Consider the following 72,089-nt stretch of genomic DNA (forward strand, 5'->3'; position numbering starts at 1 on the left):
TTATGCCATCTGTTCACCACATAATTACATGGTTTAGGAGCCCTGACTGCTTAAAGGAAGAAGACTAGATTAGAAGAGCAACAGTATGATTCCACAGGCCTAATTCCCAATATTATTTCCTTCTGCTTTTAGGTTTTAGCTAGCTATTCTGTGGGTTTGCAAATATTTCCTATTATACCATGTAGCAGAAGTTCCTTTACGTATTTGTGTTGTGTCCTCAGGAGGGAGAATGTAGTTGGCATGTTAGTGGCGCCTTTCTTTCTTGATTGATATGTTTATTACCTTAATCTGAAAAATTGTCTTAGAAAATTACAAATTGTGATAGTTCGGTTTAACCGTTTGCAGCATACATCTGAACTCCACGGATGCTTGTCTTTTGAGCTACCCTATTTTTCTTCTGGACAAGGGATATATTAGGATGGTTTTACCTTCTTAAAATAACTTTTTTTCTTAGATTTTTTTCCCTCTTACATTGTATCTTATATGGCAGCATGCCCTTTCCTACACATCTTCCTCACCAGGTCTGGAGTTACATGGTTCTCAATGTACACAGAAAACTGTTTCTTGTAAGTCCCTTTATCTTTTTCCCTTGACACGCTTATCAGGTGCTTCTGCACTGAATTTTCTTTCTCAATCATAAGCCAGGAATCATTTGGTGCTTTAACGGCTGAATATGCACCTATCTACAGCTCCCCAAAGCCCCAGAAGTTTGTTTCCAGGGATAGTTTTGGTGAGCCGTGCATCGTTCTGCAAACAACCTGCTAAGGCTCCAGATTGGTCTTCACTACATTCTACCATATCTTCATCTGCGCTGGTTAAACTTGACCTTCAGAGATCGTATTCATGCTAAACCTATTAAGCTGTGCTGGCCTCAACCACGTGGCCTCAACTATGGACCGCAGCAACATTTGTCAGGGGGAAACTTTACACTTTACGTTGGACATTCATGAGCAGAAGCGCTTTTCAAATGACTTTTCTGTTGGTACCGCTATCATTCTGCATTTGGGTGTGTTCTATTCTTATCTTGTTCCCGTTCTTACCCTAGATTTCTTACTCTTATCCTAGATCTCTAAGCATGTCTGAGCACACTAATCAGTTCTACCCTCTCATCTTCTCCCATACTGCACTTGGAATCTCTGGAGATAGGCTTTATTCTCAATAATGTAAACAAACATCATCCTGCCGAAGAGACACTCAGGTTCTCAACTCTGCACAGACTGCAGGTCTAGTAGCACTCAGGAGGATACAATGTTAGTAGATTTGTTTTTGCTTTTGTTTTCTGAGTATCAGGGCTTTATTTATTTACGTCACTTTCTAAAAAATTAAAGTATAATTGACTACAATTAATATCTGATTAGTTTCAGGTATACATCACACTGATTGATATTTTTATCCATTATGAAAGGATCCCCACAATATGTCCAGTTATCATCTCTCACCATACAAAGTTATTATAATACCATCGACTGTATTTCCTATGCGGTACATTACATCCCCATGACTTATTTTATAACTCTAAGTTACCATCACCTATTTCACCCACCACCCCAACCTCTACCCTCTCTGGTAACTATTAGTTTGCTTCCTGTATCTATGGGTGAGGATTTTAAAGTAGCGAGGAAACTTAACCAAAATCTCCCTGTAGCAGCTTACAAGTCCCACTGCACATACTCCAGCGTCCTTGTGACATTCAGAGGCTCTTTTCTTTAATTACAAGCAGATGGGAAGATAGAAATATCATGGTTGATAAAGTAAGTAATGTGGCAAATAATTCAAAGAATTATAGCTCATTTTCTAAGACAGGACTAAGAGAGAAAATCATCTGGAGAGGAAGCCCTCTTTATTTGCCTTGGAAATGTTCATCATGGATATATTTCTTAGTTAGTGTATTGTAGTGACCTTGCTCTAATGGTTTCTCTTTCTGATCATTCTTCAGCAATAAACCAGAAATAGGAAACCACCACCAGATTCCAGTGGGAGTTGGATGTCAAATCCACAAAGCTGAACTTCAAAGTGTTTTAACAGATTAAAAAACAGAAGACCACAGAAACCACATGGACCACAGAAGGGAAGAACTTGTTTACAAGGTCAGTTCAAAGTGTAGGCAAGTGAATGACCTGTATCTGGAATAGAACTAACTGCACCAGAAATAGCCAGGGGCACTCCTGAAGACTAAGACTAAGGCAGGTTGACTGCATATGGACAAGGGAATGAGTGTGTAAATGGGTGAGGCTATGTATGAACACAGGAGCAGGGTCTATCCCAGTACTGGATATAGATACTGTTTGAGCTCTTTTCCGTTGTTTATCATTATAATCTTTAAGTGTTTCCTTTTGTTGCTTTCATGTCTTCTCCAAACTTGCAGATTTCCAACAGACTGATTTCTTCCTCTATCATAACTCTGTCCCTTCTTCCACACAAAGTGCACTCACTTATCATCATCATGGTCATTATTACTTATGGATTCCTTACCATATGTCAGGCATTCTGCTGAAAGCTAGACACCAGGGCTTCATGTAAGCATGACAGCGTTGATGGGGTCGGGGTATTACTATACCCACAGTTCTCAAAGACAAGGAAAGTGACTCTTCAGGAGGTGAAGTAGTTTGGTCAAAATCACACGGTAAGGATTTGAACCCAAACTAGTCTTATTTTTAAATAAAATTGTCTATTAGCCAAAACAAACAAACAAACAACATTTTTAGAATATTTAACATTTATTCTACCTTTCCTACTATGAAATGAAATAAATAAAATTAATTAATTAGTCATGTGTAGATTTTAAACAAAACCTTAGGGGCACCTGGCTGTTTCAGTCAGTGGAACGTGTGACTCTTGATCTCAGGATTGTGAGTTTCAGCCCCATGCTGTGTAAGGAGATTACTTAAAAATAAAATCTTGATCTTTAATAAATATATAAATAAATAAATAAAATCTTTAAAACAAATTTAAAAAGTGGTAAGACCAAGATTTAAAAAATTTGAAACAACTAATCAAAGGGGCAGAACCAACAAAGTTAACTTCAAAAAAAGTGACAGCCAGGGAAAGAAGCAAAATATCCTGTCCCAGTGTGGCCTTCCTTGGCCCTTTGTCCTACCCCACCTGCCAAAGCACTGATTGGCATGACCAGCAAGTATGCAAAATACTTACTAATATCTTAAGTATGGCTATCATTCCCCTTTCCTGACTGAGAGGGAGTTGGAATGACTGCTGAGAAGAGAGAGGTGGACCAAAAAAAGGGAACACCTGGGACTGGTTCTGGAGGAGTAGCCGATCCCAGAGCCCCAGGCTGAGCTAGCGAAGCCCCCCAAGATGGCCACAGGCATGGGACTCACCTCCTAGGGACTTCTCTTTGGTGCAGTAGATCCCAACACAGGACATTTAACAAACAATGACCAAATCTGGAAAACACTGCACTCATGATCCATGTGCGTGGCTGGGAATGGGCAGGCAGGGCACCAAATGTCTGCAATTCTCTGAAGAGAATGCATAAAGGGCCTTAGCGGGGCTAGCCGCACCTTGAAGAAAAACTGAAGCCAGGGATGAGAGTGCTGGGCAGCCTTCTTCAATTTTACTTTAAGAACTGTTTCTGATCTCTGTAATGCTTTTAAGGGATTACCATGTAAACTTCCCAAAGACCCATGGAGAAAGGTCACTGAGAGTGCTTAGTAGAAAGTTCCAAATCTGAAAGCCAGCCCCAAGAAGAGAACTACTTGACACCTGCAGAGCAGCAGTCACTTCAAAGGACAAATGGGAGGCTCTCTCCCAAGGATCAGGATGTAATCCCCTCCTTGGGCAGAAAGCTCCAGCTTTTTGAGGGCAGCTTCCCAAATTCCCAAGAGGATAGATCTCACTAAAGTCAAGTGGCTCTCTTGTTAATTACTGCAAGAGCCTTCTAAATCTCAAATGAAAAGATTGGGTTGCATGCAGTTTTTCATCCTTGCTAAAGACTGAAAGCTTAGCACTTCATCTCCATAAGAGCTTCTCCTCACTGGGGCAAGACGTGTCCACGTATGTATGTTACGTGGTTTCCCAGAGCACAGACCTAATCAGTACAGTAGGTTTTAAATAGTGATCAGATTTTATAGCTATTCTACTAATACTGAGAAAAATCTTAAGCATTCTAGAACCTCACCTAGAAGGTCTAATATAGAATGAGAAAGGAAAATGTACATATTCTCACCTTTGCTTTTTTTTTTAAGATTTTATTTATTTATTTGACAGAGAGAGATCGAGAGCACAAGCAAGGGGAGGGGCAGGCAGAGGGAGAAACAGGCTCACTGTTGAGCAGGAAGCCAGATGCGGGACTTGATCCCAGAACCCTGGGATCATAATTGAGCCAAAGGCAGATGCTTAAACAACTGAGCCACACAGGTGCCCCCATTCCCACCTTCCTTAAAATTAAATGCTGTGGTCTACATTTGCTAAAAACAGATTCCTGAAAACTGCCAGAGAATATCAGAGAATCTAGTTGTAGGGCCAAAAAGCTAGACTATATTCCAGCAATTTCTTTTCCGTATATTCAAAACATTCCTTACTCAGGGTTCTGTGGCTTGCTGATTAGCAGTGCAGTTGCACAAAGCAGAGCCATTCTGTTTGAAGAAACCTAAGCTATCTCAGTACCTCAATATTGCTCATGTAAATACATCAGGGTTGGGGGAAAGCTCAAGGACACCTTTTTCTAAGAATATGCCATTGCCTGAGTTGTTTGGAATCTGACTAGCATTTTCCTAACTTTTTGTCATCAAGTTTCCTCTTTTGCCTTTAGGAATTCTTTCCTCATTCCTCTTCTTGGGTAATCTCAGAACTCAAAGGAAATTTTGTTCTTTTTCAAAAGGTGTGGCCCCGAGAGGTGAAAAAGACCTGTCCTGGGTCATATGGATGATTAGGAACACAACTGACATCTCCCAGACACCTTTGTTCTCCTGCATCACAGTGCATTCTCCTGGCAATCACAGAGTTCTCACAGGGCTTTGATGGATATGGCCAGCCCACACAGACAATTTCTCAAAGTTTGAGACTTCCTTTCTTCTGCACTCCCTCCCTTTCTTTTCCTTCCTTCCTTCCTTCCTTCTTTCCTTCTTTCCTTCTTCCCTCCCTTCCTCCCTCCCTTCCTTCCTTATTTTCCAATTAATAAAACTTTCTTGACATATTTTAAGAATAGTTCTTAAGGTTCTTTGTCAAAAATGGCAATATATACATATGCATATATATCTGCGTTTGCTTTTTATTTTACAGTTGCCTAGTCAGAGTGAAATTCCAACTAGAAGTGGGTGCTAAATGTCCTCGTTAGATGTTCACATAGAAAATCAAATTTCACTTACATCTTTGCACAGCACATTCAATTCATTAAAGCCTATCATGAACCTGACATATTGTTTGGCTGCCTCAATGGAATCAGGATGGATCAAATTATGTTCTCTTCTTCACTCTAAGAAAAATCCCCATTTGATACCACAGGACATTGCCAGCAAGGCTGGAAAAAAGAACATTCCAGATCCTACTGCCCAAAGGTTTAGGACAGAAATTTAAAGGGCTCTCTTAAATGCCAGAGGCAAGGGAAACTCTTGTGTTTGTCTTGACAGAAATAAATATAAACAAACAAACAAACAAAAACTTTCTCCCAGCAATAATCTCTGATACCAGAAAGGTTCCTCTGATATTCACTTCTCCTGTCAAGTCATGGGTGAAGTCCCTCCCTTCCACTGGCCATGGGAAAGGAGATAATTGTGTTGTTTCAATATTCTTACATTTCAGAAGTGCTAACAAAATGTCCCATCCTCACAATGGGCCAGATTTTCTCTTGCTAAGTTCCATAATGAGTTGTTGAGCAGGAAAAGCAAAAAAGGCCGGTAACTTTTATGACATTAAATATAAAACAGCTCTCCCCAAAAATGGATGATTCTAAAAGGTTTGCTTACATTTGCTTCTGGTCAACAACATTACTCAAACTCAGCATTATGGGGGCGCCTGGGTGGCACAGTGGTTGAGCGTCTGCCTTCGGCTCAGAACGTGATCCCGGCGTTATGGGATCGAGCCCCACATCGGGCTCTTCTGCTATGAGCCTGCTTCTTCCTCTCCCACTCCCCCTGCTTGTGTTCCCTCTCTCGCTGGCTGTCTCTATTTCTGTCAAATAAATAAATAAAATCTTTAAAAAAAAAAACTCAGCATTATGGGTTTACCAACCCAACCCAACCCAACCAAACCAAACGTGGAACCTTGGGGAAAAAAATTCTACTATGTGTGGAACAGGTTTGGGTGAATTTGCTGGAGTGGTAGACTTGCCTCAACACAACCTGCTAAGGTTTGCGGAGTGGCAATTTTTACTCCCGGCTCCACATTAAAATGTGAGTAAGGCCAAGGCTTCAGAAGTACAATGTCCATGCCCCATCCTCAGAGATTTTTTTTTCCCTCTCTAGAGAGCCCAGATACTAGTATTTTTTTTTTTTTTTTAAGATCTCTAGGTGATTCATGTGCAATTAGAACTGTGAACCATTAGGGACCAGAGCAAGTGCATACAGTTCTCTTCAGGAACAATTAATTAATCAAGTGCTATGAAATAGGGAGACTTAATTGTACCTGATTTATTCAAATGTCTGTCAGGTGTGCATGACTTTCTCAGAAACTTGCAAAACAGGCTATGATCAAGGTTTTCAGAAAAAGGCTCTCAGTAAATGTATGGATTTCTCAGCACATGAAACATTAATACCAGTGCTCAATCTCACTGACTACAATAGAAAGTGCTCTATTGATTTGTGGTATTTACAACGACTTGCAGGAATAGATTGTAATTTGAATCAAATTGCTCAGAAAATTCCCCTGGTAAGTCCATCTTGTAGAAAAATATTCTTAAAGAATAAGGAGTCTGTTCTTCCCAGTTGGCCTGAGCTCACCTGCTCAGGCCTATACAAGAGGCAAGTCAGCTGCCCCACTGGCTCATCCTTCTCTCTCAGAAAAACTCCCTTTCCAGGCAGAGAAGCACTTCTACTCCATTCTGGAACTATAGGTAAAAATGCAATGACCCATAGTCCTGTGGAGCAGGGTGGCAGAGGTAAGAAGGGAGTGAACCATCAGGACTGCTAGAGGCTTAAAGGTAGGGATGGTGATGGAGAGAAGGGGTCTCTGGAGGAGGACACAGGGGCTTTGTACCTACATAAGAATGTCTTTCAATTTTGGCTTCCCATTAGAATTATCTGCAAAGCTTTAAAAATGTGCTAGTGCTCATATTCTACCCTGGACCAATTAAGTCTGAGTCTTTGTGGGAAGGAACTGTGACATCAGATATCTCTTAAAAAAAATCAGAGATTCTAATGTGCAGCCAGAGTTGAGAACCACTATTGTGCTATCAGCTATTCAAAGGGCTAGTCAAATAAATTGGTTATATACATAGCATGATTTCTTAGGGGCTGAAAGAATCCTTTTTCCCTTGAGTTCCTACCTGACTAACACACTAATGCCAAAGATTCAACAATTAGAGATACATTCCTTTAGCTTAATAAGAGGTTTTCTCCTCTGTTATAAAGCATACACTCCAGAAAGAAGTGTATGTGGCCTTTTAAGTCATTTAAACCATTACTGATGGATGTTTTAACAGAGGAAGGAACGACCATAAAGTCAAAGGGAACCTTAGGGCACCATGAAGGGAAGCACTTGGATTAGAGTGAGAAAGGGGGACTGAAGACTGAATTGGTTGCCTCTTCAGTTTTGCTGAGAGCTGGTTCCAGAGGAAGACCTCTGCAGACTGCTGGCTTCATGGAACTTGCAAGCTGGGAGCCCCACATTTGTAACTGGGAAGGCTCAAGATTCAATGGTCACATGGGAAAAGCAAGAGAGCCTCTATCTGGCCATTCTTCTGATCCTCCAATCTTTGAGAATCAGAGAACAGATCAAGGCCAATGTCATGAAATGATAGATGAGAAAACTGGTTGGGAGTGACAAAGATGGCACTGAGGTCCCTGACCTAATTCACACTTTCCATTCTGCCAGAAGGTTCTTTTTAAAAAGAAGACCAATTTCCCCCTTCCTTGGATTTACTTTGTTCTATGGAAGTGGATTTATCTCTTGTCCCCAGAGACTCTTACTGGCAATTATGTCTTTTTGTTCCCTGGCTACAGAGGGCTCCCAACTTACAGATGGATTGTGTTCCAAAAGCTTAAGTGGAGGTGGTTATTTGTAATTCTGAATATACTTTTTTATAGAAACAATGTTATATATAGCCATTAGCTTCCCAGATTAATTCATGAACAGCTTCAACCATAAATATTCCTGAAGTGATATGATCTTCTACAGCCATCATGGGAATAGGAGTTTATCAAGTCAAGAAATTTTGATTTGTAAATCCAGCCCTTTCCTTTCTGCCTGAGAAATTAATCAGGTGTTCTCTCCTCAAATGTCTTTCCTCTCCATCAGTCCTACTGTAGTAACATTTTAGGGAAAAGATATCAAAATAAATATTCCTTGTATCAATGCATAACTTGTTAAGTCACTAAATGTAAATTAATTCTGAAGAATTTGGGGTGGGAAGTGAAAGAAGGGAAGTGAGAGTGGAGGGAAGCCTCCAAAAAGGAATCTATAATATTTTACAGATACATATATTTATAAATGAGGGACATAGGTAATATCAACATATTTACTTCCTAGCAGAAGTGCTTTCATCTAGAAAAATAATTGTATTTTCATACTTAAAATTTAGTGAAGAATGCCCACTGCATCAGATCTAACCATACCCAATATCAACTTCCAAATTTTGTATCTTGAAACTATGGTGTAGGGCATGCTATCTTTCAGGGTGTTTGGCATTTCGGCAACAAGCACAAGTGACAGAGGACTTAGGCCAACCTGTAAGAGATGTGGTGGATATATTAATGGAGAGAAATGTGCTCCTAACAATCACTTTGAAAGATGGTATACAACTTTTGGGGTGATGTGTCCTCTATAGCTGAAGTCTTATCTTTATGTCCTTCAAAGTGACAAAGTTGCATCAGGTTACAAAAAGGAATGGGACTGTTGGCCACACAGGGCAAAAGTAAGTAGCCCTATATAATGTAAGATGAAAGAACCATGAAAGCAGCCAACCAGCCATGGGGTAGGGAACTTGCCTTTCAAGCCAGATAGAGGGATTTTGTCAGACAAAGGAAAGAGAAACAACAGCTGAAGCAAAAACAAAAAGAAACAAAAATTAGGGGTGGGAGGTCATCAGAGCAAATCTTCACACTTGCACTTTCTGACTGGTTGGCTGTGGATTTCCTTTAACTTCTGAAGAAACAAGGAGATGATAACAATTATTTAACAACTATTTTCTACAAAAACATGTTTCTCTAGCCACCTACTGTCAGCTGATGACACAAGAGTTCTTTAAAATGTGACTACGTACCTAACTTCCTATATTGATCCTCTGTTACCCTTTAACTTTGAGGTTATATTCACCCCTCTATCCATCCACACATGCAATAAATATGTAATAAGCACCTACTTAGTGCCAAACAATGTTGTTAAGCTCTGGATATAGAGCAGTGAATAAGAAAAAGTCATTCCCCTTATTTTATAGGGGAAACAGACAACAAGCAAATAAGTATATAATTATATAATATAATGTCAGGGATAAGGAACCATTAGGAAAATAAGGCAGTGTAAGGAAGTATGGTGAAGGGGAGGCACAGAGCTATTTTATATAAGACGGCCATGCTGAGGAGGTGATAAATAAGTAGAGTCCTGAGTGAAGAGAAGGAGTCAGCTATTGGCAAATCTGGGGGGAAAGTGTTCCAGGTGGAGATGTCTACTAGAACAAGGGCCCTGAGGCAAGAGCAATCTCAGCATATTGGAAGAATGGCAAGACAACCATTGAGAGTAATGTGGGGTGAAAATGGTAGATGAGATCTGAGAGGTAAGCAAAGCCCAGAACATGTAGAGTCTTGTGGACCTTGGTAAGGAGTGTTTAAAGGGAGACTATTCGGAGATTTAGAGCAAAGGATGGACATAAAATTATTTATGTTTTAAAAGCCACCCTGGAAAATCTGCTTCCAATCAGGTAATAAGGATTGAATTTACCCTTCTGCCTGAAACAATTAGAAAACCAGACAAAATATATAAACAACAATTTTCAAAACATTGGACACATGCAGAGAAGAATCTCTAAGACATGGAAAACAAATCAGGTGAGCCCTACAATTACCTGGCTTACTGCCTAAAGAAAGTTTCCAGGCCACAGCAAAGGAGGGGAAACCAGGTAGGGCCTAGTGATCTCATCAGTTGAGGAGACAGCTGCAAGTTTGGGGAAGCCAAAGTATTTCTAGATCACAGAGCACGGAGAATAGAAAGTTGGGCAGAGAACACCAAGATCTGCAAAGGAGCATTCAACTGAGTACTGATCAGAGCGCGTGTGTGAAGAAACTACCTGAATGTGGGGGAAAAAACCTCCTGAAAGACTGAGAGGAAACAGTACTCAGAACTCACGCAGGGCCAAGAATAGTGCCTGTTTCCAATACTTAGAGAGAAGAACCTCTTAATTCAGAGGTCACTGATTAGAGTACAAAGAAGAATCTTCCAAGAATCGTGGAGAAAAATTAATGCTACACTATATGCTGCTGTGGTTCTGCTAACCAAGCTTAGGAATAAGACCCAGTAGGAACAAACTATGAGTACCAGAACAGAACTTAAGAATATTCATAGATAAACAAAAATAACCAGCATGCAACAAGGTATAGTTCACAATGTCTGGCATCTAAAGGTATACAGAGAAGAAAGAAAACAATTAGAAATCAATCATTTGGCACTGACCTGTAGTTGACACCAATGACAGAATTAGATTAGGATATTTAAACAGCTACTACTATAATTATGTTCCAATGATAAAGAAGCTGGAAGTAAGATTGAACCAGTAAAGACATGGGAAATATAAAAACAACACAAATTTAAGTTACATGATGAAAACTACAGTGCCTGATTTATAAATTCACTGGGTCATATTAATAGCAGATTAGACATTGCAGTAGAAAAGATTATAAAGCTAGAAAACATAGCAATAGAAATGGCCCAAAATAGAAAAGGCCCCAGGGAAAAAGTCTAAGCAACAAGAAAGAACAGAGTATCAGTATCTCTGGGATGACTTCAAATATACACATATACAGTTTCCAGAAAACATAAGGGGTGGGTGAGATATAACCATCTGATCCTGGACTTTTGTTTGTTGGGAGTATTTTGATTACTGATTCAATGTCATTGCTAGTAATCAGTCTGTTCAAATTTTCTATTTCTTCCAGATTCAGTTTTCGGAGGTTGTTTCTAGAAAATTATTAATTTCTTCTAGGTTGTCCAATTCCTTGGTATATAATTTTTCATAATATTCCCTTATAATTCTTTGTATTTCTGTTGTGTTATTACCTCTCCTCTTTCATTTTTGATTTTGTTTATTTGAACCTTCTTCTTTTTTTTACTGAGTCTGGCTAAAGAATTTCAATTTTGTGACTTAAAAAAAAACAACTTTCATTGATCTGTTCTATTATTTTTTTCAGTTTCTAGTTGATTTATTTCTACAGCATTATGATTATGATTATTTTCTTCCTTCTACTGGTTTGGGGTTCTGTTTGTTCTTTTTTTTTTTTTTTTAATGATTTTTTATTATATTATGTTAGTCACCATACAGTACATCCCTGGTTTCCGATGTAAGGCTCGATGATTCATTAGTTGCGTATAACACCCAGTGCACCATGCAATACGTGCCCTCCTTACTACCCATCACCGGTCTATCCCATTCCCCCACCCCCCTCCCCTCTGAGGCCCTCAGTTTGTTTCTCATAGTCCATAGTCTCTCATGTTTCATTCCCCCTTCTGATTACCCCCCTTTCTTTATCCCTTTCTTCCCCTACTGATCATCCTAGTTCTTATGTTCCATAGATGAGAGAAATCATATGATAGTTGTCTTTCTCTGCTTGACTTATTTCACTTAGCATTATCTCCTCCAGTGCCGTCCATGTTGCAGCAAATGTTGAGAACTCGTTCTTTCTGATAGCTGAGTAATATTCCATTGTATATATGGACCACAACTTCTTAATCCAGTCATCTGTTGAAGGGCATCTCGGCTCCTTCCACGATTTAGCTATTGTGGACATTGCTGCTATGAACATTGGGGTGCATATGGCCCTTCTCTTCACTACGTCTATATCTTTGGGGTAAACACCCAGTAGTGCAATGGCTGGGTCATAGGGTAGCTCAATTTTTAACTTTTTAAGGGACCTCCACACTGTTTTCCAGAGTGGCTGTACCAACTTGCATTCCCACCAACAATGTAGGAGGGATCCCCTTTCTCCACATCCTCTCCAACAATTGTTGTTTCTTGCCTTGTCTATTTTTGCCATTCTAACTGGCGTAAGGTGGTATCTCAGTGTGGTTTTGATTTGAATTTCCTTGATGGCTAATGATTTTGAACATTTTTTCATGTGTCTGTTAGCCATTTGTATGTCTTCATTGGAAAAGTGTCTGTTCATATCTTCTGCCCATTTTTTGATTTGTTTATTTGTTTCTCGTGTATTGAGTTTGAGAAGTTCTTTGTAGATCTTGGATACCAGTCCTTTATCTGTAGTGTCATTTGCAAATATCTTCTCCCATTCCGTGGGCTGCCTCTTAGTTTTTCTGACTGTTTCCTTGGATGTGCAGAAACTTTTAATCTTGATGAAGTCCCATAAATTCATTTTATCTTTTGTTTCTCTTGCCTTTGGGGATGTGTCATGAAAAAGGTTGCTTTGGCCGATGTCGTAGAGGTTGCTGCCTATGTTCTCCTCTAGAATTTTGATGGATTCCTGTCTCACATTGAGGTCTTTCATCCATTTGGAGTTTATTTTTGTGTATGGTGTGAGAGAGTGGTCAAGTTTCATTCTTTTGCATGTAGCTGTCCAATTTTCCCAGCACCATTTATTGAAGAGACTGTCTTTTTCCCACCGGATGTTTTTTCCTGCTTTATCAAATATTAGTTGCCCAAAGAGCCGAGGGTCCATTTCTGGGCTCTCTATTCTGTTCCATTGGTCTATGTGTCTGTTTTTGTGCCAGTACCATGCTGTCTTTGTGATCACAGCTTTGTAGTACAGCTCGAAATCCGGCATTGTGATGCCCCCAGCTTTGTTTTTCCTTTTCAACAGTTCCTTGGAGATTCGGGGCCTTTTCTGTTTCCATACAAATTTAAGGACTGTTTGTTCCAGTTCTTTGAAAAATGTCCTTGGTATTTTGATCGGGATAGCATTGAAAGTGTAGATTGCTCTGGGTAGCATGGACATTTTAACTATGTTAATTCTTCCGATCCATGAGCATGGAATATCTTTCCATCTTTTTATGTCTTCCTCAATGTCTTTCAAGAGTGATTTATAGTTTCTAGAATATAGGTCCTTTACGTCTCTGGTTAAGTTAATTCCAAGGTAACGTATGGTTTTTGGTGCTATTGTAAATGGGATGGATTCCCTAATTTCTCTTTCTTCGGTCTCGTTATTCGTGTATAGAAATGCAACTGATTTCTGAGCATTGATTTTGTATCCCGCCACGTTACTGAATTGCTCTATAACTTCTAATAGTTTGGGAGTGGCTTCTTTTGGGTTTTCCATATAGAGTATCATGTCATCTGCAAAGAGAGACATTTTGACTTCTTCTTTGCCAATTTGAATACCTTTGATCCCTTTTTGTCGTCTGATTGCTGTTGCAAGGACTTCTAGTACTATGTTGAATAATAGTGGCGAGAGTGGGCATCCTTGTCGAGTTCCTGATCTTAAGGGAAAGGCTTCCAGCTTTTCCCCATTGAGAATAATATTTGCAGTAGGCTTTTCATAGATGGCTTTTATGAGATTGAGAAATGTACCTTCTATTCCTACACTCTGAAGGGTTTTAATCAGGAAAGGATGCTGTATTTTGTCAAATGCTTTTTCGGCATCGATTGAGAGGATCATATGGTTCCTGAGTCTTTTCTTGTTGATATGATGTATCACGCTGATTGATTTGCGAATATTGAACCACGCTTGCATCCCAGGTATGAATCCCACTTGATCGTGATGGATAATCCTTTTAATGTACTGTTGGATTCTATTAGCAAGTATCTTGTTGAGGATTTTGGCGTCCATATTCATTAGGGAAATCGGTCTGTAATTCTCCTTTTTGATGGGGTCTTTGCCTGGTTTGGGGATCAAGGTAATATTGGCCTCATAGAATGAGTTTGGTAGCTTTCCTTCTGTTTCTATTTTTTGAAATAGCTTTAGGAGAATAGGTATTATTTCTTCTTTGAATGTTTGGTAGAATTCCCCAGGAAAACCGTCCGGGCCTGGAGTTTTGTTATTTGGAAGGTTGTTTATCACTGACTCAATTTCTTCATAATTAATTGGCCTGTTTAAGGAATCAATTTCTTCCGGTTTCAATCTTGGTAGTTTATAGGTTTCCAGGAAGGATTCCATCTCTTCCAGATTGCTTAGTTTATTGGCATATAGCTGTTGATAAAAATTTCTAATAATCCTTCCAATTTCAATGGTGTTCGTCGTGACCTCTCCTTTTTCATTCATAATTTTAATAATCTGGGTCCTTTCTCTTTTCTTTTGGATAAGTCTTGCCAGTGGTCTGTCAATTTTATTGATTCTCTCAAAGAACCAGCTTCTAGTCCTGTTGATCTGCTCTACTGTACTTCTGGTTTCTGATTGATTGATTTCAGCTCTAATTTTGGTCAACTGCTTCCTCGTGCGTGGATTAGGCCTGTCCCTCTGTTGCTGTTCCAGCTTCTTGAGGTGAGAATATAAAAACTGCATTTTAGATTTTTCTATTCTTTTGAGTGAGGCTTGGATGGCTATGTATTTCCCCCTTAGGACTGCCTTTGCAGTATCCCATAGGTTTTGGACTGTTGTATTTTCATTCTCATTGGTCTCCATAAATTGTTTAATTTGATTTTTGATTTCCTGGTTTATCGAGTCATTCCTGAGCAGGATGGTTCTTAGTCTCCAAGTGTTTGAGTTTCTTCCAAATTTTTCCTTGTGGTTGAGTTCCAATTTCAGAGCGTTGTGGTCTGAGAATATGCAGGGGATAATTTCAATCTTTTGGTATCGGTTGAGACCTGTTTTGTGTCCCAGAACATGGTCTATTCTTGAGAATGTTCCACTGGCATTAGAATAGAATGAGTATTCTTTGGTTCTGGGGTGTAGTGTTCTCTATATATCTATGAGGTCCAACTCGTCGAGTATGGCATTCAAAGCCTTGATTATTTGCTTATTTTGCCAGGGTGTTCTGTCTATTTCTGATAGTGGAGTGTTGAGGTCCCTTACTATTAATGTATTTTTATCCTGTTTGTTCTTTTTTATTTCTCTTAGATGTAAGGTTAGGTTGTCTAATTTGAGGTTTTTCTTATTTCTTGAGGTAGGCCTGTATTGCTATCAGCTTCTCTCTTAGAACCACTTTTGCTGCATCCCAAAGATTTTGGACCCTTGTGTTTTCATTTCCATTTGTCTTCATGGATTTTTAAATCTTCTCTTTGATTTCTTGGTTGACCCATTCATGTTTAGTAGTTGTTATTAAACCTCCATGTATTTGTGTTCTTTCCAGATTTTTTTCTTGTCGTTGATTTCTAGTTTCATAATATGTGGTCGGAGAAGATACATGGTATGACTTAAATCTTTTTGAATTTGCTGAGACATTTTTTTGTGGCCTAAAATATGATCTATTCTGGAAAGCATTCCATGTGCACTTAAACAGAATGTATATTCTGCTGTGTCAGGATGGAATGTTCTGAATCCAACTGGTCCAATGTGTCATTCAAAGCCACTGTTTCCTTTTTCATTTTTTGTTTGAGTGATCTATTCATTGATGTAAGTGGGGTGTTAAGGTTATTGGGGCACCTGCGTGGCTCAGTTGTTAAGCGTCTGCCTTTGGCTCAGGGCATGATCCCAGAGTCCTGGGATCGAGCCCTGCATCTGGCTCCTCCACTGGGAGCCTGCTTCTTCCTCTCCTGCTCCCCCTGCTTGTGTTCCTTCTCTCGCTTGCTGTCTCCCTCTCTGTCAAATAAATAAATAAAATCTTAAAAAAATAAAAAATAAAGTTACTATTATTGTATTACTATTGATTACATCTTTTGCTTCTGTTATTAGCTGTTTCATGTACTTGGGTGCTCCCATGTTGGTTGCATAAATATTTATAATTATTCTGTTTTCTTGTTGGATTGCTACCTTCATGATTGTGTAGTGTCCCTCTTTGTGTTTTGTTATAGTCTTTGCTTTAAAGTCTATTTTGTCCAATGTAAGTATCACCACCCTGGCTTTCTTTTCACTTACATTTGCACAATAAATGCTTTTCCGCCCCTTTACTTTCAATCTGCATGTGTCTTTAGGTGTGAAATGAATCTCCTATAGGCAGCATATAGATGGCTCTTGCTTTTTTATCCATTCTATCACCCTGTGTCTTTTGATTGGAGCATTTACACCATTTACATGCAAAGTAATTATTGATAAGTATGTACTTATTGCCATTTGTTAATAGTTTTATGGTTGTTTTTCAGTTTGTCTCTGTTATTCTCTTGCTCTTTTCTCTCATGGCTTGCTGGCTTCCCTTAGTGATATATTTAGATTTCTTTCTCTTTATTTTTTGCATATATATTACTGGTTTTTGATTTCTGGTTACTATTAAGTTTATATATAACATCTTATGCCTAAAGCAGTCTACATTAAGTTGATGGTCAGTTAAGTTTAAATGCATTCTATAAGGACTAAATTTTTATACCTCCCACCTTGTTTTAGGTATATGATGTCATACTTCACATCCTTTTTTAATATATCCCTTGACTGATTTTTATAGATATACTTGATTTTACTACTCGATCCTCTCATTCTTCTTATTCCTGCTTATGGTCTTTCCCTTTAACATTTCTCATAAGGCTGGTTTAGTGGTGATGAATTCCTTTAACGTCTGTTTGTCTGGGAAACTCTTTATCTCTACTTCTATTCTGAATAACAGCTTTGTTGGATAGAGTATTCTTGGTTGCAGTTGCTTTTGGGGTTTTGTTTTGTTTTGTTTTCCAGCACTTTGGATATATCATGCCACTTTCTTCTGGCCTGCAAAGTTTCTGCTGAAAAATCAGCTAGTAGCCTAATAGGGTTTCCCCTGTAATTTTCTTCTTTTCTCTTGCTGCTTTAAAAATTCTCTCTTTATCATTACTTTTGCCATTTTAATTAGTGTGTCTTGGTGTGGACCTCCTTACATTTTGTTGGGGGCTCTCTGTGAATCCTGAATGTGGATTTCTGTTTTCTTCCCCAGATTCAGGAAGTTTTCAGCTATTATTTTTTCAAATAAATTTTCTCTCCCTTTTCTCTGTCTTCTCTTCCTGGGATCCCTATAATGCAAATGTCATTATGCTTCATGGTGTCGCTGAGTTCCCTAAGTCTGTTTTCCTATTTTATAATTTTTTTTTCTCTCTCCTGTTCAGCTTGGTTGCTTTCCATTACTCTGTCCTCCAGGTCACTGATCTGTTCTTCTGCTTCCTCTAGTCTACTATTCACTCCCTCTAGTGTATTTTTAATTTTAGTTATTAATCTTTGGTTCTTTTTTATGTTTTTCATCTCTTTTTCAAGGGTCACACAAAGGTCCTTCACTCTTTTCTTCAGTCCAGTGAGTATCTTTATGACCATTACTTTAAATTCTCTATAAGGCATATTACTCATCTCCATTTCATTTAACTCTCTTATTATGATTTTGTCCTAGTCTTTCATTTGGGACATATCCCTCTGTCTCTTCATTTTGTCTAACTCTCTGTGTCTGTTTCTATGTTTTAGGAAAGTCAGCTGTTTCCTACTCTTGAATGTAGTGACCTTATGAAGAAGAGATCCTATAGTGCCCGGCAGTGCGATGTCTCCTGTTCACCAGAAACTGGCACTTCAGGGATGTCTTCTATGTGTGTTGTGTGCACCCTGCTATTGTGGCTAAGCCACTTTTGCCTTCAGCCCAGTCATCTGCAGTGGCTCTCTTTGCCTGTTGTGGGGACAGTTTGGTCTCTGTGGTATTAGTGGGCCAGTCTGGGGCATACTGGGATGAAGCTGAGTCAGACCAGGCTTTTGCCAGAGCTTCAGTAGCCCTAAACTACAGGGTGCTCTCCCTGTCTTGTCATCTGAGAAGCTTTCATTAGTGGATGCCGCCTGCAGTCAGACCTGATGTTTGCCCCTAGCCCACTGCTGGGGCACGGTTGGACTGGTGTGCGTGGTTATCCTTCCCTCTCCTCAGGCAGAAGTCACTTTGTACTGGCCACTATTGGGGCTGCTTACACACTGCCAGGCTTGTGGCACTGCTATGGATTGGCTCTAGCTAAGGGTATACTGGAGGGCGCAGGTTTGCAGGAGAATGCAGGATGGAAGTCATTTCATTTTATAAATAGCTCTTCACTGTTATATATTGAGATTAATACATTGTTTCATGAAGCTGTGTAATAGCTGTGAAATGGTTAACAAACAATTTAGAAAACTATTATTCTAAAAAAAGAATAAGGCATCAGAGAGAATTGAGTAACTGTAATTCTGAAAAGAAATTAAGCTCTGATTTTTAAGAAGGCATTCCTGGAGGCTGAGCTCTTTTTTTTTTTTTTTTTTTTTGGAAATAATAATAATCTATACCCATTCAAACCAGTTTCCTGTCATTTAAACAACTGAATTAGATTTATTGTGTGATAAAACCAACCAATGGATTGTACAGAAATCCTTGTTTGAACCAGATTGAAAAAATATTTCTTCAAAACAAAAGTTGTTTTGCTCTTGTGTATAAGCATCGCCCCTTTTCCTGCTGGCATACTGAAAGAATTTGCCATTTTCTCGAAGGGATAGAATCCAAATAAACAGAATGTAAATACTGGTGAACTCTCACCCTTCAAGACATTATTTCTTAAAGGACAATAATCAGATTGTTGCTCTGAAGTAAGGAAGCAAATGTCTTCACATCTGAAGAAATCTGATTTGTGAGAAAATTGCACATGATTTTTCTTTCTCAAGCAAGACTAAACCCAGAACGGAAATGAAAAATAAGACTGTGATTTTGGCCCAAAAGGCAAAGAAAGCGTCTATTTTACAGTTAGTGATATAACACTATCTGTAAAGTGGAAAAAGATTTGTATAACAGTATAATGTCTTAATTAGAATTAGGCATCAAATCTTTCTAGTCCTTCTTGTTAACAAAAGAGACAAAGAATGATTAAGCCTGACTCTGTATGCTTTTATTTTTGAAAAACTGTTCCATGTTCTAGTAAGTAATTACATTTTGAGGAACGCCATCTCAAGATTCTTCCATTTATATTCTTAGGGAAGATATTTTCTACAGCCATTGAACCATTAAAAAACAAGGGAAATAATCATGTAAAGAGTGATTATAACAATGGTGATGCTTCAGGGACCATGGGCGCCTAGAGGACAGGAATACAGGAGAGGGTAGGATCTCATCTCCCTCAAAGAGTCTCTCCTGTCTTCAACTCAGTTGTTTCCCTCTCTCTTGGTCCTCTCCCACTTCTAGGTTTTCTTGATAAACCAGAGAATTTAAAAAAATGAGAAGATGAGTATGCCACACCTATGATGTCTTTTAAGAGCCTCTCACTTGGAATATTCTCTTTAATTGGCCAAAAGGTGAAAATTTGAAACAAAAGGGAAAAATGAACAAAAACAAAACACCCTAAAAACCTGGAATCATTTGCATGATGAAAAAGCTCCCAAGGACTGGGTGAACCTATTTATTTTCATCAGCCAATTTATGAGATGTAGTTATGATCAATAAAAAATTTTAAATAAATGATGTGATGGAAACATAGAAGGATAAGATACAATATTGGTGGAGGTACGGAATATAAACCCAAGCTAGCAAACAAATATTTCTAGGCAGAACGCAAACTCTATACTTCCTGGAGGAAACATGCAAATATAATGCCAATGTAATGCACAAATACTAGGGCCTCCTATTTAATTCTCTTTGTTTTATATCTCAGGAAAATTCCCTGGGAACTATTAGACAAATTACTGAGGGAACAGAACCTACCATAAGTTGGAAAAGAATGTGATTTAGTTCATCGAGCTCCTTTTGTGATCTTTAAAAGTGTTCAGAGATTAGCTAAAATGGCTCCCAGAAATAGGAAGGAAAGTTTTACTTAAGTTATCAAAGGAACATTATAGAAAGGCATGGCTTCAGGGATTTGGCTGATGAGAAATTTCTTAAAAAGAAAACAAAACAAAAATTTAGATAGGATGAACAAGCTAGGCATGAGAGTGGTGTTTTTCTAAAAACAATCTGAGTTTACTGAAATATTTTCATAATAAATAGGTTCTTTTTATCTTCTACTTAAATATTAATGCCATTAATAACACTAATATTTTTGTCCTATGAAGTTAATAATTTATTTACTCTGATTTTTTTATTTTGAAATGTCTTGAAACACTTCATTAATGCTTCATTAAAAAAAAAAAAATCTCCTAGAGTAAGATATGTTCACATTAAGCTTCCAATTAGTATTTCTGCAGAAAAAAAAAATACAAAAATTTTTTTTCCTCTTGTGCACATAATCACAGATCATATATATCTTGCCCTTCTTGCTGTTCTTTTAGGATATACTTGATATGGATGATTGTCACCTGATGCAAAGATATTGCCTATGTACAGAAACTCAATTTGTTGTAAAGCAAAAATGAATCTTCCCAGTTTATTTACAATTTCCTTCTAAAAAACTAAAAATTAAAACAACCACCAGATAGCAAAAAGGGTGGAGAAGGGGATGGAGAATAAATACCCCTCCTGTGGATGGTTCATTCCCTTTCCATTCAACCCCCAGGATGTGTCTGGGTTCACAGTGAATGAAAGATGCTCCATTTTTCTCTGTAATGTGGGATGCTCAGCACCTCCTGGAGAAGCCTCAGAAGTGATGATCTGAAATTTCATTATGAGTGATAATGCTACAAAACCCGTCTTGCCCAACAACCATCCCTCTCCCCAGTTATATGATCCATAAAAAAACATCTGACATTTTGCTTTGGCTCACGTTTATAAAAGCACTCGGTGGATTGACATTTCGCTTCTCTTGCCCACAAGCAAGCTTTTTAATGTTCTGTGTTATGGTACAAAACTGTCCCTTCTCATTAGTGTTGGCATATGGCACACGTTAACAGTTAATACACCCTTCCCCATGTCCTGCCTTTAAGGAGCTTGGTTTTCTCCCACAACAGGGAGAAAAAGGGCTAAGCTGTTCTTAAGTGATAAAAAGCCAATGTTTCTCAACAAAGAAGGCCTAAATTTCCAGTATCATGACACATGGCTCCGAAAGATGCTGCCATGGGTATCTGCTCTCATTCAGGCCAAGACAGGGATGGACCCTAAGTATGATCAAATAGTTTTCTCATGGTTAAACTGACAGGCAACTGAGGTGGGACAATAAACTTTATTAAAATGGACATATAAGTAGCCAATGTTCTTGAATCTGCAATTCAAGGTGACTACCTTGAAAGGAAGCCTAGAAGAGAGCTGTTCCCTCCACTCCTAGGATGGGAAGCACAAACTTTTATTAGCATGGCTTATTTGAAGGGTAACACTACTATTTAGTTTCTCAACTGGGACACTTTTGGAGTGAAAGTGGTGTTATTAATAGTTACACTGGGATAATAGAAGTAATCAGGACTGCCCCAGGAAAAACAGGATGTATGCTCACCCTACTTACTTATAAGTACATTAGCTCTTATGGCAATCCGTTTATCCATCTGTAGATCGTTTTCTACTGTTTACAAAAGTCTTACATCTGTTTTCATTTTTTTGTTCTTCAAGAAACTAAGTCTATTTTTGAGCTCTTTCCACAGTGCAAAGGGGTTAACATCATGCTCTACAAATTTAAGGTTTGTTCTTGAGATTTTTAGGGCTGGAGAAAAGAAACCTGTCCCCTACAGGATGATATACATAGCCCAGTACAAGAGTTGCGGGATATGTGGTCTAATATGCTTTGCTTTGCTCCCTGTTGAGAATTTAAAGAGAAAAACAAAAAACCTCCCTTTCTGAGCCATTTAATAACTTTGGCCAATTAGGAATGCATACTTGGGTGGTGTGGCTACAGAGAAGGAGTGTGGCTGTGATTGCTTCAAATTGAGTAAAACAGCAAAGCTTATCCAAACCTGGCTGACCAGGTTGACTATGTTGATGTGGCAGACTGCAATGCTGATGAGATCTACCAGGCAAATACTGCTCTGGGAAAAGTGCTTCAGGACTGAGCATGTGGGGAGCTATACATGAACTTGAAAGAGGAAATATTCCTAGAAATTTATTTTCAGACCTGGAAAAGACTAGAAATTGTCTGTCCAACACTTATATTTTATAGATGGGGAAATTTAAGTTCACAAAGAAAGCAGAGCCAAAACAAGGTTTTCTAGCTCCTTTTCCAGGGCCTATGAACCAAATCTGTTGTGTGGCACTAAGAGCATGATTCAAATAGACTACAATGACATGATTAAGAATGTATAGCAATATATGGGGAGTGGTCTTCATTAAATTTTGAGCTGGGCTTAATATCAGAATTTTGATTACGCTGTATTTGTCATTTAATAATACTGACTTGGTCATTAGTTGTAATTCCAGTTCTATTCATTACCAGGAAGAACTTTGGGGAAATCATTTCACAGTGTAGTTTCTTCCCCTGCAAGCTGTGGAGCTAAGCTAGATAAAGTTCTTTCAAAGGCTCTTTCATCTTGAATTCCCAGATAATCAACTTTTCTCATTTTACCACCCTGATATGTTATTTGAATAGTAATTACAGTATAAATCCCAAAGCTGTATAAGAAATTAGCAGAGGCCAGACAAAATGTTCTGCTTTACTCTTACTTTTTTTTTATCTTCCCTATGTTCCTTCCTAATCATTCTTTCTTCTTTTTCCTTATTCTCCAACATTTCCTTTGTTTCTATTTCTTCCTTCTGTTTTATTTGTAAATTTCCCATACAAAAAGTAAAAACAATATTAATATCAAAGAAACAAAAAAAGAAAGAGAAAAGAAATATTACTTTGAGTATAATAAGTCCAGTTTGTTTTTCTGTAGATTGTAAAATTTTCACATGAAGAGGCATCATCCACCCAGATACCCATCCCAAGAAGATGACATAAGTTTATCATGACATTACTCAGGTCCTTGTAAATCTCACATACATGGGAACAAAAACTTATCCATGCCTATCAGGAATGAACTGACTCCCAGCAAACTGAGAGTCAAAAGTAGCAAATGGAAGAAAGTCTGAGATATCCTTGAGGTCTTGAATGTTCTGCAGAGATCAAATTCAGATTTTACCTCTAAGAATCTGTCTGCTGTGAAAGGTAGAGAATAATGCAGACAGTTGTGGATCCTAAACGTATACATTTTAGTGGCTATTGAATTATCATGCAAAAAGGAAAGTAAACTACTTCTTTTTTTTTTTTTTTAATTTTTTAATTTATTTATTTGACAGAGAGAGACAGCCAGCGAGAGAGGGAACACAAGCAGGGGAGTGGGAGAGGAAGAAGCAGCGGCTCCCAGCAGGGAGCCAAATGTGGGGCTTGATCCCAGGGGCCCGGGATCACGCCCTGAGCTGAAGGCAGACGCCCAGCGACTGCGCCACCCAGGCGCCCGAAAGTAAACTACTTCTTAATGCTTAAATACAGATTCACATAGAAAGGCAAGGAATGTCCCACGTTGTGGATATATTATTACAGCACATGTCACAATAAAATGGAGGGGGAGAAGCAAAGGGAAATTTTAATGGTAGCAATTTGAAAAAAATAACAATTGTTTGTGTTTTCTTGTTACTCTTTTCTCCCTTCTCCTGTAAATTCATACAACCTTTACTGATATTTTACAACTATATTTTCCACCAGGAAACTATACAATCCTACGGTCGTACTTTCACTAAAGTGGGGTAACAAACTCTTGCACAAATGTTGAACAGCAACTTACTTAACACAGACAGCTTCTTTAATATTTTACCCCCCCAGAGTTAGCTTCTCAGCATTCAAGGCTTCTAAGACTATACAAAGAAACTCCTGTTTAGTCTCAATGTAGGTCAAAAGATTTGGGTTTTGGAGAAAGGCAGGTTGTGTTAATTGTAGTTGCTCAGAGGAACAATATCTCTTGCTTTTCTCTGTTGGGTTTGAATGCATAGATTTCTCATTGTATGTTAAAAATATAACTTCCCCCTTTTTACTATGCTTTGGAGAGCTAAAATATATGGTAATTAAAAATCCCTTTAGTCTTTCACTGGAAAAAAAATGAGTAGCATAAATACAGCTAGACAAAGAAATGCTGTTATCTCAAAATACCCCAATCTGTCTATTTTCATCAACTCAATTAACCCTTTAAAAGGATGGAGGCATCATCTTGTCCATCAAGATTAAAAACTTGAAAAACTGCTAGAAACTACCACCAAGTGGAAAAAGCATTAAATTCAACTTCAAACATAGTTTCTAATTAATCCTATACAATGTTCAAATCTCAACTGACTGACTGTGGTTGTAGGCAACAAACATAAAAATAGATAAATTGGACTACATCAAAATAAGAAACTGTTCATCAAAGGACACATTCAACAGAAGGAAAAGGCAACCTATAGAACAGGAATAAATATTTGCAAATCATATATCTGACAAGGGATTAATATCCGGAATATACAAAGAACTCCTATAACTCAACAAACAATAAATAACCTAAGAAAATGGGCAAAGGACTTGAATAGACATTTCTCTATTGATGATACACAAATGATAAACAAGCATATGAAAAAATGTTCAACATCACTAATCACTAGGGAAATGCAAATTAAAACCACAACAATCACCTCTCACCAATCAGGATGGCTACCGCCAGGAAAAGAAAACAGAACAGAAACTGTGTTGGTGAAGATATGAAAAAAAATGGAACTTTTGTATGCTGTTGATGGGAATGTAAAATGGTGCAGCTGATATGGAAAGCAGTACAGCAATTCCTCAAAAAGGTAGAAATAAAATTAACAGATGATCCAGCAATCCCACTTCTGTATATATGTCCAAAAGAATTGAAAGTAAGGACTCAAACAGATGTTTGCACACTCGTGTTCATAAAAGCATTATTCACAATAGTCAAAAAGTGGAAGCAATCCAAATGTCCATCAACAGATGGATGGATAAACAAAATGTGGTATGTCCATACAATGGAATATCACTTAGCCTTAAAAAGGGAGGAGATTCTGACACGTTACAACATGGATGAACCCTGAGGACATCATGCTACATGAAATAAGCCAGTCAAAAAGAGACAAATACTGTAGGATTCCATGTATATGAGGGTATTTAGAGCAGTCAAATTCATAGAAACAGAGTAAAATGGTGCTTGTCAGGGACTAGGAGGAGGGGAAAATGGGGAGTTGTTTAACGAGTACAGAGTGTCGTTTTGAAAGACAAAAAAGTTCTAGAGATTGATTGCACAATGTGAAATATGCTTAACAACACTGAACTATATACTTAAAAATGGTTAAGATGATAAATTTTATGTTAAGTGTATTTTACCACAATTTTAAAAAACTAGGATGATTAAAAAAAAAAAGAACTGCGATTGCAAACTATAGCTCTTCAGTCAAATACTAAGGACTTCCTTTGTTTCTTTTTCTATGATATTTAAATAGATCACTCATAGAAACATTTTCTAGAAATGTCTCCTCAGGCAAGGGAAACCAAAAGTAAAAATAAACCTTTGGGACTATACCAAAATAAAAAGCTTTGCAGAGCAGAGGAAACCATTAACAAACCAACACAGCAACCTACTGAATGGGAGAAGATATTTACAAATGATATATCTGAGGGGTGCCTGGATGGCTCAGTCGGTTAAGCATCTGACTCTTGATTTTGACTCAGGTCATGGTCTCAGGGTTGTGACATTGAGCCCCACGGCTGAGCTCCATACTCAGCAGGGAGTTGGCTTGAGATTTTCTCCCTCGCCCTCAGCCCCTCTCCCCACTTGTGTTCTCTCTCTCTCTAAAATAAATAAATAAATAAATCTTTTTTAAAAAAATCACAAATTATATATCTGGTAAGCAGTTAATACCTAAAATATATAAAGAACTTACACAACTGAACACACACACAAAAACAAATAATCCAATTAAAAATGAGCAGAGGACCTGAACATTTTTTCAAAGAAGACATGTAGATGGCCAACAGACACATAAAAAGTGCTCAACATCACTAATCATCAGGGAAATGCAAATCAAAACCACAATGAGATATCACCTTAGACTTGTCAGAATGGCAGGAATCAAAAAGAGAAGAAATAACAAGTGTTGGTGAGGGTGTGGAGAAAAAAGGAACCCTCATGGACTGGTGGGAATGCAAACTGGTGCAGTCACTGTGGAAAGTAGTATTGAGGTTCCACAGAAAAATTAACAATAGAATTCCCGCATGATCCAATAATTTTACTAGTGGATAGCTACCCAAAGAATATGAAAACACAAATTCAAGAAGAGGCACCCCTCTGTTTATTGCAGCATCATTTAAAACAGCCAAGATATAGAAGAAACCCAAGTGTCCATCCACAGATGGACAGATAAATAAGAGCACTATATGCATATACTGGAATATTACTCAGCCATAAAAAGGAATGAGAACTGGCTGTTTGCAACAACATGGATAGACAAAGAGGGTATTATGCTAAGTGAAATAAGTCATACCGAGAAAGACAAATGCCATATGATTTCACTCATAAAATTTACTAATAAAATTTGTGATATTCACTCATAAAATTTAAGAAACAGATGAAAAAAAAAGAAGAAAAAAAGAGACAAACAGAAAAACAGACTCCTAAATATAGAGAACAAACTGGTGGTTGCCAGAAAGGATGTGGGAAGGGGGATGAATAAAATAAATAAAGGGGATTAAGGGTACACTTACTGTGATGAGTACTGAGTAATGTATAGAATTATTAAACCATTTATACTGTACACCTGAAAGTAATATAATACCATATGCTAATTACACTTCAATAAAAAAGATTACAGACATTAACCATTCTAAAAAAATAAGCAACCTCCCATAAGATATTATAGAGTAAAATACGAACAAAGATAAAAGGTCAATGATAAATGCTAAACAGTCTCCCATTGTCTATAGGATAATAAAAACAGCAAAGTTGGTGAATGAAGTAGAAAGAGACCTCTTCAATAGAAATGGTGATGAGCTACTTTCTGGAACATTAATATGTGATCTGAGCAAACAGAGCATAAAAGACAATGTGGGCTCCTCTTATTTTTTTTTCAGTCTTTTATCATTAATATGAACATTCAACAAGTTTGTAAAATACTGGTGGGAAGAAATTTTTTTTATTCTGTATACCTGCCAACAGACATTTTAAATGATAGGAAATCCTTCAGGCAACTAGAACCCTTTCGGAAAATACTATTCACATTCTTTCTGTTGAAATCTTACCACAAATGCTAAAGGACTAAAACATATGTGAGGAATTTTCTAATGGCAAGTGAGTGGCCTATTCTCTGCTACTATGGTTCAGAGTCACCCTTGAATTTGAACAACCCCTGGGCCATTAATACGGCTTCATTGCTGAGGCCATGGTCCAAGAAAACTCGAGTGCTGGTATATGCCCCACCTTTCAGGAAACAAAGTGGAATCTCTACCTAGCTGCCTTCCAGAAGGTTGTTACTGTAAATCCTGGAACCTGATCCCCTTTGCTTGACACACCCCCAAATACATCAAGATTGGTTTAAATGCACCAATTCCTATTTTTCTTCTCCATAGGCATTATAAATACCTACTTAAACATACAACTTTCTAAGGAATATCAAATATGAGATAATTTTAAATTAATTTGCCTTGATATGCTTAACCAACAAGATGGAGTCTGACTTTTCCACTGATTTTGGAAATCTAGGAAATGAACCCCAATTGCATACAGTAAAACAGATCACCCAATCAACCTTTAAAAAGTTTTTTGTTTATTTGTTTAAATCTAGGGTTAAGAGCCCCAGTCAGACAGGCCAGAGACACTTTTGGAAGCAACAACATGATGGCTGCTCAAGAAGAACCTCAAGTCCAGTTCAAACTTGTTTCGGTTGGCAACGGTGATACTAGAAAAAACTACATTTGTGAAATGTCATCTGACTGGTGAATTTGAAAAGAAGCATGTAGCCACCTTGGGTGTTGAGGTCCATTTCCTTGTGTTCCATATCAAGAGAGGACCTATTAAGTTCAATGTATGGGGTATGACTGGTCAGGAGAAATTTGGTGGGCTGAGAGATGGCTATCACATCCAAGCCCAGGGTGCCATCGTAATGTTTGATGTAACATCAAGGGCTGCTTATAAGAATGTGCCTAGCTGGCATAGAGATCTGGTACAAGTATGGGAAAACATCCCCATGGTGCTGTGTGGCAACAAAGTGGACACTAAGGACAGGAAAGTTAAGGCAAAATCTATTGTCTTCCACTGAAAGAAGAACCTTGAGTACCTTGGCATTTCTGCCAAAAGTAACTACAACTTTGAAAAGTCCTTCTGTGGCTTGCTAGAAAATTAATTGGAGACCCTAACTTGGAGTTTGTCGCCATGTCTGCTCTTGCCCCACCGGAGGTTGTCATGGAGCCAGCTTTGGCAGCACAGTATGAGCATGATCTAGAATTTGCTCAGACAACTGCTCTCTTGGATGAGGGTGATGACCTGTTAGAAAGTGCACCTGCAGCCCAGCATCACAAGCCTAGTTTTCTAGGCAAGTGTCCATCATATCAGTGGTGCAGCGTGTTTGCCTCTTTATTATACAGCTGAGCACAACATGTACTTCATCTCTGGGGATGCTGAAGGAGATGAATGGGCTTCAGAGTGAATGTGGCAGTTTAAAAAATACCTTCATTTTTTGGACCTGCATATTTAGCTGTTTTGGAATACAGTGGTTTCCTTCCTGAGTTTCAGATAGAAGACTGTTATAGCCACATCACAATATCCAGGGGTGAAATCTCATTTGTCACGGTCATTCCCGTTCCTTTTCATTTAGAAACAGAATAAAGTTGTGTTTCAAATATCTATAAATAAATAAATAAATAAATAAATAAATAAATAAATAAATAAATAAAAAATAAATCTAGGGTTAGGCAAAGATATGACTCTCTCCCTGTGTGTCTGCTTTCACCCTGGCAGAGAGGGTTGTTCAGAGTTTAACCCATACTGACTGGTGCTGGTCTCAGGGCTGATAAGCACACAAGTAGATCTACCATGAGCACAGATTTAAGGGCAGCAGTGGCAGTCTCTCATTCCTAAGAGACTTTTCAAAGTGGTTATCATTCTTCTTTTCATTCTTTTTCATTTGTATCTAATTGTTTAAAACATTTAAATTTTAGAGTCCCAGTGAAAGTTCCAACTTAGTGCCATGTTTATGTATTTGTTAACATTCTTGTTCAAAATGTTATTTGCATCTCAACCAAAGAAAAATACAACGGGGTTTTATATTATTTGGTTAGAATTTCCTGAGTCTCTAAGGGAATTGGAATTAGGGTTGGCAGTTTAAATAATACATCCTGTATAAAAGTTATAGCACAATGAAGGCATCTATAGAGACTGAGTCCACATACCACAAAGGCTACAAATCTCTACCAGGAAGGTCAGCAAGTCTGTACCCAAAGATCTTCAATGACCTTCCTGAAATATCTAGTTCTTTTCCTTTGAAGAAAATGCTTCACGAGGTAGAGATGTGCCAGTGTCTCATGCAATGTGTGAGTTGCTGTGGTAAGTGATCCCCTTTTTCCCTTATGGAACAAGTAATGCATTGTAACCCCTAACAGAAAACTCCAGCTGTCCCTTTACACGCCAGTCTTTTGGCAAAGGTTCAGATTTTTTTTTCTCCCTTGAATAGTCATAATTCATAGAGAGAGCCAGACACACAGATTTCTTTTTTCAACTGACTTTGTGTTACTTTGGCTATCTTATCCCTAATTGCTCCCTGCAAACCCACCCCTCCATGCTGGTAAACTAGAGGGAACCAGTTTCATGAACCAGTAAATACAAGATTTAAACATTCACTGTGTGAGACATATACAACATTTATTGCCAATTTTGATTCAAGTAGAGAGGAAAATTGCGTAAGTCGGTTATTAGGAGCTGCAGGTGTGCCTGGAGAGGGAGAAGGCTTCTTATTCAGGAACTATAGATAATCCCTCTTATAAAACTTCCCTAGTTGTAAAATATTTTTTTCCCATCCCTTTGGGAAATGCTGTAAGCAGGAAATCGCATATGTGCATTAAAAGTGAGGTGATAAGCCAATTTTACCAGACTGTACTTTCAGGAAATGACTGTGAAGTTTGAAATCTTGTTGACTCTTAGAAAATTTCTGATTTACTTGAACTCAATCTTAACCAATTCACACTATATGTGATTAACTTAGTTTGTGTGCATGTCTTTTTACATGCCCGTGGCTAAGCTTCCACAAAAAAATGTCATTTGAACTGGCAGGAAGTCTTTATTTCCTGTCTTGAAGTATACTGTAAGTGAGAACATCTGAGCAAAGCCCTCATCCTTTGTTTTTTTCTCTTTTTTCTTTTGTCTACTGAGCTGTGCATTATAACTTCTCATTGAAGCAGGGGCACCCATGTACAAGAAGGGCTAAGTGGGGCCCCATTCGTGAACATTTTTAAGAAGAAAAGTTTTTTTTTTACTTACACAGCTTACCTGAGGTAGGTCAGGGTTTGAGGAGTAACTACATTTTGGATGATCATGATACCCCAGGCCCTTTGCTGGGTGTTGTAAGCATAGTTCCCACCCTTAGGGGGCTTATAATCTCACAGGCAGAGCAAGGTTTACACATCTCCCGGCTATATGGCTGCACAGAGTAGGGTGTATTCAAGGGCCCAGATGAATGGAGCAGATTGAATGATCGATGTGTGCCACAGAAAGAACTGGTAGATAAGGCTGAAGTGAGGGATTAGTGAAAGACGAGGTGAGAAGAAAATTCAGCTTCCAGGATGGACATAGCTTGGATTCTCAAAAGGTATTAAAAACAGAGGTAAAAACATAAGCCAAGGGCAAGTAGTTCTGGCGTTTTGGAGATTGTGAGGAGTGAAATAAAGGTCTACGTGGGGCTTGGATGCCAGGCAGAAGAGTTTGTGCTTTATCACATGGGCAAGAGAGAATCTACGGAGGAGTCCAAAGCATATCTGTTAACACAGATAGGGACCTTATCTGATGCAGGCTAGACTTGAACTTTCTAGCCTCTATATCCTATGTCTTTGCAGAAGTCTGTTTGGGACCCTATGCTGTGCCTCCCAGATTCCCTTTTCAGGACTGAAGGACATATTCTCCCAACTGCTGGGAATGCTGTCAGCAAACACAGCTCAGTTGTAAGCCCTCTTTGGGAACTGCTGCAGCTAAAGAGAGTGGCCCCTGCTAAGGGCAGCCCGCATCTAAAAAGTGCTTATATACACTTTTAAACTTTGTGTGTATAAAGGTCTCACCCCCTTGCCTCCCTTTGGGAAGTCTCTGAAGGGTTATCCTGGCATTAGTGTCCCCATGGGGTCTGCCCAGGCCTTGTAACGTCTCTGCAGCTGTGTTTCTCTCTTTGTTCGATCTGGCTTCCTTCCCTCCCCTTCTATAGTCATTGATCCCAAGAGGACTGCCTGACAACCCTCCTGCATATTCATTTCCATCCTTGAATCTGCTTTCCAGACAATCCAACCTGCAACGAAGTGAGGTAATCTTCCCCTATGCCCACAAGTCACTGACAAAGCTTCTGGGTAGGTTTCTTGAGAAGTATTCAGCCACTGCATTGTCCAGTCTTATGGCAAACTGACAATTATATTTATCCCCAGAAGAACTAAGACGTATTTATTAAGCACTTCTAGTGTTTGAGGCACTATACTGGACAACATGGAATAATTTGGCACAGACATGACACCATGGAAGTATCTATTTCTGAGGCACAGAAATAACACCATGAATAGCTTATTATGGCTGAAATGAGCTGTATACACAGTGAGACTAGAGGAAGTCAAGGCCAATGTTGGTGTCAAAGAAAAAGTTATTCATGACACTGTTAAAATTATAAGGCAGACTTTATTCAGGACTATTGCCATAGCTATAGGGATTACTGCAATGGGCTTTTGCAGTAGGGGAGAGAGAGAGATCAGGCTTAATTCCAAATACAACAAGGAAAAGTGGGAAGGAGCAGAATGAGGGAGTTGAGGAGCTGATACATGGAAATTACTGAGATGTGGGATAATTTTTTTCCTAAACTGACCAAACAGGATTATTGCTGAAGGCAGGCCAGCATGATCAGATAATACTTAGGGTGGTGGTGGTGGTGGTGGTGAGGAATTTGGTCAGCTATGGAGGGTGATCAAATAGTATGGTAGGGGATTTTGGCTAAACTGACTTAGCAAGATTCTTTCTAAAACTGGACTCTAAAGGATGAAGACAGAAGCCCAAGACCAAGGAATCTGTGTCGGGGTTGGATGATCAGGGAAGGGTTCATAGAAGACCTTGTGGGAGGAGATGGTTCAGGAGAGAGGAGGGACCTATGGGGGATTCTGGTAAAGGATATATAGTGAGCAGAACTGAGAACCTTGTGTGAGAGACCATATTCGAAATCAATAAATCTATCAGAACTGGAGTGATTATCTCAGAAAAAAAGAAATTAAGAGGTACAGGCTGGAAAAAGTGGAGCTGTATCACTTACGCACCTGGTAGGTGCTGGGCAGTTAGTATTCTAAACAGTGACATCTTGCCCCAAAGCCTCCCCAGAAGGTATAATATCCTCAGCTAGTGACTAACTGACAACGGATGGATGGGTTTTTTTGTTTTTGTTTTTTAACATACTCAGGAACTGGAAAAGCAATAGGGAAACAGCAGGCCCAAGACAATGTTGAGAGCTTGGAACCAAAGAAGGTGAGCATACCCAGAGACCCACCCGTTATTAAGAAGACAATTCTTTCTAAAAGGATTCCTTTCAGCTTTATTCTCTCTGGGTTCTGAGGAAGAAGAAAAACATAGTACAGAAAGTTTTGCAATTTGCATAACTATGAACACTCAGCTATTAAATAGTAAAGCTGTGATTTGAACCCAGGCTGCCTGACTCCACACCCCTAGGTACTTAACCACTACACAATATTACTTTCAGTTGGAGTCCTTACAATAATTGTAGTGAAAGGAGAGGTGGGAATTCAAAAGTAGTTTTTTCCTTCCCAGGTAATCAAGTGAGTTATTCCTTTCCTCTATTCTGAATATATTTGTTCTAAATTTTAGTTTCTGTATACTCGTAGATGATTTTCTTACTCATAATGCTAGTTTGGCATTATGCCTTATAGTTCTATCTTAAGACCCTTAAGACACTGACTCTGTCTCAGGCCCATTTCTCTCTGTAGTTTCTTAACTTCAACTTTCATTGTAGATTTCCTAGATTAAAATCCTCATAAGGAAATATGTTAGCTTACCTTTTAGGATTAGACAATGTCATCAGTTGTTGTCAGAAACTGGATGTTCTTGGGTCATATGTCCAATCCTGATCCAATAAGCTGCGGTTACTAGGGAAGTTTTTCTGGAGATGTGAAACAGGGCTAAGCAGACCTATAAAAGGCTGAGGATGTGGAAAATTTCCTTGTGAGATAGGTAAGGTAGGCACTGTAGTCAGCCGGTAGTCAATACTAGGTGCAGATTCCTCTTCTACCTTAAATTCCTTCGGAAGAATTGGGAGGGGGAGGAGCACAATCCCAGCAGTAAGGCTTCTTACTATCTGCCTGCTCCTCTACCACCAGCCCCTTAAAAGGAGGTGCAGTATAGTCTCCAGAATACCTAGCTTTACCTGGCTTAGTGTTTTGACAATCAAATATTTGTCTAAATCTGAAAGCAGAAAGATTAAGTAGAAAAAAAATTTTAACCTTCTTTCTCTGGTAAATTTTTGATCTTGTCAGAGATGAATAATGATTTGAGCAGGATTAGGCAAATTCTAAATTTGGGGGGAAATCCATTCAGCGAACCGAATGCAGATAAACTTTCTGCACAAATAGCTGCTGCCAGCTCTTCACAATCTCATGATCCTACATGATTTACATTCCTGCACAAACATCATATTTTTACCACCATTGAACAATTTTCAAATTCTTTTTGCTTAACCTAAGAATCTAAACCTTGATATCAGGCATGATTTCTAAACCATGACTAAAACCATTTGAAGCAGCACAGTCCAATATAAAGTATGGAAAGAACTACTGATGCTAGCAGAAATCACTTTCAAAATACAATACTTGTAGTGGTGAAACTGTTTAAATATTAGCTGGATAGATGTGTAGATGTTAACCACGCATCCGTAAGAAGAGGTTAATTGAAAAGGACGTTTTATCGAAACTGTCATATTTCCTACAGTTTGATTATAGTTAAACCAGGGTTCTCAACTGGTGACAATTTTACCTGCAGGAGACATTTGGCGATGTGTGGAGACATCTTTCATTGCCACAGTGGGGGATGGGGTTAGAAGGCATATTGTCATCTAGCAAGTAGAGGGTAAGGAGGCCACCAAACATCCTGCAATGCACAGGACAGCTCCTACAACAAAGAATCACCCAGCTCCAAATGACAACAGTGTCAAATTAATAAACTGCCAATAAACTACAAAAGGAATCTGAAAGTGTACCATAAACTGACAGTCACTAAGAAACACAAGCCCTTTGGGTGATATCAGGCTGAAGGGCTTGAGTGTTTTTATCATAGGTAACTCATCCTCTTCATCACACTTCTGCACAAACACTCAGCCTTCATTCTTGAAAGAACTTCTTCTAATGAGTCAGAAAATCATCTTAAAAAACACTGAATATTGTCTGCATTTGGTCTTTGTTTTAGATATACATCGAATGGAATGGAGGGGTCCACTAGTGATCCATCAGATTCCTTTCTCCCCTTCTTGCATAGGGAAAAGGTTGGTTATCGCTGGGTACCTGGCCGAAGAGCCAGGTTGCATTATTTCCTCAGCTCCTATGTAACTCCAACAGCAAGTCTGTACCTTAAAATACTGAGTCTGTGTTCTCTCTTCCCTTACTTCCATGCCAGGATATAGAAGTGTGGGACTGTGCTCTGGTAGAGCAATAATAATTGCTCTGATTCCCTAAATGACTGAATGGAACAGAGTGGCCCTCTTATCCTAGTACCTATAATGTGCAAGAGAAATAAACTTGTATGTTCTTTGAGCCACTATATATTAGGGCCTCTTTGTTACAGCAACTTAGCCTTCACCCCACCTGGGGCACATGGAATTTTTTCTAGTAGTGATTTTAATCACTGGTGGTGTTGGTGGGAGTGATTTTCAGGGTAATAAAGAGCAAATAAGGGTTTAAGAGGACTGAAAACTGGGGCACCTGGGTGGCCCAGTCAGTTAAGAGTCTGCCTTTGGCTCAAGTTACAATCCCAGGGTCCTGGGATCGAGTCCCACATTGGGTTTCCTGCTCAGCAGAAGCTGACTTCTCCCTCTGCCCCCCCAGCCCCGCTTGCTCTCTCTCTCTCTCTCTCTCTCTCTCTCTCAAATAAATAAATAAAATATTTTTTAAAAAATAAAAAGAGGACTGGGAACTGAGAAGTTTATCCAATAAGGTATTTTGAACAACTGATCTTCATTTATTCATTCAATAAAGATTTTTTAAAAAGATTTTATTTATTTATTTGACAGAGAGAGACAGCGAGAGAGGGAACACAAGCAGGGGGAGTGTGAGAGGGAGAAGCAGGCTTCCCGCTGAGCAGGGAGCCCAATGTGGGGCTCAATCCCAGGACCCTGGGATCATGACCTGAGCCGAAGGCAGACGCTTAACGGCTGAGCCACCCAGGTGCCCCACCCAGTGCCCTTCTATGTCCTAGAAATAAGAAGTAAGAATAAATATATCCCAATGATTAATTTTTTGGAAAAGTAAAACATCGTATGTGCAGTACGTTCTCTATTAAAAAGACAACAAAAGTGATCTTCAAACCTCCCTTCCCCCTCTCTGCCAACTTACTCAAGATCTAGGTATATAAATTGAAATGTGCTAGGCTCAAAGAAACAACTTTATGAGGAAATAGCTAGGTGAAAGATGCAAACTGAAAGGCCCTAGGCCATGTAGGTAAAAATAAGAGTAAGGTGGAGTGGTGGAAATGTGTCAATCTGGACAGTACAAGACCCTTCTAATGTGTTTGGCTGCTGTCCTCAGCTCTAGTATATTGATTCTGCATGGAAACACAGACTGAGTTTAAGAATGAGCAGAAATACAGATTTTTATGTGAACATTCCCAATTTTGAAATGTTGGCAAGGTATGTAAAATATTTATTGAATTTCTTGGGCTGGTAATCAATAAGTAAATTGACACACTTATTCAATTCTAAGATATCTGGCTGTTTTAGTGAATCTGATGCAGTGGTCTATAGTAATGGGTAGGGTCATATCTAGAGACGAGTATTGATGGAAAGAGAAAATAAGAATTTTGTTTTTTTTCTTTTTTTTGTTTTTTGGGAGGAAACATGTAAGGGAAAGATCATATTTAGCATTATTTTCTAAAAACTTTCCAAATTCATTCTGAAGATTTTATTTTAGAGCAATTACCCAGTCTATACTGCCAAGGCAATAGAAATGTTTTTATGAAAAACTTGCTTACAGAATAAGATTATCAAACAGTATCATTACAACATTGTAGAAATACTCTATGTAATAGAGCAGTAACACCTTCTAAAAATTTCCTAGAAAACAAAGAAAGCCTTTAAAAATAATAATGGTTGTTTACAATTGCACCCAAAACCTTAAGATACCTAGGAATAAACCTAACCAAAGAGGCAAATGATCTGTACTCACTCATGAACAGAAACACTCATGAAAGAAATTGAGAAAGAAACAAAAAACATGGGAAAATGTTCCATGCTCATGGATTGAAAGAATATTGTTAAAATGTCTATGCTACCTAGAGCAATCTGCACATTCAATGCAATGCCTATCAAAATACCATCAACTTTTTTTTTCACAGGCCTGGAAAAAATAATCCTAAAATTTGTATGGAACAAGAAAAGACCCCAAATAGCCAAAGGATGTTGAAAAAGAAACCAAAACTGGTGGCAACACAATTCTGGATTTCAAGCTCTATTACAAAGTTGTCGTCATCAAAGCAGTATGGTATTGGCAGAAAAACAGACACATAGATCAATGGAACAGAATAGAGAACCCAGAAGTGGATCCTCAACTCTATAGTCAACTAATTTTTGACAAGCAGGAAAGAATAGCCAATAGAAAAAAGAAAGTCTCTTCAACAAATGGTGTTGGGAAAATTGGATTGCCACAGGCAGAAGAATGAAACTGGACCATTTCCTTACACCATACACAAAAATAGACTAAAAATGGATTTAATACGTTAATGTGAGGCAGGAATCCATCAAAATCCTAGAGGAGAACACAGGCGGCAACCTCTTCAAACTCGTCCACGGCAACTCCTTGCTGGACACATCTCCAAAGGCAAGGGAAACAAAGGCAAAAATGAACTACTGGGACTTCCTCAAGATAAAAAGCTTTTTCACGGCAAAGGAAGGAATCAACAAAATCAAAAGACAACCTACAGAATGGGAGAAGATATTTGCAAATGTCTTATCAGATAAAGGGCTAGTATCCAAAATCCGTAAAGAACTTATCAAACCCAACACCCAAAGAACAGATAATTCAATCAAGAAATGGGCAGAAGACATGAACAGACTTCTCTGCAAAGAAGACATCCAAATGGCCAACAGACACATGAAAAAGTGCTCAACATCACTCGGCATCAGGAAAATACAAATCAAAACACAATGAGATACCACCTCACACTTGTCAGAATGGCTAAAATTAACAAGTCAGGAAATGACAGATGTTGGTGAGGATGTGGAGAAAGGGGCACCTTCTTACTCTGTTGGTGGGAATGCAAGCTGGTACAGCCACTCCGGAAAACAGTATGGAGGTTCCTCAAAAAGTTGAAAATAGAGCTACTCTATGACCCAATAATTGCACTACTGGGTATTTACCCTAAAGATACAAATGTTAGGATCCCAAGGGGCACCTGCTCCCCAATGTTTATAGCAGACAATGTCCACAATAGCCAAACTATGGAAAGAGCCCTGATGGCCATCAACAGGTGAATGGATAAAGCAGTGGTGTGTGTGTGTGTGTGTGTGTGTGTGTGTGTGTATATATATATATATATATATGTATACGTATATGTATATACGTATACGTATACGTATATATACACACACACACACACACACACACACACACACACACACACACACAATGGAATATTACTCAGCTTGTCTGCAATATCAGTAGATCAAATACTCCACAAGTCTGAATAGTGGTGCTGGCTGAGGCCCTGTAAATAGGAGAGAGAGAGACAAACTCTGACTCAAAACATGTGCCATTTCCAGCCAAGATGAACCATTGCCCCTTCCAGGGTAGGAGGGGCTCAAAGTAAACAACTTACTTTATGCCCTTTGGTATTAACGTCAACTTGGACACTGTGACAGCAGACCGTAAAATATCTGAGTATTCTCCTTTCCCTAGAATACAATTACATGAGTAAATGACCTCCTTTGGGAAGGGTCTGGGGAAATTATTACTCTATATATTTATTATGATGTTGTGGGGTCCTTCCTCTTGGAGACCTACCTTCTCCTGTCACTGAACTCTGAGCCTAAAACTGGGCTCAGTTCCTAAAACTGTGAAAGGGACCTTGACTTTTTATTAGACAGCTGCCTTCAGGTCATCTAATCCTATCTATCTCTCTCTCTTTTTTTTTAATTGTATTGATTAATATCCTTGTTCACCCATTCCTCTTGCTGTGAGAGATGCTAAGTTCTGTTATCTATCTTGATAGCCCCCTCCAACCTTGCCTTTTACTGCAGTACTTGCACTTACTTTGCTTCTGTTAAGAGTCTCTACTTGACCTCTATTATTTTAGAATCCTCTTAACCACCTATCAAGAAGCCCAGTTATCTAACAGTATCTCCTACTATATGTCCTGGGGAGAGTCACCCCTGAGCTTCTCAACAATGGTGATGCCGTTCTCATCTCACAAGCTCTTATCACATTGATAATAGACTGTCCTTTTGGCTCCATAGTTTCTGGGTCATTGTTTCATCTAAATATTCAGAATTCTCTGAAAAAAAAAATCAAACAGTGCCATATTTAATAGCCTGTAATTGTGAATTAGGAATTTCTAATGGAGCAGGCATAAACAAGAAAAGAAATCAATTGGATGTACAAGGACTATCCATCATGGGCAAGAGCTTGGATATAATATAAAATCTCTCCTTATTATAAAGTGATTAACAAATCATAATCATTACCATGATTAGTTTTACAATAATGCTTTTTAAAAAAAAAACATAGTATTGATGTAGGTTAATCTGTCTTATAAAGGGCTTAAAGGATATACACCAAAATTTTGATCATTTCTGCATGTTAGGGTTCTGAGTGATTTATTATATTTACTGTAAAGTTGTCCAAAATTTCTATTGTAAGTATTCATTAATTGTATACTAATTTTTTAATTAAATTTTTTACTTAAATTATATCAAATGCCTATTTCTCAGTAAAATCAATAGCCATTTGGTTATATTATTCAAAGTTCTACAATGTTAAATCAGTTTTGAATATATTCTTTCACAATTTGATATTATAAATGTCCTCATTCATCCATCTCTCAATTGTCCTCTAGGCTATTTCTCCAAAATCTTTCATTCAAATTCCTATACATTTATTTCACCGGTTTTTAAATTCTTTGTTAATCAAAACAACAAAAATAATAGTGGCTAACATGTACACAGCTTAAAATGAACTAGGCACTCTGGGAGCTTCAGACTTTTTACATGTCGTTATTTGTAACCACATTACAATGTAGGTATTACTACCTTTATCTTAACAGATAAGAAAATCGAGATCTAGAGAAGCCACTGTGGCTTCCCCGTAGAGAAGCCACAATGTGTGTGATTCCAGAACCTATTCTCAAGCCACAAAGCACTGCATTTCACCACCCAGCTACTGGGCACTGACCTCTTGGCAATGTGAGGCTGGGATCATTTTTTTCTTCAGCTCTTTTGGAATTAGGTACTGCTTTATTTTAAACCAAAACCATTATCTTTCTGCTGTCTGGATGCTGTTTAAAAGAAAGCTTAGAGATCTTAAACTTTTGGGCGTGTTTACAATCAGTTTTTCAATGTAGCGGAAACTGAAGGATTGGCCAAGCAGGAGAACAGAGTGAGGACACCATATTCTTTCCATCTTCTTTGAAGTTTATTATTTTGCTTGATGAGTGGGGTTTAATATATTGAGACCCCATACTCAAATGTCAAAAAGAATACAACTCTAGTGAAATCCAAAAATAAATTACTTTTGGAGAATGTGTCATTTACGGAAAACATTTAAGTGCTCACTTTAGCACTTAGTCAATAAGAAGATTAGGGTCACTGAACAATATGCTCATCTAAAAAAGTATGTCTACAACACACATAGTTCCCAAATTAAGTCAATTTGGTGGTGAGATCAGCTCAGATTATTTATCATTGTGGCTTCTCATTTTTAAGTTACATCATCTGTCTTGCAATATGCTAGATCCCATTCCTGCCACCCTCTCTTCACCTGTCCTGGAGCAGCTGGAGAAAATCACACCGGAGAGACTGGCACTCTAAACTTACCACCCCATCCTCCACATGCCCAGCAGCCCCACTCTATTTCACGTGTCTCAGCTTCTCCCTGTTCTTCACAGTAACTGCTTCAATTTGCCTTCTGTTCAAACATTAAACAACCACCTCTGTACACCTATAGCCTCTAATCACCTCTCGGTTCTCTCAGAATAAAATCCAAAATCTCTACCAAATTCTCCTCCCTCCCATACCTGGCAGATCTCCTCTTATACCCACCTCTCCTTTCTTGACTCTTGCTGACATTCTTACTATTCCTCCCCCAAAACAGGAAGCTTGCTTCCAATTTAGGCCCTTCGCACATGCTAATCCTCTATCTGAAAAACACTTCTTTTGACCTCTCCAGGACTTGCTTCCTTACTTCCTCACTTCACTCAAACCTCCACTCACATGTCACATTTTCTGGGAGACCTTCTCTGACTACCCTATTTAAAACAGCATCCCCCACTCCCACCACCAGTCCCTATTCCCTTTATCCTGTTTCAGTTTTCTTCACAGCACTCATCACCAACTAATACAGCTTACTTATTTATTAGATTTTTGGGGGTCTGTTTCTTTGAATACCAATTCTATGAAAAAGATTTTATTTTGTTTACTTTTATGTCACCTATGTTTACAAAGGAATTTGGCATACGCTGTTCCAAAATAAACATTTGCTGAGTGAATGCATGAATGAATGAATGAATGAATGAATGAATAACACGCTGAATTTCATGACTGCTCTTTGACCTGTCTCAGTCCTTCCCAGCATATTCTGTGCAATGCCAGAGCGAATGTTATAAAACAGTACTGCTCAGAGTATGGTCCCTGCACCAGAAGCATCTGCATCGCCTAGAAGCTTATGAGAAATGCAAATTCTCAAGCCTCACTCCAGGCCTACTGTTCATACTCTCTATAGTAGGGACAAAGACACTATATTTCAAAAAGCTCTCTGGATGACATTTACACCTTCCCAAGTTTGACAAGCATGTCTTAAGAAGACTATATGACCACGTGATTGACTTGCTTTTACTCTTCCCTCTTCCCTGGGACAAAGTTTAAACTTTCACGTGGCTCTTAAACCCTGTGAGGCTCAACCCATGCACCCATCTGCCCAGCATCACCCTGTCACCAGCCTCTTTCCACCCAAGTTCCAGTTTGCTCAACTTTTTGAGGGTTTGCGTTCTCTTGCTTCATCTTTCACACATATTCCCTCTGCCTAGGACCTGTCTCTTCCTTATCACCACCTTTATCCGCTTATTCCTGTTTATCCTCATCATTTAGGTTGCTAATGCCCCAGCAGTGTATTCACCAGCACCTGCACTTTCCCTAGTCACACCTGTTTTTGGTATGTGTCTTAATGTGTTCAACGGACTGTCCAAACCACTAGGTTGAATGCTTCATAAGCTCAAAGTATTATTCACTTAGCATTTTAGCTACTCTACCTGGCCTTTAGTGGGTATTCATTAATATTTCTTGTATAAATTAATACATATAGAACTGGAAATACATTTTTTCCTGATAAAAACAATGTTATAAGTGATAACTAGAGATAGGGTGAATGGTATTTCAGTTCTATAGCTCAGAGAGATCATTTATTAGCTGTACTTTCCCATTCATCTGGATACATAACCACTTTGGAAATTTATTTCAATCCCAAATACCTGATTTGCATGTTGTCTTTAAGAAGATTCCCAACTGGTAAATTTAGTATTGCCATTAATCAGAGGAAGCGATGCAAAATGAAAGAAAGAAAAAAAAAAAAAGGAAAGCAGTTCCTAATAAAAGACCTGTGGAAGATTTAGGAAACCACAAGCAAGAGGTTTTGAAGGAAAGTGTTAGAAGGTCGCTTAGAAGGCTAAAAAATACAGACTTTTTAGTACCAAAAGGCTTACTGTAGAGACTTATAGGACATGCGACTTGGGAGAGTTATTCTCTGACTCTGATCTATGAAAAGAGAGGAAGTTATTATGCCTTGAAGTGCCCAAACTGCTAGTTTATTGTATAACCCAAGGCCCTACATTAAGTTAGAAGAGAAGTAATTGCAAATGAATGTTCATATGTGTTATTGCTTAACCTTCTCTTTTATGTTTCCACTCCAATAAAAGGAGTTGTGGTACTTTCTTTCTTTTACATCTCATTTTCTCTGGGTACACAGTTCAGCGAAGGCTGCTCTGTACTACATGTTGGAATGATTAGTTGATCAGTTGACTCTTCAGTGCAAGTACTTTCCATACCGCATGCCTTCATCTTCAAATGCTTAGGATCACCAGGGATTCTATGGTGATTTGAGCTGCCAGGAAGGAACAAAATAAATGTGGATCATACAGGGATATTCTCACCCCCCACCTTTCCTTGGTTTTATGTTTTTGGTTTACCTTTCTTCATTTGGGCCATATCAACTCAACTGGGACAATAAGGAGGCAGCTTAGTGTTTTAAAAAGAGCCTGGATTCTGCAACCCACCCAAATTCACATTCCAGCTCTGCTGACTATTAGCTCTGTGACCTCAGGCTAGTTATTAATTTCATTTGCTTCTTCATTTCCTTCTCATTAGCAAAATGGGGCTAAGAATAGCATTTGTCATGAAATGGAAGTAAGATACTGTGTGTAAAATGCATAACTTATAGTAGACTATTTAAAAAAGATTACTTCTGCTTCCTCTACCCCTCTTCACACTTTAAGCGAGGAAATAATTATTGATTAATTGTCAATTTGGCTAAGGTACCGTTAGATTTAAGACCTGAATTATCAGGTCTAAGTGTTTCTACATTTATTAACCACCGTGGCTAATTAATGATTCTTTTTTCTACTTACAACTTAAAAATCAGGCCCGCATGTAGCAGAAATCTTTCTAAAAAGGAGTGGTAAATGTGGGAAGCAACACATAGGAGCACAAATTGTATCCCTTCAAAGAATCAGATTTTGGAAAAGCATTTATAGAAAAGAGATTATAAACATCCGAGAGATGGAGAAATGAAGGCACAGTATTGTCATTATACTGATTCTTTTAGACTCTCTGTCCTATATGGGATTTATGTGCATCTTACGCTTTCCCAATTATTCAGTACATCATCTTAGGAAAGCACATATTCTTCTTTGCTCCTTATTATTCACTGTAGTAGCCATAACTTGGTTCCAACCCATTGCAGAAGATATATGTTGCAAGATACATAGAGGCTGCTTTTAGGCAACAGGCCTGAACAATGGAAACTAGGTAAGTAAAAGGGCCCATAGTGACCACCAGCCTGAATGCAAACAGGCTCATTAGGTGACCCACCTAAAAATATCTATAAGCCCTAGCTGGCCAATGGGCTACTTACAACCGGGCACAGGTACCAAGAAAGGAAAATTCCATACGTTCCTATACCTCCTCACTCCCCCCATTAATTATAATCCCCCCCACCAGAGACAGGCACTGTCTCCTGTCTCTCCTTTGCTATCCTGCCCACTGCTCCCCTGCAGTGTATTCAATAAACTTCTATCTCCTTCATTTTGCCTGGGTGAATTCTTCTACCGCCTGTGCTGCCAGCCTCCACTCAATTGGGTCACTCCCACAAAATCTAGCCAGGGATCTTAAAATTCCATTTATTATTCACAGATGATTAAGTTGTATCATTTACCACTAGGAAATTGCAAAAACTATATGCTGTGCCGATGGTGGGTCAGTAGAACGATTGCACATACTTTCTAAACCAAAAATTGGGGCTCATTGTCCAGAAATGGAAGAAAATATTTCAAATTTTTATGGTTTTACATAATTTGGTAAATACCCAACCTTTAGGAAAATGCATTTAGTATTCCAATGAGCAACTGAGAGATGACCTCAAGTAACACAGAACTGTGTGTGATGTACATATGCACATAGACGTGCAGATATGTGGTCGTCTAAGGTCTCCAGCAGGGCAGGTAATGGGTTCGCACAACCAGGACTTAAAAATGTCCAATATGTGTTCTTCATGAAATGAGTCAGATGACTTTTTAAAGGGTTGAACTGGATCCACCCAACAAAATATTTTCACCAAACCAGAGTTTGACTCAGCAAATATTCTCACAGAATGTAGTTTCCTGTTGCTCACAGGGAGGTTGACGTGTTACTTTAGAAATTCCTTTTCCCATGTGTGGTGTCTGGAATTGTCAATGGGCTGCATCTATGTGATAAATAACGTGGCAGACAAAAGGCCAGGCCTTGCCCAATTTTCTGAGGTGTTAAGGATAAATCCTTTATGATGGGACATTTGCAAGAAGACAAGATGTGAAAAGCTAGCCTCACTCTGGGCTTGGAGGACACCCCTCAATACCCAATCAGGCTAAACCACATTTCAGGGGTGAGAGAATATTCAAGGTAGTACGTGCTGTATCTAGAAATGCAGTCAGAAAGTGAAATTTTACAAATATGTAGAAAATAAAAAACTACTTTTAAAAATATAAGGCTCTACTCCACTCTTAGATTTCTTAAGTCATTGAACATTCTCCCTCCTGGAAATGCGTTGAAGAATATACTTTTGGCTCCCTGGATATGAAGATTCTAAAAAACAAGTAGAGTTTTAAAACCCATACCTCATTAGAAATTTTTCCATATTGATCTGGAAGCTTTGAATGTTAAAATAAAACAAAACAAAAACAAAGCAACTAAATAAAATTCCTGGTTTGAATGCAAATTAACTCTCTCTCTTTTGAAACTTCAGTCTCTCTGGTGACTCTCAGCATATTTTCCTGAGTAGTCCAGAAGTCCAGTTGGGCCTTCTCTTTTTCTCCTACGGATTATAAGTTCCTAGCAACTAAGAACTTTATTTTATTCATTTAAAAAGGAATTTCTTCCTAAGACTAGCTTGATGTGGTCATGTAGGAGAAAAGTAAAAAATAGTAAATATTATTAAATGTGTATATTGCAATGAGGTAAAACCATTTTGGGATATGAAGCAGAGACTTGAGTCTACAGAAATCCTATTTTAATTATATTCCATCAAGGTCCTGGAATTTGGTCACTGAGTGGCCTGGATAACAAAGGATTATTATGTTCCGTGCATTGCAAGTTATGGGAAAGATCATAAATTATCTTGATGACTCATTTCCTCTACTCACTCTACCACTTCCAATATGGGGAAACTTTCTGCCACTTTTCTTTTAACTTGTGAGATATAAATGGGAGAAAAGAACCTGAAATTAAGGCTGTTCAATAATTGCTACTTAATATAAAGCTTGAACTCTTTTATAACCATTTTAATAACCAATTGATCCCAAGGGATCAACTGGTGACTCAGTATTCTTAGTGTCGTTTTGTAGAGGAGTGGCTTGTGATGTTAGGAGGTTATTTTGTCTAACTCATCCAGGATGTTCCCATGTATGTGCTGAGTATGCCAGAGTATGTAACAAAGGTCCCCTGTTTTTGAGACACAGATTGAAAAGAGAAGAAAGGAAGAGTATCTTTAATTTCTGAATGATCATATTCTCTGAAACGCAATTCAAAACCCTAAAAGGTTATGTCATTTCTAAATTCCTCTATGCCTATACCAAATTCACCCACAATTTTTTTTTTTTATTCATGTACACATTCATTAGTGAAGACAAATGGCTTTATTTTGTTCTTTAGCTTTTTACCTATTTGGATGTGTTTTTAGATAGCTTTTCTTTACTTATTTAGCACAGTCCTAAACAAAATAAATGTTGAGTAACTATTCCTGAGTTATCATCTGTAAATTTCTTCTTGAAATTCGCCGATGGATTACTGCTCTGTGGCTGCCAATCGTCTCATTTCCTTGTCTTTGTTCTCATTCCAGGATCCTCTGGCGTCTGTTTCATTTCATTGTTCTCTCATTTTTCATTTTTTCCCATGTAGGCTACCCTAATTAACTGCAGCATTGTAAGTATCAGGATATGAATTCTGTACCATGCTTTGAAATATATTTCATATGATATTATATATTTATGGATGCAATTTTTCATTCTATGCATTCTCTCCTTATTCTTCCCTTTGAAGAGAAAAAGATCAGTATAAGCAACCTAAACTGTGGCTCACTCTTCTCACAAATAAGTGTTTCCAAGACTTTTACATCTCTCATGGCTGAAATATTGGATGTTACAGATATGTTTTTCATTAAAAAGTCGACTTTTTATTGTTGGTACGCATTTCCTGTTTTCCTTTTTTTCAATTCCCACACCTCACTTCAGGACTCCCCTCCAATGATGGATTTCCAGAGGGACCTGTTAACAGGGCAATAACCACAAACTCCCCTTCAGCTACTGCCTGTCAGCGCTCCCACCCAAGTGGTATGAGGTCTCCATGTGCTTCCCTTTCTCTGTTCCTCTTTCCTCTTTATGACCCAGAGCCCCTTTCATACACGGGGACATCCTCAGGTCTCAAATGGACCTCGGGGACCCAGAAAATTGCCTCCTGCCAGTGAGATTTAGCAAAAATTAAGGGCAACAGAATTTCTATACACTAGTTTTCTTGAATTTGGAAGCCAAGGAAATATTGTCTACTATTGCTAGACTGACGATCCTCCTTGTAACGACCAGATGCTGCGTGAAGGATGTGAAGTGTTGGATAACAAATTACTTTTAGGGAGTTAAGACCAAGGACTTGGGACTTTAGATCACTGTCTTTTGTCAGAGGCAGATGGAAAATTTAACAGATAAGGGTTGACTTGTGAGCTTTTGTAAGAAGCTTGGTATTGATACTGCGGGGTATTAATTAGTGCTGTTTCAAATTCGAAGTCCTTTCGCTCCTGTCTCTTGCCCATTCTTCCTTTTTTATGTGACTTTATCTCAATCTAAGTATCTCTTTTGCTTTCTCTCTCTCACTCTCTCTCAATAAACTTTAAATAATTAAGAATATGGTATGACATGAAAACCCATTATCTTCTATGTTTTTTTTTTTTTTTAAGATTTTATTTATTTATTCGACAGAGAGAGAGAGACAGCCAGCGAGAGAGGGAACACAAGCAGGGGGAGTGGGAGAGGAAGAAGCAGGCTTCCCAGTGGAGGAGCCCGATGCAGGGCTGATCCCAGAACACTGGGATCACGCCCTGAACCAAAGGCAGACGCTTAACGACTGAGCCACCCAGATGCCCCTCTATGGGTTTTTCTTCATCTTTTTGTGGTAGGTGTTCAGTGGAGTAAAGAGTAATTAAAGCCAACTTAAAAGGCAAATTCTGATCTTTATCAGTCAGGATATGATTTATATTTTAAATATCCCTAAAGACAATAATCATCTCATCTCCAAACTACCAGCTTCAGCTCTCTTGAGTCATGACATTGACTAGAGAGAAGACGAATTCTGAGGAGAATCCTGTAGTAATCCAAGGTTGTTTCATCAGATAGTTCTGCTAACTATGTTTAAAGCTCAGCACAGGCTCTCAAATGACAAAACATAAGAATTGAAGTAGTTTTTAAAAAAAAATTTGATTATCTACCCCAAATTATAATAACCTCTGAGAATTATACTCTGTACCTACCATGGCGGTTTAAATACTTGATGAACATCTTTGCTCATCACTATATTGATATGTTTTCCTCACAAGTTGATTTTTCTGAGGAAAAGAAATAATTTTCTGAAATCCTCTTAAAAAGTTAAGTAGGCTTTCAAATCTATAATGGCTTATCAAGAGAAATAGGTTACTAATAATCTAGGGTTGAAGAGTGCTATAACAGATGGCAGAGTCAGAAAATACTTTAAAAATGGGAACTGCCCAACAATGCAGAGTAATGAGCTCCTTATAATTAAACATATTTCAGCCAAAGACAAATGACCATAAGGCATGGATGCTACATGGTATATTCACACTGGCTAAGACGCTGTATTAGAAGATGTCTACTCATGGGGCGCCTGGGTGGCACAGCGGTTAAGCGTCTGCCTTCGGGTCAGGGCGTTGATCCCGGCGTTCCGGGATCGAGTCCCACATCAGGCTCTTCCGCTATGAGCCTGCTTCTTCCTCTCCCACTCCCCCTGCTTGTGTTCCCTCTCTCGCTGGCTGTCTCTATCTCTGTCGAATAATAAATAAAATCTTTAAAAAAAAAAAAAAAAGAAGATGTCTACTCATTTTGTTTAATACTATCTGATGAAGTTTCCAAATTCCTTGCCGTTTGCACTTTCTGGACAATTCATGTCTCTCTTAAAATGCAGTGTCCAGAGATTAATCTAATATTGCAGACGTGCTCTGGCTAGGGCAGAATACAAAATATCTGATGTACAAATGACCTTTTATTAACATAGGCCAAAATTATGCTAGATTTTTTAATAGACAAACCATGTTGCCAATTCTTAGTGAACTTACGATAAATTAAAACCCTCAGATTTTTGTCCCATATGAATTCAACGCTTAGCCTCTTTTATCCTGTTTTGCATAACTGACTTTTAAATCCTGAATGTAAGTTTCGTATTTATTGCTGATGATTTCTGTATTATTGATTTTGATGTCAAGTTGATTTTTCATCTTGAATTGGCTTATTGCATTTAGTATTTCTCCCAGCTTGGTATCATTGCAAAATATACAATATTAAAAAGACATTTTCTACATCTTCCAAATTGATGGTAGAGGTTGAACAGAACTGAATTTAGCAATGCCCTGATAGAGTCTTCCCATAGGAAATTTTTATCACTCCTCTCCATAAAGCAAACTCCCTGAACAGAACCTACAATGTTTTAAAGAAAATATTCTTCCTTTAATCCCTGAAAATAGCTCTTCCCTTGCCTTTGAAAAAGAGCATGAAAAATAGTAATATGCAATTGACAGGATTTCCTAGCGGGTGGTTTTTAAGTTATCTTAGGCTGAAAAATGTAAGAACTCAAATAGGGACCTCCTACCTGCTCTAGGTTAATCAATAACCTTTGGTTTTGCAAAAACATCTGTGACTGTTAAGAATGAATTGAAATACATTAGAAATGGCATTACCGGGTGACGGTAAAGCTGCAAACCAGAGGTTACCGGCTCCCGCTTCCCTGGGCAATAGGCGCGCCTTCTGCTCCCTTTGAAAGCCTTTCACATCTGGCTGGTGCTGAATGAATCTACTGTCAAGCCACGGCTGCTGTGGTACCTGGTTTCTTACGAATTAATTACATGTTCAGAACAGAGGACTTAGGGGTGTCTGGGGACTCGTGGCAGAGTTCACACAGCCTCTTTTAAACAAAGGAGACTCTGTCTTAACTTATCCTCATGCTCTTAACAAGGAAGTGAATTTGATCACGGGCCACATTAGGGATCCCTTATTTAACAGAGCCCGTGGTGACTGGATCAACGTTTTTCTAAATAGCATCTTGTGTGTTAGCCATAAAGGAGGTTAGCTTTGTTCTATTTGGCTTTTAAATATGGTTCTTATCACTGACTAGCCTGAGAGAAAAGAAAAATGGCACAACTGTGTTTCCAGGGAAGAGTGTGTGTGTGTGTGTGTGTGTGTGTGTGTGTGTGTTGTTAATCACAGAAAGTGGGAGAAAAGCAGAAGTGCTCACAGGACAGGAAAATTGGAGGCAGACTCGCTAGTATCAGGGGGTAAGGACTGCCATTTGCTTGCTGTCTTTACCTCTGGCCAGGAATTTACATGGGAATTGTTGGGGGAGGTTTGTGCAATCTGAAAGGACAACTCTAGCTGACAGTGGAATGCTCTGTGATCACAGAGGTCGCAACCTAGAACCTGAGTTTCAGAAACCTAGGATTTTCAAAATGATTCCCACTCTGTTTAAAAACTACTGTTCTTGAGTAATAATGAGTGGCTCTTCGGTCAAGTTCCTTTCTATAATCACCTTAAAGTAGAAAAAACACAAAAGAAAGTCAACCCTACTGGACTGTAGAGCCTGATCTGGGACTTTGAATTGAGACGGTGTTGCTTTTCCATTACCGTCAGCACAGACTGTGTCTGCCTAGTAAATCTATACCCATGCCTGTGCTATGCGGGCTATTAACAAGCACAGAGAAGGGGACACTGAAAACCTGGTGAAGCAAGTACATGGAATAAAGTAGGAATAAATAACACATCAACAATAAACAGCTGGTTCAGTGAGGCCATTAAGTTCTAAAGGCACTCTAGACTCACCAGTAGCTCTTCAATTCCCAAGACTGGGTGAGAGAACTTTCCCTGCTCTCCACTCATCAGCTGTCACAAACTTTTGTCAGAGAAGAAAAAATATCCAGAGGCAGAGAATTAGTGGGAAGGAAGCAACGGGGAGTATGAAATACTGGAGGGAAACCTTGCATATTAAAGCTTCTTTGTTTGGTAAATTTAATTGTGCAGGCTAAGTTCTTTCTGGAAGTAAACTTGTATGCACTTTATTTATTTATTTTTAAAGATTTTATTTACTTATTTGACAGAGAGACAGCCAGCCAGATAGCGAACACAAGCAGGGGGAGTGGGAGAGGAAGAAGCAGGCTTCCAGCAGAGGAGCCTGATGTGGGGCTCGATCCCATAATGCCGGGATCACGCCCTGAGCCGAAGGCAGAGGCTTAACGACTGTGCTACCCAGGCGCCCCTGTATGCACTTTGAATCAGGACAATGGGAGGGAGGAAATTTACTCAGACTCTGCTACTCTTTCTATACTGCTCTTTCTAGTTGAAGCTAATGAACACACAGAAACCTCCAACTTCTCAAAGATCTTTTGTAAATTCTCAGAGCCATGTGTTAGTGAGAAAATGAACACACGGTCATAAAAAGGAGGCTTGGAGGTGGGCTTGTTTCCTGGTCTGCCTTGTCTGTGATGCTGGGCTAATTGTACAGCTGAGTTTTCCGTGTCCATACATGAGAAGACAAGCCAAGGGATAGAGGTGATGAATTAAAAGGAAAGGGGGGGTAAACAGAAGGGGGAATGAACCATGAGAGACTATGGACTCTGGGAAACAAACTGAGGGCTTCAGAGGGGAGGGGGTGGGGGAATGGGATAGGCTGGTGATGGGTATTAAGGAGGGCACGTATTGCATGGTGCACTGGGTGTTATACGCAACTAATGAATCATCGAGCCTTACATCGAAAACCAGGGATGTACTGTATGGTGACTAACATAATATAATAAAAAATAAATGCCACTTATAAACTAAAAAAAATAATAAAATAAAATAAAATAAAATAAAATAAAATAAAATAAAAGGCTTTTCCCATTACCATAGTCTAGAATTCTGAACTGACTTAGGAGTGGAATGAGTCTAAGCAACTGGGAAAAACAAAGAAAACCAATCTAAAACAAATGGGAGGAGTAGCTCTTATGAGTAATTACTACTTTTTAATTTTGCATCGTTTCCTAAGTAACTAAACAAGTTCACTTCAGCAGCTAAGTACGCTGCTTAGTGTCCAGTTCTCTTGGGGTCATGTTATTTCAATCACCTAATCTACTGAGATTTCCCTTTGCCAAAAGACCAGAGGGATCCTTGAAAGCAATTTTGGATCACACCCAAAAATCTAGAGGATGTGGCATTTTCATTTCAGTTGCAAAGCAAAGCACATTACGAGGAACTGAGAAGAGTGGTACATAGGGATCTGAGGAGTGGTGCAATTTGTAAACTGGAGTACATTCTTTCTCCTCCTAAGCACGGAACTGGCATCTACCGATCGAAGTGCGGATTTCAAATAAAACAAAAGGAAAAACAAAGAATAAAAAGGAAAAATGTTTGTGGAATTTTTTTTGGATTGGTCAAATTATAAACTATTCAGAAAAACAAAGACAAAAGACAAGTGTTAGTAAAGCAGAAAGTTAGTGGTAAAGTTGTTGATTACCATGGTGCTGCTCTCAGGTCCCAGATGAGCTGGAAATGTACGTTGGATTTTAGCCTGAATTACTCTCCTCTTTTGGCTCCACAGGGGACAAAACTATTTGGCTTCTGTTTCAATTCAGTGTTGGAAACAACACTTTCAAACACCATTTGTATGTGTTCATGCACTTGCTACTGTGAAAAATAACTTTAGAAGATGTGGTCCTTCATTTTATGAATCTTACTGTGGTTTATTATAATAATAATATTGGGGGTTTAGGGGGATTGATACCTAGCGTCCTTCTCCTTCCTACCTGAATCCTGAACCAGAATTGGGAGATAAAGCCAAGAGTTAGACAGATGGTGGTCAAATTATCACTTTTGTTACTGATAAGCTAGACAATGGGACTTTAGATCTACAGCCAAAAGGGCTTGTAATAGTATATCCCAGCACTAAACAGACATGCCCAACAGTCCCTGACCAAGCTGGGCATCTTCAGGGCTTCCCTGAAGTAGCAGGCCCCAGAACCCGGTGGAGCACAGACCCAGTGGTCTGATGAGATGACCCAGAAGCTCGGAGCCCCTGTGTCCAGTCTCTATTCCCGTCGGCAAGAGTAAGGGAGAGGCAGAAAAAGGCCAGCGGTGTTCATCGTAAATTCTTCCACATGACACTGTGATGCCTGAAGGAAAGGAGTCCCCACGAGAGGAATAATAATCCTATTTCTATAGTGATTTCATATTCCTATTGATTATCACACTTTGCAGAGGGAAGCGGGGCTTAGCAGCTAAAAAAAACCTGACTTCTGAGAGAAAAACAGAAATGGCATATTATATATATAAAACAGATTTACCTCTTTTCAAGGCCTAAATGTATCCCATTTTCATCTCACTACTGTTTTTTTCTAATAAATGACACTTTCTGCATTCTTGTATTAGGTCCTGACCATATTCCCTTTTTTGCTGTGATTTCCTTAAAATTAATACAAATTATTTTAGATTTTATTTTCAGAAGTGGATATTGTAATTTTCAGCAATAATATGTTCGGTAACATTTGCAATCTTTATACTAGATTGTAAAAGAAATAGACTGATCTCCTCTAATTCATAAAGAAGACAGTTGGTCATATTCATGATGTTCTTTCTTTTTAAATTCAGAGGCTCCATTTCCTTTTCTCATCTTTCCCATTTGAAGCATAAAGAACCTAGAATGTGGACGAATTTTTTTTCTTTTTTACAGAAGTAGGATTCAAACACTTTGTTGTCAATACAAAAGACAAGTAAGGACTGGTGATGGACTGGGACCCAGGGCTGCCAATGTGTGACCTCTGCCATCATGGGAAAGGCTATAGCAGGAGGGGGACAATGCAGCCATCGTGGGAAAAGGCAGCAGAGCCAAGAGATAGATAGAGGGGGGGCCCCAGTGACACCATCTTCATTTCTAGATCCAGCAAGGAATTAAGCCAGCTGCCTTTTTGACTTTATAGTTTTGTGAGCCAAGAAATAACCTTTAGGTGAATTTATAAATGACCTTAAGTGAATATGAGCTATTTCCTGTCACTTGTAACCCAGAAAGTCCTGGACGATGCAAGGCTTATTCCTCCCCTGCTCCCTCATCTCCCTGCATATCTAAGATTAGTCTGTAAAGTTCATCAAGCCTTTGGTAAAGGTTCCAAGTTAATAGAAGAGAATTACAACAAAGAGACACAGAAGTGCCTCTCTACCCTTAGGATTGATCCTGTACAGCCCCTGACTCCTCCCAAGGAAAACCCTGCATGACATTTCCATGCCAGGCCACAGGCTCTTCCCTGGCCAGCTATAAGCTTTCACTTCTGCTTAGTTGTTGGTGTGGCTGTTTGGCTGAGGTCCTCTTTCCCTCATCTAGAAACTCCTGTGCTCATCTCCTGTCTAGGTCTGAGAAGACTTGGAGAAGCTTCTCATCTAGGCTTCCCTCCAGACCAAAGTTGGCCTGCTACCATTTCCTTATTTGTTGTCCCTCGATCCACATCTTAGCATAAGTGACAGTTGTGAATGTCTACTTGCCTCAGAGGAGACCCATCATTATACCCCTTGTGGGATCTCCACAACTACACTGAAACAGAAGAAGCCAAGATCAGTAGTTGTTACCCATCTGGTAGCAGGAAGTGTCCCTTCCTCACATTTATTTCCCAATTATAAAAAGAAAAGATAGTCTCTTTTTGTTATGATACAATCTTGGTTGAATGTTGACAAATTTTCCTCCAGGAATGCTTTCTCCTTCATAAGGTAAAGAGGAATGATAGGCAAAATTCGTAGTAGATTAAAGGGACAGAAATAGGTGTTGAAGAATCAGGAAATCAACTATGTAACATCATCTTGAGTTTACTTCTGAAGTCAGTGGTTTTTTGAGGACTCTTAAGAATTCTCAATTTAAGAACTTCAGAAGAAATGGATGTCCAGAAGTCATGAGAAAGTGATATATACCTTTTAAGTTGAGAAAAATACAGTCCTGATTAGATGGTGACATATCTTATCCAGGAATGCCTCCTCCAGCATGAAGTAAAGATGGTGCTATGGAGTCTTCTAGCTTCTGGGCTCTCAGTCCTGATTTTCTGAAAGCGACTACTTAGGTCAAAATACCTACCTCCATAGGAGAAAGCAACAGTATGCTGGTCCAGAATGATATAATCTCTACTCAGAAAATAGTTCTCTAAAGAAACATGTCACTTGTTTCTATACCTGCCTATGCATTCAAATTATCTGAAAAACTTTTTACTAACTCAGTTTCCTGGGTTCTACCCCAGACCTGTTAAAAAGATTTTTTGAAATGGGACTTGGGGATATGAATATTAATAAAGCTTCCTGGATGATTCAGATACTGTGTTTGGGGACCTTTTACTTCTACCAGCTGCCTTGGTAAAAAGGAAACCTCTCCCACACATGCTCTCATAGTGGGAGCTCTGAGAGTAGAAGGTCTACTTTTTGCTTCAATATCTTATTCCCTCACTGTTTTCCCTACGTGGTTGGTCTCTGAGATATTTGCCAAATCCTTCCCAAGATACATTTATGTTCTGCTGATTAACCTCTTATTTTTGTCTTAAATTTTTTAAATAATACCTATATATTATATAAAAAGAAACAACAACAGAGCATGGAGCAGAACAGCACTAGGTAAGGTTGACTAGAAACTACCTCACCTGAGCTAATCTAGTAGGACTAGGAAAAGTATCAGTCCTAGAACCCAGGATGGGAAAGAGTTTATGCATGGTTAAGTGATCTCAGCTGAGATGTATAGTGTGGACAATGGATGACAGGATAGGAAGCCAAAAAGACCATTCAATACTTGGTATGGATTCAATAATACTTCTAATGTTCAAAAGGAATACCTAAGAATTTCTAAGATTTTAACATCCTGCACCTTAAAACCACGTGTAGATGTCCTATGTCAGTGACCATAGAGCAAGGATGTCTTTGGCTACATGTAATAATGATCATAAAAGACAGAAGTATCCTTTGAATCAAGACTAACACAAGTAAAACAATATCTCCATCAATAAGACATTGTTTGACCACAATATCGATCCTATTCTATCCAAATGTCAGTAGATTAGAGACGTATAGTTTGTCCATTAGGGTATGAATATACCACAACACAACACAAACAGCTTTCAGTTACTTTAAGTACATTTTGGACAAAAACCAACAAATTGCCCTCAGGTCCATTCTACCATATTTTAAAAATAAAAATAAAAGATGACCTTATTTAAACTTTCAGATGACACAGAAATTACATTATTTAAAAGTTTGTTGGTATAGAATAATAGAAATCAGGATATCTGGTTAAAGTAGAAACTCAGATAAATTAGAAGCTGAAAACAGGAATATCAGCAATACCTATAATCAATAATGTGCATGTGTATGTATGCAAATTTGTGTCAGAATAACAATCCCATCTTTCTGGGAATATTATTTTTCTAGATCATTTGAAAACTTCTTGAGTGCTAGCTACATAACCAAATGAGAATGTTGCTGAAATACTGAGGGTAGCTTAGGTGCCTTATGTAGCCTTTGGCATCATAGCTGTGGTGGCTTTGTGAAGTGTCAACTTGGCTAGGCTAAACTATATTCCCCAGAACTGCCTCTCCTGTACATTTCCCATTAAGGTGCACCACTTGAGAGTTTTTCTATGGGATTTGAAGGCTACCACTGCTCTTCTTTCCCTGAATCCTCCTTTAGCTTTTTGATTCTTGAGCCAAGTGCTAGGTTTAGTTCCATGACTAATGACCCTGGCTTCTGATGGCCCAAACCATTAAGGTCAGAGACAGTGAGGAATGACATGGGTTCCAGTGCGTCCTCACAATTCCAGCTTGTGCTTGTGACTTCCACCTTGTTCTTTCTCTTCCCCATTTTACATCTATCTTTCCTTCCTTGCTGCCTGCCCTGCAGACTTCAAAGTCTAACATCAGATGCAAGGATAATGGTGTTATAGAGACTGCTTAACCGGCACTCACAAGTATGTAAGATCAGATCACTATAGAAATCAAGCTTCATCTACTTCTATTTCTGTAAGTATGGATGCTATCTCTATCTGTCCATCTGTCTATGTCATCTACCTATTAATATACCTCTCTAACTGAATGCTAGGTAACACAATAAGGGCTACATGACATCCAGAATTCTCTAGGTCAAGGCAGACATGTTTTCTCATACACACACACACACACACACACACACACACACACACACACTTCTTTTGAGAAGGCCTTTAGTAGAGACAAGGACCTTGGGAGCTTACATGCTTCGTGTACCTCTTACCTTATTGAGTGAGAAATGGGGAAGCTCTACTTTGTTGTGCTAATTATATGTGGCTCGTATCAAAAATCATATTTGGAAAAATATTTATTAAACAATAATTCTTTGATGCAACAATCCAACTTCTGTGCATATATCCTACAGTAAAACAAAACAAAACAAAACAAAACTCCCCTTCCATATACATATACATGTATCTATATATTCAACATAGTAAAGGGACTGGTTGGCTCAACTATGGGACTATACTGTAGCTTATTATATACTATAACTTATTATGTACTACTAAAAAGAAAGGTTGCAAAGTGATACACATGTTATGGTCCCACACTTGTAAAAAATAATAGGGCGAAAAATCCCATGTGAAAATGTGTTTGTATATATTTATAAAAAGCATAGGGAAAGGTGGATAAGACATCACCACACTGGACTGATAACATTGTTTCCTGGAATGGAGTGGGTTTGTCAGGGAGGGAGATATTTACATTTTCTTTATAGAAGACCTCTATAATGTTTGAATTATTACAAGAAGTATGTATTATTTTTGTACTTTTTTCCATCTTTCCCAAAGTTTACAAACTAACTTCAGTAAACAATAATAATTTCCTGCAGTTTTATTCTTTCAAGAGAGGAAGGAAAGCAAATAGCATATGTGACTGTTCCCATGCTCCCTGAATCTAATTAGTTGGCTGGGGGGTTACACCTGTGAGGAGGGTTATTTTAGTTCCTAAGCTGCACCTCTAACAATGACTTCTGATTAGGTCACCCACTGTCTTCTCTAGTCCCTGACCTTGAATTTCTCCAACTCCTTATTCAAGGTCTATTTCTCAGCATCAATCCAACTAAGGTCCAGTTCTTGGAATTTGGTCCAGATGCAAAAGCTCTTATTCTGGCTCAGTCCTCTTTTCTTATGTATGTTATTCAGACAGGCTCAAAAATATCTCATTTATTATTTCAAGAGAATCATCCTTGTCTTATTTTAACTGGTAACCTACTATCAATCAACCAACAAATATCCTTCGAGAACCTAGTTAAGTACCTATAGGAGAATACTAATATTATATATATGTTATGTATACATTATGTATATTTATATTTGCAATCAGATTTGCCTTAAAATTGTTAAGAGTTTATCCAGTTTAGTAAATAATCTATTTTGGAATCATATATTCTCAAAGACTGTTCTATGTATCCAAAACTACTTCTCAGCATAATAGAACAATCTTTAATGGAATTCCAATGAGTTAGCCTATGAGTCTCTCTCTTTATGACAGTGAGAGATTATATATTATGTACTTCTGGAAAATAAAATATTAATTATTTAGTATTTCTCTTCCTTCCTTAGTAGTTTTGTAGAATAGTTAGAATCTTCAGGGGTTTTCAGCCTTTTTCATTCCTGAAAGAATTTTTTGGAGGGCTTATTTCTCTGAACCAAAGAAAGAAGTAGCAGTAGCCACAATGAGGTGGTGCAGAGGAAGATTTCATGCTTTCTGGGAATGTGGCTTCCAAGTTATGCAAGAAGGCATCCTTTTCCATTAAATGATCTTGTGATTGGCTGAAGGTTGGCCAACGCCCATTTGTTACCAATTGTAGAATCCCATAACATGCATCATAGAATATTCTTTGCTATTCCAGAAAGAATATAAAGAAAACACAAGCTTTTCAGAAAGTATACTAATTGGAAATAACATGATTATTATATAAATAATTTCAGAAATTACATTTAGCCACCACTAACAGAAACCCACAAAACAGGAATAACAATGAACCTGAAGGTAGAAAGTCTATTATCAGTAGGGTAGCTTCATGATGTGAATAGGAACTCAGGGTCCTTCGCTTTTTACTCAGCTATATTTCCTGTTCTCTTTTCCTCATGCTTACAAGATAGCTCCATTTCCACTACTCTGTTCAGTGTCTTAGTCCCCACTCTAACTCCATCAGCCATCAGACTATGTTGTGGGCAGGAAATAGGAAAAACAAGGCACTGACCAAGCATGCTAGCAGAGTCAGCCCAGTTAGAGAGTTCAAATCTCATTGGCCAGAGATGTGTTGTATGGGTATTCTAGCAACAAGGAGCTGGAAAATGTAATTTTGCCAATTCTCTCCCTCCCTCCAGAAAAAGCAAGGTCCTAGTAGTAAAAAAGAAGAAGAGAATGGATATTAGGTTGGTAATTCCTAGCCTCTACCACAATAAGCAATCCAGAATGAAGCTTTTTCTTTCTTTCTTTCTTTCTTAAAAGTCAAACTATGCTCCTTTAGGAATCTACCCGAAGAACAAAATTTAATAAGCAAACAAAATACACTTACATTTATTTCAAAATTGTTTTTGAAATTTTACATTTTATTGGTTAATAAACTGTGGTATGTTCAATTAGTTTTTGCTTTTTTAAAAATGATATTACAATGGCTGTATGTGTATACGTGCAAAGAAAAAGTAGTTGCAATTAATTAGCCCTGTTTCTCTTTTCTTAGTAGTAATAAGGATACTTTGTATTTTATACTGTTCACTTTTCAGTGCATTCTGATTTTCCTTCTCTCTCTTTTTAAAATGAGCAGGTATTACTTTTCTTATGCAAAAATTTAACATAGCTTATACCAACTTAGAAAAAAGTAGATTTTTTATTGATTTCTTCATTAAGTCATCACTAGTACTAGCCATAGGAAGAAGGAAAAAAGTGGGATATTCTTGAGAAGAAGGCACTTCAGGATAAATTAAATTTCTGGACAAAACACATTTTTGTAGGGTAGTTTTTTCCATCTTATTTTCTCTTTCTCCTTTTCCTAATTCTCAGATTAAAAGTGATATATCGGTTGAGTGTGCACTGCTATTCAACTGCAGTCCTTTACCCCACTTTGCACTTTGTCATGCCAACAATGACAGAGCAGCCAGTTTTCTCTAAGATTCAAATATATCTGACCTTCTCCTCCAAAAATTGTTAAAAACTATTGTTTTGAGATGTAAAGGGAACTTACAGATAATTTGGCTCAATTCTTTCATTACAAAACTTCAAAATATGACATATTTTTCAAAAATTTATAAACATTCAGAAAAGCACAGAGACTAATATAAGTCTGTGTACTGCTGTCCTGCTACTGACCACTGTAATAATCATGTTTGACAAATGTTAACGTTATGCCTCAGATTTCTTTTTTGACAATAAAAGATAGCAGATATAACCGAAGACCCCAAATCTCAGACATCTTCCTCGTGTCTTAGAGATAAGCATCTGAAATCTGTGTGTATCATAGATTTATATATACATGAGATATATATATATATATATTGAGACTTCTCATTTCTATCATACCACTTATGTTGTTATGTTTAAATAATCTGGTTGAACTTGTTATTATCACCTAAGTAGATTCTATCACCTTTAACTGTGAAGGTCTTTTTCCTCTTTCCCATCCTCCACCCCATATTTCCTTCCCTCCCCCACACACATACAGCCACGATCAACACAGTGATACCATGATATTCTTATGAATTGCTGGTTTGCAAATTATGCACAAGTTAATGGAATATAGAATTATATATTGTACCTTGAGTCTCTAGGTGCATACACTAGGAACATTCAAGGGATTTCTTCAATGGTATGTTCTAATCCTTAAAACCCAGGTGTTAAGCAAGCTTTGAGGGAAGAAGAATTTACTAATGCTACGCTATATTACCAGAAAAGCCTTTTGTTTTTACTCAGAACGAATGAAATTCTTCCTTTCCTTCCTTAACTTTACATGAAACGTAAGTAAAAGAACTGACTTCAGGAGCACAGTTAACCTAGCATTTTAGTTTATACTATTCTTCAACTTGGGACAGAACAATTTATGTGCAGACTTTTCTTAAAAGTGACAGAAAATTTTCAGGTGTTATTTGGAGACATGTTGCTCTCATACTCAAAGGCATTTTAAGATGTGCACTGAAGGATTCTGCAAACATACACATTTTGAACTAGACCAGGGCTTCCCTTCCTTTATCTTTGGGTATGGAGGAAGGACGCTACTTTATAAAAAACAAACTCTCCCTCAGCCCACTTTTGAGGCTATTTCTAGATTTATGTTTCTTTCTTTTCCAGAAAATAAGAGTAACATAGATTTATCAGATGAGTTAATGAATTCACACAGCTCTAGGGGAGACAGAAAGCAGTGTGTTTTTCCACCACTGTAAAGACAAAGTTACTGGATACTTACTGATCAAGCCTGTGCAGTCAATGAGGCAGACCCTCCTAATACCCTGTCCAAACTGCAGGCCACTGGCCCAGTCTTAAATACTTGAGGAAAGAGAACGGTATTTCAAAGAATGTAGTTACCAACCACAGACTAATTCTCATTCTTTAGGAAAACTAATCTAGCTTCCCACCTATGGTATATTTATCACATCTCACAAAGCAAATTTAGCTTATCTTTTTTTTTAATGTCTAAAAATAGCTTTCTTTTTTTTGCCTAATTCATAGCTCTGTGACATCATGTCTCCAAGATCCTTCCTCACTCCATTTGAAACATAGAGGCCTTAACTTTTTACCAGCAAAAAGTGTTCTAAAAACACATCCCTACCTGGTACATTTCCAAAAATCAAAAGAAGTATCTCTAGCATTGAATGAAAAGAGAAATATTCAGCCATTGAAGTGAGTCATGCCTTTCAAAACACTGAGAATTTAAAACAGAAGACGCAATTTCAGAACACCTATGGTTCTTAGGCTGACATTAGATTCTCTAGATCCACTTCTTTATAAATCTTCAATTCCAACACCAAATTTTCATAGGAGGAAAACAAAATGAAGGAGGCAGGTTACAAGAAAAAGCTTTTGGGAACAAGACACCCACGTTTGTTTTCTATCATCCAGTATGAGTCAAGAAACAGAATCATCAGTGATTGAGCAATTTATTTTTAATGGCAATGAAAAAGAATTATAAATGTTAAATGCAGTATTCTCTTCTCATGAAGGCGTCTTATCTGCCTCTGAGCTCATCTGAGAGAGTAGTAGTTCAATTTTGCAATGTTTACATGATGTACCTAATCTTGAAAGAAAACAATCTGTCTTGGTCAAATTTTCTCGTGGTGACTTAGATTTGGAAAGAATGGATTTTGCATCTAGGATACGGAAAGATGCCTGTTGTGGCAACAAGAAACAAACCATAAAATGTGTTTAATGAATTATCCCCAATCACCATTTTTAGAAGATCATAGCTCTCTCTAAAATGGTGGTTACTTTGCTGCCCTTTGAATCACCTGGACAACTTTTAAGAAACCCTGACACCCTGGTTCACTACTCTTAGAGATTCTTAAGTAACTGAGCTGATGTGCCACTGAGACTGAGAACCTCTCTTCCAGAACATGCTGTTAAAACCTCCCTCATCATGTTCCAGCCACCCAACCGGGAGATGTTAAGGTGTTTCATGATTCAAGCCACTGCATTTGTCTCATTTACCTTCAGGTGAAAAAATAGATGCATTCCCGAGAATAGTGTGGAAGGTGAACTCTGAACTACCAGAAATTTATAGGGCCAAGTTTAAGCAACTTTAAATATTAATAGGCACCCTTAATTCTAAATTCATTACTTCTCTCTCTCTCACTCTTTCTTTCTCTCCTTCCCTTCACTCCCACCTCTCTCTCTCTCTCTCTCTCTCTCACACACACACACACACACACAGACCCACACATTTGATAAAGAATAGGGAAATGGAACTCCTACATTAGAAACAAAGAAGAAAGGTTAATTAAGGCACAGAGAGGTAGAAATATCTTGAAACACAGTGTTTCTCATCTTTCCACTCAACTGACTCTGGAGGTAGATGTACTCATGTCCTCCTGCAGCTTGGCTTCAGGTACCAAGGGCAGCTGGTACAGGAAGGAGCAATGGTCATAACAGTCCCTGTGGCACCTGAGAGACACCTCTCAGTAGTACCTTGGAATGTTCAGGATCATGTCCCAGAGCTCTTGTTCTTGGTGGGCTCACCCAGCTTCACTGCGTGCCCTAGAGGGAAAGCTGTTCTTTGGAATAAGGTTCCATCCCTAAAATTAGCCCAAATGTCAATGGGGAAATTCTCTGAGTCACACAAGAGAGATACCACAGCATTTTTCTTTACTCCAAATAAAACTGAGAAAAAGTGAAAGAAAGATGACAAGAAACCTAATGTATAATAGGATGCTTTTTGACATCGATATTATGGAAGCCCGGAAGTTCTTCCAATACTCTTCTTCACTCAAAGCTTCAATAGTCAACACCCTTGTTATAAAAAGGAATATGTAAGGCACACTGACTTTGGAAGATAAGATGCAGATTATACACATTTCTTCTACCACTAGTTTTCTGAAACCAGAATGCTCTAATGCAAAAGATCTTGTGAAACAAAAACAAAAACAAGGGTTGGCATTTTTCTTTTTCCATGACCTATATTCCTAACTGTAAATGCTTCTGAAATTAAATAACTATGAATGATAGTCAAGTTGTAAGGCAGAATGCTGTTTTTCAAGACCTGAAGAGAAACCCTTCTCTCTCTTTGCATTAACGAGCATAAAATGAGAATTGATATGCTTGTTCCTTTTTTTCCCTAATATAGTCATTTAATACGCAACACACTGTTATCGAGCATCTGTGTGTCATGCACAGTACTAACTCCAGGGATTGCAATGACGAGTAAGATTTGACTCTTCTGAGAAACAGGCCAGTGGGAGAAACCAATAGACATCATTAGGTGTGTACTAGGGGCGACACTGAAGGTGTGCACAAAATCCTTTAGAGCACAGACTCAGAAGTGACATAGGAAGAAACTGTGTGTGTGTGTGTGTGTGTGTGTGTGTGTACCTAAGTGATTAAGAACTTGGGAGAGAATGCATACAGTGAGATCTATTTGTCTTCTTCCATAAGAAATCTTAGCACATCTTTCTTTTTTTTTTTTTTTTAAGATTTTATTTATTTATTTGACAGAGAGAGAGACAGCCAGCAAGAGAGGGAACACAAGCAGGGGGAGTGGGAGAGGAAGAAGCAGGCTCCAAGCAGAGCAGGGAGCCTGATGCAGGGCTCGATCCCAGAACGCCAGGATCACGCCCTGTGCTGAAAGCAGACGCTTAGCGACTGAGCCACCCAGGCGCCCTGAGCACATCTTTCTTTTAAGACCTACAAGTCATCCTAAAAATTGGAAGTCTAACCACCAGCATTATGCTCACTTTGTCAGGCTGCACAGACGGCTGTTGGGATGTACTAACAAGCTCCTGTTATGATCATCTAGGAGGTTTGGTGTTAGAAGCCTCAACATAGACATAGTTGTGAATTTTCTGTCTACTGGTAAACGTATCTTGACTGTGCCATACATATAAAACAGTGCATGACCTTAAGGACTCTCAAAGCACTCTGCCCCACCTTTCTCTCATGTCTGTTTCTTAATCACTGGTTTTAATCATGGTCCTCAGATGCCTGAATGCAAAAAGTACAAAAACTTCAAGACAATTCAATATCTACATGGGGTAAAGATGTAGTTTTCAAACACTTTAAAGCCTCAGAACCCTTTTCTTCAGGCAAAATCTTATGAGGGAGATAAATACACAAAGCAGATTAAAATAGGACTCTGCTGGTTAAAGGCAAGAGGTAGCTTAACGCCCCATGTGTGGATTCCTCCTCAGTTCTCTGTTCTCCAGTGCTGCTTCCTCTCCCTCCCAAACTCCTACCTGAGGCTCCCCACACAAGACCCCAGGCTCCTCAAGACACAGCCAGCAGACCACTCTTCGAAGGAGAGCAGATATTTCATGCAACACATGCAATCACGTCTTTTTGGTTGAGCTTGACTGGAGCAGAGTTTCAGGCACTGATCCAAATCCCCTAAAGCTGCTGAGCTTTTGTTCTGTCACACACCAGACACAAACTTTGGCATGTCCCTGCAACTTTGTGAATCGTTCCTCATCTCTCCCATGATGTCCTGAAAAGTTGTTTTAACACTTTAAAGAAGCCTTGCAAAATTAATTTGTAACTTTAAGCACCATTCAAATATAAAGACTTCTGAAAATGTGTAGAATTTTCCCTTGATTTAACTGGGGTAAAATGAAAACAATTGTAGGTCCAGAAAGGTCTACATTTCAATCTTGGTTCTGCAATTTACCATATATGTGACTTTGACTGAGTCATTTCATCCTCCTGGACCCTCAGTTTCCTAATTTTCAAAAATGGAGGTAAGTAATGGCAAACGGGGTTATTGTAAAAGATAAATGACAGTAAGAAGTCCCCACCTAGCCCAATGTTTGGTACATGGTAGCTGTCAGATAAATGTTCATTGCATCCAAATGCATTTATTTAAAAAAAAAAAAAGCCACATCATTTCTCTTTAGTATGGATTTTACATCATAGCACTGCACTGTAGCAAATATATTACCAATTGTCTCACCTGAAAAATGGTGCTATATAAATGCAAATTGACTTAGCACAATCACACATACTCATCAGTATAGGCCTCCCCACATCTTTCTTTCTTAAAAGCTATATCTACGTCTTTGCTCTGGATAGCAACTACCCTTAGAACTTAATGAGTAAAATTATTCATTTCTCAGCTTTTTCTCTTTTTTTGATAGAAAAACTCATTTGATCAAAGGTGATTTGATGAAAATTTACAGTCAGATTAAAATGTAGAAATTATCATATCTTTAAAACCAGAACATTTACTGTTTTTCTCTGTTAAATCACTACTTTGATAATAGATACTTATATATTTTCTATTATATCTGATATTTCTATATTTTTCTATATTTTATTGACAATAGACTACCATGGGAATCTTAGAAAAAGGAACATAGAAACCAGAGAAAGACCACCCTGCTATCTAGCTCTTCTTTTATTTGTTTGATGACTATTTTTGAAATCTTGAAATATGTGAAATACATGTCTTGCCAAATCTTTATATGTTTTGTCACTTCCAATAAGAAATTAGATCTCACATCTGTTTCTGTTTTGAGAATACATCACATTTTTTTTAACAGACGTGAAAATCAGAAAATGAAGGGATTAGAAATCTGTGTTGAGAATTTAAGGCTCTGGTTTGGAGATGGGGGCGGGGGGGAGTGTCATGAATTCAAGGTAGGTCTTCCATCTGGTGGAGGTGGAACCAATTTTAGCCACTCCCACTGCCCCATGCAGGGCATCACAGCTGTAAGAACAGCAGAGGCTATCTCATCTAAAACACTCACGGACGCTTCCAAACCAGAAGAAAATTACTTAATAAGTTGCTATCTCATGCCACTAAAATGGGGTGATATTAATTCTATTCAATTAAAATTAGTGCCCATTTACTGAAAGTTTATTCTATTAGTTCTGCTTGGGGGAAGAGAGAATTCTTATTCCAACCCACTTAGTGAGGCTGAACTGATCAGACAAAACATGCATCTGGTGTAATTCTTAGTTTCTAGGGAGCAACGGCAGCGATCATAACATACCCCAAGTGGGGAAACAGCACATTAGGTGCCGCACAGTGCACCAGCGACAACAAAAACTGCTGTATGAAACTACAAAGGTAGAGTCTGTTGACAATGCTAATAACGTGTAGGAAAGGAAATGTACTTCCGTGGCAGGGCCTTTGTTATACATATAATTATTGTCTTCACAAGTATGTTCAGTGGAATAATCACCGCTAAAAAGAACACTTCTCCTTTCTGTATTCATTCTTGGAGGAGCTAGTGAATTAGATAAAAAATCTAATTTTGTAACCTTCAAAAACAAAACTTCCTGAAGCCTGCCTTCTCTCCAGGGAAGTGGGGGATGTAGGAGATAAATGTGCTTTTGGTTATCACTCCCCAAGTGATGAAAATGACAACCTTTCTCTTGCCCAATGCACGCGCATCACTGAGACTGTTTCATTGAACACTGCAGAGTATTTATACTACTGTACTTGGCTCTTTTTTGGTCCTGGAACTTAGAATACTCTTTTTCCAATATCTCTCTCTTAGAAAAAAAGCCAAATAAGATGATTTAACATGGTTTGTTTAAATTGTATTTCTTTTTCAAAGATAAAAAGAGACAACTACCCACTGGTTGTTTTAATTATTGGCTTCTTTATGCCTCACGGTGTCCTAAGTAAGCAGTCAAGACCAGAGAGAATTGCTTTACCAACTCCAAATGCCCAGAATAGAGACTCTCTATTTGGATTTGGATTTGGATCCAATTGTGAATAGAAGCTGGAATGGGGAGGGGGATTCACCTCCGTGGGCTTCATTACTCAGAGAAAGTGACCAGAGTTGCAGGGTGGGTAGATACCCCAAAACATTGTCTACTACTGGTTAAATTACCTGGAGGCTCTACAGAGATTTGTAGGGCAGACCTATTGTTGATTTATATTCTCTCTTCATCCAGAATGAATTTTTAAATGGTGTAGAAAACGATCATATGAGCAGAAAAGGGCAATTAGAATTGTTTTTAAAATAGATTCTTATGAAATAATGATGACATGTAAAGAGAAAAGAGATTACATTTTTAAGCTCCTGGGTAATCAGTTAGTTAATGCAATTACATGCCAAATTTACATATGAGTTCCCTAGCAACCAAGATAACATAGAAATCTGATAGATTCTAGAGTTCTCCTGTCCAGAAAAAGTGCTAAAAGGAAAGAATTTTTTTCCAGGCATTGAACTTTAGAAAGAATTCATAAATTAGGTGTTTACTTAAGAGATACCACATGAAATAATTGAAAAGGACTTCTATTATAGCTTTTAAAAACATTCTTCAAATAGATATTTCTATTTCATCCTTCTGTGGAAGCTGAAGGAATAACATAAAACTTTAATTCAATAAACTTATGGGGGTGAAAGATTAATGTGGTTCTGTCTGAAAATACCTCTGGGAACTCTTGATTTTTATATCAGAGCTTGCTGTGGGGTCTTCATCAGGCCTGAACTCATCTTGAAGGGTAGGCTGAGAGCTACATAGTAATTTTCTGAACATAAAGAAATATAATGTTACATCTTCCAATTATTTTTAATACCACTTTTATTATAGAAGTATGCAACCATCGTAGATAATTAAAAAAAAAAATCAGAACTTCACATTGTCACCACCCAGTGATCACCACTATAAATTCTTAGGCATATCTTTCCAGATATTTCTGCAAGTGTTAGTATTCTTTTTCGGCCTGCTTTCCCCCCCCCCCCAAATCACCAATCTCAGTCTTCCTCTTTCAATAAATTTTTATCTCATCTAATACTAAGATCAAATTCAAATTTACCCAATTGTCCCTAAAACACATTTATACCTGGTTAGTACAAACCAGGATCCAAGCAGACTCATTCCATCTGGTTATTAGGTCTCCTTCAGTCAAGCACAATCTTTTTATTATGACTGCAGTCTGCTGAAGAGCCAGGGCCAGTAGTCCTGTGGAGTGTTTCACCCTTCAGATTTGTCTAGTTAGTCAGATAACACCGTAAGGGGTTGGAGGGATGGAAAATGAAGGGACCCAGATGCTATCTCTCATGGACGAGGCAGACTCCAGCAGGTGGAGGTACACAAGGTTCTAAATGCCAGTTGGGTTAGTCTGGGCACTGGCTGTCAGGGGAGGACCCCCCCCTCCCATGAGTTTGTGATTAGAACTCAGTCAGCAGAAAGGGGGTGGAGAGCTAGCAGTGGGCCAGGACTGAAGCAGGCACTAGGTGGAGAGCTCTTTACTGAAACATGTCTCTTAGAAAACATGAATTAGTGACTGTGCCAACCAAGGTTTGGCTTTCAGCACTATTCTTTAAATGGGACAATTAGCCCATCTGAGTGACAGTCACATTGCAGTGCTCCTGAGAAAGGAAGGGACTTCCCTCTCCACCTGTGTTCATGTTTGCATTTTACAGTGGCCTTTCCACAAGGGGATAATCCATTCGAGAGTGGTAATATACTCATCTCTGTATCTGCAGTATCTGGCACAGTCCTTGGTACATTAAAGGACAGACTTTGGGGATATCCTTCACATATTACAAGTGTGGCTATTCAGAATTGTGTTAGGCACAGGCAAGAGAAACCCTTCTGTAAATGGCTCTACTCTGGGCTCCTTCAGTCATTGGGGTGAGGCTCTCTGAGGTTAAGGGGTATGCCCATCTGGGGCCTACCCCCATTTCTAGACTAACCTATATATATAGGACCCTGGAATTCACTGTGCAAATGGCTCCAAATGCTTTCTGAAGGGCTTGAGCTGACCTTCTGCAGGCCTGAATTCCTGAAAGTTCCCCTAAACCAACAGTATATGCACCCGTAGGCCTGGGGGCTTGGTCATGGGACGACTATTTGCAGGGGCTGTAGATGGAGTTTGGACCAGAGGGTTAGGGTGTCCACTTGTGAACTCAGGAGATGCCTTGAGATTTGAATGGAGCTGAGGTTGAAAAAGAAGTAAGACAGGCTGCAGGGAGTAGTGAGGTCAGGCCAGAGTCTAGAACAGCTCTCCCTGCACTGCCACATTCCAGCTGGGAACTCTGAGGAGTGTAAGAGTGCTGAGTTCTAACCTGGCCTTCCAGATTGTTATCAAGGGGCATTTGTCAAGATAGGAGACAAGGACATCTTAAATATTTAACGGTACTTTTTCTTAATGTATAATGTTTAAGTATTTAGACAAATGGTATAGGACCTCCATGTACACCCTTGCCCGAGGTTTGCAATCACTCGCCGAGGAGGGGGGAGGGGGTGGATTCCTGTAGGCTCATACTTGCTGAAGGTAGTGCTCCTCAGAGATAATTGTTTATTTTTTTTTCTACTTTTTTTCATAAGTCCTTAAAGTCAACTAATCTATCTCTAATGCCCACTTCCCAAGTGAGTGGAGCATGAGCCTCGGAAGTCAACCAAATTCATGGGAATCCTTCAACGAGTCCTATGTTCCTCTCCGAGACTCTCATTATGGGGGCAATCACGAATCAAACTTTAGTCGTGGATTATCCAGGCTCTTCACTGCCTCTCCTTTCACTCGACTTTAAACCATTCTACTGCCCTTTCCTACCTTCACCAGTACAGTATCAGGAGAAATATAAAGAAAATGGCTATTAATTTTAGTGAGTTAATGTCTCTTGTAATGAACATATGTATTGGAAGTATAAAAAATTTTATTTTTAAAAAGATTTGATTTATTTTATTTGAGAGAGAGAAAGAGAGCAGGGGGAGGGGCAGAGGGAGAGGCAGAGATAGAATGCCCAAGCAGCACCTTGCTGAGCAGGGAACCATTGTGGGCTCAATAACAGGATCCTGAGATCCTGATGAGCCGAAATCAAGAATTGGCTGCTTAACTGACTGAGTCACCTGGTGCCCCGTTATTTTGTTTTTATAACAGCCACTACTATGGATATATTCCAATGTTTTTGCTCTCCATTAAAAACTATAGCCAAGAGTTGACTAAAGACTGATTTTAGGAGAAACAACAGCTAATAAACATCAAATGTTTAGGAAATCATACACTAGAGAAATGCTTTTGCAAAGGAGAAGGGAGGAAATGAACACTTCTATCTTGTCAGCTATGCTGTTATTGAAAGAGAAATGAAATATCCTTACTTTCACAAACAACAGTTTTCTCTTTCCAACCCGAATTACACATCTCAACCATATCAGAGACACTTCCTGTAATAATTTTGTAAGGAAAAAAGATCATGTGCCAGCAAAATTCAATCCTTGGTTTGAAATGTATTTATACAGTATAAGTGAGGTCAGAACAAAATGATTCAGAGAATGGAGGGAAAGTTTCCTTTGATGTGTTCTGAGAATAAGAGAAGCCCCAGTGCCCAGATGGAAGGGCCATTTGCTTTGTATTTTCCATTTTTCTCTCTCCTAGGACAAACCATTGCAGTGATCCTCAGACGGATATTCCATAGGAAGGCTCATAAGTGAAAACATCCGAACCTTGGGAACCTGATCTCCGTTACCAATTCTACATTTCCAAAAGGGCATTTAAATACATCATTGTTTGTTCCCAGTGACTAGTTAATTGCATTTTGATTTGGTAATTGCAAACAGATCCCCCAGTCTCTCAGCTTTTCTATAAGCATAACAATCTTTAATATGATGGAACCAGAGTTATACTCACAAATTCCCAAAGAGGTTCATATTAGATTCTCAGATGATTTTTCTGCTCTTCTATTGTTAATGTTAGATCTGGATTTTTTTTTTCCTTTAACTTATAACAATAGTCATTATTGATTCAATGTTGATTTGGTCTACTGGGAAATTGCTCAAAGATGGTGGCAGAAAAGACCACAAAAATGCTCTTATTATTGCATTTCTTACTATAGATTATTTACATTTTTATGCATTCCAGACCTAGAGGAAGAAAGGATACCTATAAGAAAAGGAGAAGTTTTCTTGAACTGGGAAGACAGGGGAATTATAAGCTATCTTTGAGAATGCTAATTTCTGGTCATCATATTTGTACCATCTCTAAAGTGAGATACAGTTTATTAGTTGAATTAGTAGGATTCTGAGCAAGATGAAACCAATGATAACAGTGAAGGGACTCTCCACAGCAGTAAAAATGAACTACCAATAACATGAAACAACATGGACAGACCTCACAGACATTATGTTAAGCAAAGAAGCTAGACGTAATAGCCTACATACCATGTGATTTATTATATGAAGTTCAAGAACAGGCAAAGCTAATCTATGCTGTTGAAGTCAGAACAGTGGTCATCTCAGGGATAAGGGCTGGGCATGCCTGGGGAAGAACATGAAGGAAACTTCTGGAGCACGGAAATGTTCTATAGTTTGACTGAGGTAGTAGTTATCCAGGTCTCTACATAATAAAAAGTCATCAATCTGTATAGTCCTAATATTCATGCATTTTATATACTCTACTGTATGTATGTTTAACCTCAATTTAAGAAAAAAATGAAGACAGCAAAAGAGCTAGCTTCTGTTACTCACCTCTCTCTAGTTTCTGCTCTATTTTCTTTTATTTAAGCTTCCCTCAGCTCTTTTGCTCTCTTCTCTTTCTCTTCATATCTTAAATAGAAGGTGTTGGGAGACTGAAGAAGTATTTGAGTTTGTGAGAAAACAAATTAGATTCAAATGTTATTGA

General features: G+C 38.5%; 1 pseudogene; it reads left to right on the forward strand.

Moving 5' to 3' along the window:
* Positions 1-28,010: 28,010 nt before the first annotated feature.
* On the forward strand, positions 28,011-28,760 carry LOC103677147 (annotated as a pseudogene).
* Positions 28,761-72,089: the final 43,329 nt, after the last annotated feature.

Source organism: Ursus maritimus, unplaced genomic scaffold, assembly GCF_017311325.1.
Source record: "Ursus maritimus isolate PB19 unplaced genomic scaffold, ASM1731132v1 scaffold_5, whole genome shotgun sequence".
Classification (NCBI taxonomy): Eukaryota; Metazoa; Chordata; class Mammalia; order Carnivora; family Ursidae; genus Ursus; species Ursus maritimus.